This window comes from Centruroides sculpturatus, unplaced genomic scaffold (assembly GCF_000671375.1).
Source record: "Centruroides sculpturatus isolate CEXI.00-Female unplaced genomic scaffold, Cexi_2.0 scaffold559, whole genome shotgun sequence".
Classification (NCBI taxonomy): Eukaryota; Metazoa; Arthropoda; class Arachnida; order Scorpiones; family Buthidae; genus Centruroides; species Centruroides sculpturatus.
This window is the reverse complement of record NW_019384826.1, coordinates 287824-359912: the sequence shown is the minus strand read 5'-3', so window position 1 is coordinate 359912 and position 72089 is coordinate 287824. Positions and strand designations below refer to the sequence as shown.

The window sequence follows — 72089 nt, the reverse complement described above, 5'->3', positions numbered from 1 at the left end:
TGAAATTCTCATTAAATCGATTGTGGCATTAAACTGAAGTAATTCAAACAGTACGAATTGTAAATAGTAACATAACTTTGAGTTTTAGAATATGAAAGTTTCGTTATTTTCCAATGACAATATCGTTTACAATACAAAATCGTACGTACATTAGTAGGCCTAAATCACAAATACTGAAGAGAATTTGTGGGAAGAGAAGATCCGTTCACAATATTCATTGATAAGGAATGGAACAACTTCACTTCGGATTGTGGTTCGAGTTTTTTATGTCTCCCAACCCCGTTCCTCGCTGCAAAGACCAGGACTTGCATCTCCTAAATTTTAGCTCTTGAAGAAAAAAAAAACATTATGGGACGTAGGCTTTTTGCTCGATACATTCAGTTCTTGCAGTTTCTGGGTTCCGCCGATCCACTTTGCACCATTGAAGTTCAGTGTTCGTTGGAGTTTTACGAAATTTGCATTATTTAGGAGGGAGGTTTGACTATGGGACTATCATACTAATAGTCTTTAAAAGAAGAAATATTCCGTATAATGATGTTTTATTTTTAGCAATAGATTTTTGAAAAATTCTTTCCGCCCTGTGGGCACTAAGAAGTTCTTTTTATCAAGCCCATTATGGGTTTAGCTTAGTCAACAATGGGAGCCAGGTGGTGAGAGGTAGAGGGTTAACCCTTACAATGCAATGCGCTGTACCCAGTCTTCTTGAATGAACTTTTAATCCTGATCTTGCATATAGAAAAAACTGGTTGTTTTTCCATCGAAAGTCTTTTGAAATCTACCCATCTGAGGGATACTCATATTTTTGCCAACTTGGATGGCTCTCATTCGTATGTTTTTGAAACTGAAAATGTCGAAAATGCCTGTCGTGAGTCATATTGTTCACAATAATTTCATCTATTACCATTTAGATTTCAGCTTCGGTCAATTTTACTTTCTTCTTTTTCTCACTTTCTTCCATTTCTTTCTAAATTGAGAAGAAAGAAAACTGAGACTTTTCCTTAAAAACTTTTCCACAAATCTGAACGACTCCAACGTGTTAACATTTTGAAGATTGCCCATTGTATGTAATTATATATTGTGAAGCTAATACGATTTATCTTAACCTCATATTACTATAGACAAAATACATTTTAAAATGAAATTAACTACTCATCCCAAGTAGAACTAAAACCGCGAAAATAACTTTTGATGCACTAAATACAGTACCAACAAACACCTCTGGCTCGTGGTTCCCACAATTCGAATTAAATAAAATATATATGACCTATGATGATGATATTAGTGGAGACTTTGAGGACGATTCGTTTTTGTCTCTTTCCGCTCTGTAAGTACTAAGAGGGTTTTCCCACACCCATTATGGGTTCGGCCAGGACCACAATGGAGTGATTTGGATGGTGAAGAATAGGACCCGACATATTTGGAACGAACATTCTCTAAAAAATTCCTGGAGTTTATTGACCCCGGAGCAGCAGGCTGATACTTTAACCGCTCGGTTATTCAGTCGTTGACTTTATGACTATGATTATTGTCATTAATTCATTATGACTATGAAAAAAATTCTTTGAAAACTATAGCTACTCGAAAACAATGCGATTTATTATAATAAATAGTTGCGAAAAATATATAATATATTTATTTATGATTGTCGAAATGTGTAATGATTTATATTATTATGTAACTCGACAAGTAACATATTTAAGGAATATATCTTTTCTATTATCGATTCTGTTTGGGTATGATAGAAATTGCATGAGAATAGCAACAGTTAAATGCAATACGTATAAATGTTGAGTTGCGACGCTTTTTCTTCATATTTAATGGAACCAACACAAAAAAAAAGTAGTAAAAAAACTCCTGGAGTAATAAAACTGTAATTTTAACAGCTTATGTTTATTTTTTATACTAAGATAGTAATTTTATAATATAGAATATATATAATGGGTTCAAAAATGCAGGCAAAATTAATGTAAAATTAAATAAAAAATAAATAAATAACGATCAATTATTTATTGCGATATCGTCACAATTCCGAGCTGCAATTTTTAATTTATTTAATTTAAAATTCTTATTCCATTCTCGAGATTAAGAAAGGACAGACAAACAAACAAACACACAGACAGATAATAATGGAAATTTATAGTCTACAATTTTTTATTTATTACTTTTTCTTTAATATTTATTAATATTGTATTTTCGTCTTTATAAATTAGCTATAAACACACACACATACCCCCACACACACGCCTACACACTATACATAGGCCTATATATAAAGGCCTAGAATATAACAATATATCTTAAATTAATTCAATATTTCTTTTGAAAAGTCAGTCTTTTTTATGTCAGAATGAGTTAATAGTTGTGAACATGAGGTTAACCTATTATAAGAATTTAAATTGATTTTCCAGAGGGTGGATGGGTGCCTTTATCACTTCCCATTTGACAGTTTTCAGAAAATATTCCTAGAAAATAAACTAAGTATCTATTAATTGAAGAATAAATAAATTTATTTTGTTTACATACTTTATTTCCTTATTGCACTTGGATTTCGACTGATGAAATAAGCAATACAGCATTCGAATAATCTGCCAAGACGGGATGACTCCAAAAGAAACTTTCTGTGGGAAACTGGCCGCTATTTAGATACACATGTAAAGAAAACCACTATCGGTCAGCCTGTTGGTGAGGCGTGAACCCGTGACTAACTGTCAGTGTTTAGTTGGGATTCTGGTGAGCACAAATAAAGCACTTAGGAGCAGGAGCGTATTGAGGAAGGTGTAGAAAACGTATTGGGATTCTTGATCGAAAATAAATGTGTAAATCTTTCCAGATCTATATACAAAAAAATGTCTATGCATAAACTTGTCTATGATACGTGGATATGTCACTGCTTGGGCCTTAAGAGGAAGAAGAATAACAAAACACAAACTAAAGAATCACTTTATGATGAAAGAATGAAACAAAACTTTTAAATTNTTATTATTCATTCTATAATTTATTTTTCACATTAAATATTATTTAAAATTAATGTTTTTTTTTTTTATAAAACGTATGTAAAACATTCGAATATTGTTAAATTTTATATCTTGTGTTTTATCATCAGAGCTAAAGAAGAGGAGGAGAAGCCAAGTCTGTAGTGTTGTATCTGGTTGTGTATAGGATTCAGAGACGGAATATACATAATAAAATAATAATTATCAAGTCTAGAAAATCAATTTATGTAATTCAAAGTGCATAAAGATAAATAAAAGTAATAAACCGAGAAGGTTGGTTGTTGGAATAAGACAACGCAATACGTGAGGGATCTGCCATGCAGGATGCTTTAAGGAAAGACTTTCTACAGGAAACTGGTCCCTGGTTCTTCCCTGTTTTGGAGAGATGTATGACAAAATTAGCCGAATAAATAACCAAAATTTCCTACTAATATTCGTGTATTAAAACAATAATAGCGAGAGGTTGAGAAGCTTTTAAAAAAAAGGATATGACTATGTACTGTACTTACGTAAGCTAATGAGTTACTGAGTTTAAACATTTAGCATCATTTTATAAATTAATAAGAAGAAACTTCAAATATTTATAAACTAACGTATTTTCTCGATTAAAGCCCGAGGAGTTTATTTTTAAATCGTACCAGTACGAATACCCCCGAGTTTATTTGAAGACCGGGATTTTTTTTTTGAGGATGGGGTTTATTACCTTGTAGAAATAGACGAATGGTTAGAAATTGAAAGAAATGTCCTAATTACTCGTACATTTTTCAAACTATCAGAATCATTTATTGACTGCATTTATGGGTTTTCCGGCAGAAAAATTTGGAGATAAATAATTGCATCAATAAATTTTGATTTAATTATTTAATTTTCTGGGATTTTTTTTCACAAATAGATTCTAGAATACGGAATTGCATTAAAAGAAAAAGGCAGACAGTGTCCCATGGTCGAGGATTTAAAGTTACATAACTCAATCACTTTTACGATTATAATTTGTGGAATTTTTTTATTCTATCCAGCAAGATGCAAGTCTCCTCTGCGGACATCTATGGTTACAACTTTAACAAATAATTACTTTTTTCATAGTAAACCTGACTCAGCCTTCATTATTCTGGCTGACATCTGTGCAGTCTTCATGGGCTATTGATAGCAATTATAGTACTGCAACGAATCCAATCTTCTCTTGTTACACCATATTTCTTGTTAAAAACATATGCTAACAATTACTTTATTCAAAATATAATAAATTGACACGTATACATAGTTTATTTACATAAATATATAGGCTATACATTATTCATTTTGATAAAATTTGATATTGTTTACGTTTAGCTTTCTATGGGACATGTTCATTCGCCTTGGACGAAATTGCATCCACAACAGTATAGCTGGAAAATCCAATAGAACTTGGGAAGGAAGGTACAGTACATATTTCATACTTTTTACACGAACATGCAGTTAAAAGATTCATCAATACTATATAATCTGTTTAATCTAGCACAAACGTATGAATTATACAGAAGCATATAATAGACTACAATGTTAAAACGGGATTTTTAGAATATGGGTGCTACTCGAGGCAGTTTCGGGAGACATGGCCACGTTCCCCTTGTCGTTTTTCGGAAAATATTACTCAATTACCTTATAATATAATTATAAGGTATATAGTATAATTACTTTACTTATCTAATTGAAGTCATATGATATATGTTATTTTTATTTTTAATTAACAAAACTGATTATTTTGATATCAAGGGGATGCTAAAGCATCACGAACAACACCCTTCATACACCATTGTAATGTTACGAGTATAAAAACCAATAATTATCTATTTTGTACTGTTTAATAATTGTATATTAGATATAAAAAAGAATAATAATATCAGAACTGATTTTTTCTAAAATAATTATATCATTTAAATCCTTTTAAATCCATTTAACTGTAATAATACATATTACAGTTATAAGGTTAAAACTCCAAATTAAAATACAGTATAAATTATTAATAATAAAAGAAAGGAAAGATGAATGCAAAAAAAAACAAAACAAAAAATGTCGTGTTTCTTCACCTATTTGTGATAATTATTACTTTCATTTTTCTATTATCAATTAATTTAATAAATAAGAGTTTGAATTGACATATTAAAATAAGTCAATATTTCAAATTAATAAAAAAAATAATTGTTAATAAAATAACAAGGTCTTTTTCCATTATAACGGAAAAATCTTGTTAACAAAGAAAGAAAAACAAGAAAAGTTCTTGTTTGACAAACAAATTGTTTTCTTTGTCAATTAAGAATATACAGTAGTAGCACCTTGGAGAATTTGTCAGAGAGATTGACTGCAAATTTAAAAAAACATTAAATAGTTGAATGAAAGTATTTCTATTTTGAGATTTTTAAATCATTTAAATCTCTAGAATACAATCAATTAATATAAATAAACAACAGAACGAAGATATGAGTCAGCTCCAAATTTTACTTTATAACTATTTAACTGAGGTATCAACTGATATCATCCAAACTATGGGTATTTGAGGATGACTACAGGATTTGTCTCAGAAGACAAAAACGTAGGGATTTATGTCAACTTATCAACTAATTGATTCACTAAAATCATGTTTCGTAAACAGATTTGTTGCTGCTTATACTGTATTATCTATCTTCATAAGAATAAATGATAACACAAATAAATCAACTCTAAACAAATCAATGATATATATTTCGAAAAAATATATAATCCAAAATGGAAAGAAAAATTGCCAAAATGGAAATAATTCTTTGAAACGGAGCGATTTCCTTCGTTAGAAAAGCATAGAACTATGTTCAAAATAGAAACCTGCCAATTCGGAAAAAAAAAAAAAAAAATATTCAGTATCGCACGATTCCTTTTTATACAGGTTTTACTGTATTGTATATAATTAGTATTTATAAAATAATCCATGTTGTTATAAATAACAATAACTATTTACAATAAAAACAGAATTATTTATATATACTTTAAACAAATTGCATACATAATGTGAATCGCTAAAAATAAAATTTAAATAAGTTACAGTTAAACCTGTGTAAACTGGACTTGTTTTAATTAAACAGGTTTTAATGTATACTGTTTAAGGTTTCAAGAAGATAAAAAATAAATTTGAAAATTAACTTGTAGGATTTATACGAAACTTTAATTACATATTTTTAAAGTAGAATTTACAACTGTACATTAATAAGAAGATAAATTTTATTTTATGTAATGCAGTTAAATATTTTGTTCTTATTTTAAATCTTATAAAATGATTATATCCAGATCTCCCTTATTAAATATAATTGTTATACGTCATTGATAACTGTCATAACAATATGTAATACAGTGAGTGTGTGCTCTGGTTTTTGTCTTTTTCCACCTTTTTTCCGTTCCATTAGTTCTTGTCGTTATGACCATGTCTACATGAACATTGCTCTTTATTTCTTATAAAAGAGAGACAAAAACCATTCACGAATAATATTTTTTACGTATTTTTGTTTTATTATAAACAACTAATTGTTTTTTATTTATTATATATATATATATACACACACACGAGCACTTGTAAATTTTATTAAATACTTTAGCTTTACTTTTCCTTTTCTCTGATAATTATTTTAATTAATTTTATATGAGTTAACGATAAATTTTGAAAATCATTATAGAAATAATGTAAATGACAATCAGCTAAGTAAACAAACCAATAGCCTAATACGTTTCATATGAAACGGACAATGCCATTGGCTTGCTTACTTAGAAGCAGCCATTGTAAATACCATGATGATAAGCAAAATATATGATCATTCTGTCGTTTAAAACTACAGAAATGTTTATATAATATTATTTTAAAATGAAATTAAACGAATATCGTTCAATATAACGTTAAGAATTAAAGTAAATTATATTAATTTTCGCATTTCTGACATGCGGATGACCGAAACGGTTAAGAAGTCAAACAATCTCTCTAGGGCTCCGGAATCGAATCCAAACGAGCAACTACAGGAATTTTTCATGGGTGTGTATGTGGGTCATGTATGTTTTAGGTTGGTTAAATAATTTATAAACTATAATAAAGGTAATTAAAAGACTTGTTCGAAGTGCTTTGCTGGGTTTAGAAAAGGTATGATGGACAATTGGGAAACAAACTGGGCACTACATTCTTAATTTGTGAAGGAGTTTTATAAGGAACGTTAATACTTCCTTTCCATATAATCTTTATGTAGTCTCCACGAACGAAGATTTTGATGAGGAGCAAAATGATTTTCACAAACATCGTAACGTTCGTTTGCATATGGTATTGTTCGTTTCCATTTTTTAAACATCTTTTGGTGCCTTAAATACATTTGCTATTTGTTTCTTTGGATAATAATTACTTTTGCAATTATGCACACATCATTTAAAAGACATGACAGTCAAACAATAGGAATGCTTTTACCTGTATTTTTCCACCATGAAACAAACAGGCATCCTCATTTATAAACCAATTGGGGATTGATTTAAAGAAAGGTATAGCTCGTTATACGCGATTTCACTTCGCGTGTTTTCTCTATAACGCGATTTATAAAAATAAAATTAAAATAATGGTAATTTATTTACAAATGAATAGCAAGTTGAAATTTTACAGTCATCCTATACCGTGATGTCGTGACCTTGTGCTACAGCATAGATTTGGCCTGAAGTTTCCGATTCACGTAAATTTGATTATGAACACGAACTTTCCAATTCAAGACAAGACATTATTGACATGAAAAGAGCTTTTAGATTTCATGATTTAAACCAAGCAAATGTGGATGAACTGCTTTGTACTGCGGTTCCACTCAACAGAACTCACTAGTGAAGGGCTTTTAGAAATGGAAAATGATGAACACGATGAAGGGGAGGAACATGATGTCCTTAAGCCCGTAAAATATCTTTCAAAAAAAGCAAAAAGATGAATTTTTCAAGCACATTGACAGTGAAATTAGAATCATTGGATAAAATGACCATAACAAGAATACAAGTTTCAAAGTTGCGAGAATTCCTTGTCCTTGGCTCGCTATACAGAACTCTATAGAGAGAAGAATGCTGTCTGTTAACTGAGTCTCGACCATTTCATCAAAAAACTTGAAAATCGTCAGTTCAACCATACCAGGGCCTTCAAGACAGTGAGAATGTAATGATTCAGATTCTCAAGATCCAGGTTATACGATTGAAGACTGACAATACCTGTAGCATTGTAATAGTTACATTAACAATAAAATTAATTTATTGTTGCATTTATGGGTTTTCTTTGTTTTTTCTTGGCCTAGTCCCCAATTCTTATCATGCCGTGTTAAATTCACTTCACACGATTATTTCTCTAGACGAATTAATCGTGTAATGCAATGGACACTTGTATTATAAAAATAATTTAAAAGTCTTTAACTTTTAGTTGTAATTAATTATAATTATATAATGTTTTTCTTATAAATTATTAGCCTGTTGCATTTTGTAATAAAGGAGTACTTTTAAAAATTGAAATAATGAAAAATTTACATAACATTTCTAATTTGTTTGGTCTGTCAATACTTATGTTTGCACGTTGTTTTTTAATCAGTCAATAGCAATATATCAACAATACTTTAAAAATATTTGCATGACTTTAGTGTCTCCCAGATATCTAGCATTGTTTGATTTTTATCGCGATTTGAAGTTCTCGCTTTATACTGTGCTTGAGCATTAGCTCCTCACGCCGTTTTCGGTGTATATACCATACAAACATGGCTTCTTCAGCGTATTTGAGCGAGAAAATAATCATGTTTTCTTAGAGAGATATTAATTAATTCGATTATGGCTTATTCCGAAATATGGTTTAAGCGATTAAGCAAAACATCGAATTAGAAATAGTAAACGAATAGAAATAGTCCATTTATTTTATCTACACTCAAGCTAAAAGGAAAAGTTCGCTGTATGACAACGTTAGCGAGAGCGAGTAACGAAAAACAAAACAAAACAAAAAAAAACACTATAATCTGACGTCATCACATTCACTCCCTCGCGCCGGAAAATTTACTCGCTCTCAACTGCAAAGTGCCGTAACGTTATTTTAAAATGCACGATCTTAAAAAATACAGTACAATCGTAATATACCTCCACAGTGGGCCATGCCCATGTGACTCAGCCGAATGGTGATGTCATAACTAACTCTTTCGACGTGTGGTCTGCCTTTGACGCCATTACTTCGTTTCTGGTATCGCCTCCCGTTTCCCAACCCACTGCGGGGGAACTTTACAATCGTATTGTAGTACTAGCAGGTGGGCCCGGCGTTGCTCGGGCAAAAGTAACGATAACTAAAATAAAGATTATTACGTTACAGTCAACCTTATCCGTTTTCACAAAATGCAAGAATTGGGTCCCCCTGTTTCCAGACTAATTAGAGAATTTTTAGATGGATCTAAAAATATGTTCGATTTCCCGCAAAAACGAAAAAAACTGCATCTGCGTATTGCACGTCGCTTTCTCTTAACAATTCCATTGTTACGTAGCATTTCCATTGTTGACACTTCCATTGTTACTTAACACTTCCATTGTTGATGGAAGTGTTAAGCCTTAATCCTGTCCCTCTCCCCCGTGGGGAGGAATTTCGAAAAATCCCTTCTTAGTGTGCGTTCTCCTAACGTACCCTAACTGTGTACCAAATTTCAACTTTCAACTCCTAACCGTTTGGGCTCATATCCATAATGTATATAGAAGTTTTAATCCTGTCTCTCTCCCCCCGGGGGGGAATTTCGAAAAATCCCTTCTTAGTGTGCGTTTTCGTGACGTGCCCTATCTGTGTACCAAATTTCAACTTTCAACTCCTAACCGTTTGGGCTGTACGCTTATTATTATTATCATTATTATTATCAACCCGTCTCGATTATATATATAGATTTAATGTGCAGTAAGAAATGTACTTAGGAAATTCTAAATTCTGAATAACATTTTCCAGAATTATTCATCACACATATTCCCAATAAGGGATAACGCTTTTTTAATACATTTCAATTACCATCTCATTCCCACTAATGTTCTGCACATATCCACTCACAAAATTACGTAACTCATCTCTTCAATCCTTAATTGTAGCCTACTAAGGAGTAATATAGAGCGCGAGGTACTGAACGTTACATTAATTTATTGATTACGTGTGTAAATTATAATTCGCTAAGCAACATTTCAAAAACGGAAATTAATAATTCTGTTACCCGAGGGTTAAACGTTTAGCATTACGTAGCGTTTTTGTAAATAGCTCTTGTAACGCATCGTATCGATTACCTGCATACCCATTCACCGTATCTGCGTTACGTAGTTTATAGACAGCTCATAAGTTGAGAGATTAAAGAGAATAATAGATAAATGTAGATTTCTGCTTACGGCTGCATAAATATTCTAAACAGCTAATAATTAGAATTTTAGTACAATTAATTCGTCTAACATAATTTAAATTATTTCAGTAAGCTCTCTTGGAGCCCATAGCGTGAAAAGAGACAAAAATAAAAAAAGTATTATTATTATAATATTGTAATAAAATACATATTTATATATATTACACATGGTTACCATGCGTTTTCTTTTCTCCGAACATGAACGTAAAAGTCTTCGTTTTTATGTGTTATATATATTTAAATATTATAAAAATAAGATAAAAATTTAATGTATTTTGTATTTTTCATTATAAAAAAATTCAGCAACGAGTAACTTTTCCAACGAAAAAAACTTATGTTTAAGAACACTAATTTGTCTCAGACACATTAGCATAAAGTTAAAATTGTGTGTGGCGCCATTCATTATGAGACGTTATGAAAAAATAACTTTTATATTATTAAATCCTTATAAAAGACAGAAAGGGTTAGTTTTGAGAGAGTAGAGACGAGCTTTTTTTTGAGGTATGGTCTCTCTTACCTTATTATCTCCAGAAACAATGCATTAGTCCGATTTTCCTGAACATTTCTAGAAACATTTCCCTCTAATACACAAACATTCCTGCAAAATTTTGGAAATTTTCGAATAAAGTCAGAGGCGTTATTAAGTTTCAGTTGGGTGAAATAAATCATGTCTTCCCACACACATTAACATTCGTACATACAGAAAAAACTCCCAACTTATTTTGCATTTAGCCCCTTAGTCTAAAAATGTAAAAGTCTTGAGTAGTCATTTTGGACCGATCGCCATACTTTTCCTCTGTTATATGACAGCCGGGAAAGTAATAAAACTTATATAGATTAAATTTTTAGTATTTGCCAACTAAAATTTTCATAGATTTTTATAAAGAAACAAATACTGTAGTTACATTGCAGTTGTAATTGTTTGTATTACATACGAACTACTGTATTCATTTAAATTTCGATTTATGTAACGCGTAATGAATGCCGAATATAGAATACCGGATTTACAAGTTACGTTATTTATTCATTGTTAATTAAAAAATACAATTTTCTATACGTTTTTTGATATAATTTATATGTTTATAAAGTGAATTTGAGACCGAAAACTGCTCCGAAACCGATAAGTGATATTTATCAAACTACATAAACATTATTCTTCTAACTAATAATAATTTCAAATTTTCCATTTACGGTTTATGATTTCAAATAACATAAACAAATAAATGATAAATAATGTTTTTTTTTATTCGTTGCTATTCAAATCGACCCGAAAAATTTAAAATCAGAGACGAAACCGTACGAATATGAAGCGTTAAATGGAGTGTATCCTAGGATTTCGTCGTTTTCCAAATAAAATTCTCGTTCTTACTGGTCAATTGAGTTATATTACAACATTATTTGAATATAAGTTATAAGTTTATGGATATGAAATCATAAAAAAATAAATAAGTTTCGTTTTATATGTATAAAAATAAATATAAATATCAAAGTAAAGTCATATAGATGTAGCGTGACGTAAACATATTTACTACAAGACATTTAATACTGTATTATTCGAATTGAATATAATATTTTATTTAAAATTTTAAATAATTTCATTTATATAAGCGAATAAATAAATGAATATTTTACTATTTAAAAAAAATATACTGTATATATAAAAATATTTATATTTTGAAAAGATTGTTTTATCACTAGAGGGCGCGTTTTTATGAGAAAGGGAAATGACAAGATGGAGATCACGTTGCAATTTTGAAGAATGAAAGTGAACTCATCCCGTTACAAAATAAAGTGAAAACAAAAAGAATTTTTAAGAAGATAATTAACAAACACAAGAAATGGTAATATTTACAGATTAATTAAGGTTTATTTTTATGTTTATATTATTATTTTTTCCTTAAATTTCTGATAAATTTCGCAGTTTATTTATATATTTGCTTTTTAAAAAGTTTATTATTGATTTTACTTGGAAATTTGTATAATTCCAGGTGGAGGAAAAGGAATAGTACAGCTGTAATACTTGTGATAGAGAATAATTTTTGTTTTTCAAGTAAGTTTATTATTATTATTATTATTGTTGTATTTATGATTATAAAATGATTCTATGATAAAAATATACTGTAAAATAATTCATTTTATACATTTTTTTTTATTTATAATACAATGTCAAATAAAACTTTTAATTTATGGAAAAAAACCTGATTCTGTATGATATTCATCCTAATTATCTAAATTGTTGTTGAAAATATCCAGTTATTTAAGTATATTTTACAATGATTCTTTAGGATTCAAATGAAAAAATAAGATAAATTGAATCATTAAAACAAACAAATATCTAGTAATGTGTACAGGATTTTAATTATTAATAATTAAACTTTGAAAATATATATACACTGATACCTCAGTTTTTGTCAATAATCTTTCCGAAAACTATTGCCGAAATCCAAAACTGAGGCAATTATTTTCATATGAATCAATGTAAATCCAAATAATTTGTTCTAGACCCTCCAAGATACATACCAAAAACACATTTTATAGAGAATAAATATAGTGTTTTATACTAAAAACAATAAGAAATTAATATATAATGAATATAAAAGACTAATGTAGAGAATAAATTAACATTTAATGTGGCATTCTAAGGACTGCTGGCTCTGGAAACTTTCTTTGGTCTCATGATGGAGCTAAAAGGAAAGGAAAGCAATGTAATTGTTTGGCTAGACATGTGGGTTAATGCTCACACGATGAGAAATGACACCACAGTGAGCAGGAAAGCACATGGGTCATCCTTTGTCTGCAAAATTAGCAACCAGGTCACGTGGGCACATTGACGAAATCTGATGCAACCAACAAAAACAAAGACAAATTTTTAGTGGAAAAAATCAACAAAAACAAAACTGACAATAGCCAAAGACAACAAAAACCGAGGTATTACTGTACACTATTTTATTGAATATTCTAATTTACATGTATTTGGATGAGAAACTTCTGTTTTTTAAGTTCTTGGGAAAATTATGTTGCACAAAAAAAGAAAAAAGTAAAGTATTTGCTTCACTGAATAAATAATTTTTAATACAATTTTTCATAATTTATTTCTATTGAAAATATTTATATTTAGTTTATCTGTTTGTATATATGAAAACTTAAAATTGTCTTTTAAATTTTATATGATGGCAAATTTTCATTCTAACTGGTGGTAGAATGTTATTTAGTAAATATATGAATAAGAATAGGAAAAAACACATATTTTCAATAGGAAAAAACACAAAAATACATATTTTAATTGATTATTTTAGTATCCATATTTTACTAGTTCATTAAAAGATAAATTGAAATTATTTAATAAAATATATCAATTTTAATTATAAAATGATGATTAAAAAAAGGTTTAATATGAATGGCAGATTCATGCTAGTATTGTAAGATAAGTTTTCTTTCTTACTGTAGCAACACTAATTTCATTGAAATTGAAGTTGCTTTTGAACTGAATGCAACAACAATATTTTTCTTATTTTGATGAGTTGTCAAAAATTTCTTTATTGATAGGATGACCATGAAAAAAGTTTGGACCATTGATGTAAATACTTTTGTAATGATAATTTGAGATTTTATAATATGGCCTAAAAATTTGTGAACAGTAGATTTTATTATATTAGCTTGAAAAAGCAATTTAGCACTTAATAAAAATTGTAGTCTTCCTGTAAATTTGTATTAAATCATACTGAAACAGTTTAAAGTTTAATTAATGTAGTTGTTGGATCGTTTCAAAGTGAATGTATTCATGTAATGCAATTTTCAAAAATGACATTTATAAAACAATATTTAATATTGATATGTATGTGCATGTGTGTGTGTGTGTGTATATATATACAGTAGAACCTCGATTATCCGGATCTCTATTATCTGGATTTTCGATTATCCGGATTGTTCAAAATAAACAAAAATTTTACGAATTGCTGATTTGCAGTTGGCGAATTACGATACTGTTTATGTACAGTACATGATGGAATGCATAACTTTTTTTGTTTCAACAACATCTCACCCGGCACAGTGGCCGTAAACTCTTAAATATATTTTGCGTCATAATAAAAATATAACTTGACATACGTATTTATAAATAATTTTATTTTCAAATTACATCATTTCTATGACCAAGGGCGGCGTAAGGCGTGGACGACGTGGGCCACCGCTTATGCCTCGCGGTCCGAAGGGCCTCGCGTTTCAAAGGTTTATGCATTACTTAAGCTGCAAACGCGAAGAAAAAATTTTATTCATCATAAAACGATAAATAGTTAGTCAAATTTTTATTCATAAAAATGCAGTTTCAACTGCTTTTTATTTTATAAAATCCGTCTTCTTGCGCCACCAGAGGGTTAGCGTTGGTCAGCAGTAGTCCAAATTCAATATGAACGTTTGTTTCTTAAAAATTTGATCACGATTTAAGTACAGTATTTACTTTTAATATTACCAATATGTCATCAAAAAGAAAACGTGTTGTATTATCATTAAAAGACAAAGTATTTGTTTCGATTATCCGAATTTTTCCTTATCCGGACTACCTTCATCCCCAATTAGTCCGGATAATCGAGGTTCCACTGTATATATAGGTTTAATAAACTANATTTAATATTGATATGTATGTATATATATATAATATGTATATGCATGTGTGTGTGTGTGTGTGTGTATACAGTAGAACCTCGATTATCCGGATTGTTCAAAATAAACAAAAATTTTACGAATTTGATGATTTGCAGTTGGTGAATTACGATACTGTTTATGTACGTGATGGAATGCATAATTTTTTTTGTTTCAACAACATCTCACCCGGCACAGTGGCCGTAAACTCTTAAATATATTTTGCGTCATAATAAAAATATAACGTGACATACGTATTTATAAATAATTTTATTTTCAAATTACATCATTTCTATGACCAAGGGCGGCGTAAGGCGTGGGCGACGTGGGCCACCGCTTATGCCTCGCGGTCCGAAGGGCCTCGCATTTCAAAGGTTTAAGCATTACTTAAGCTGCGAACGCGAAGAAAAAATTTTATTCGTCATAAAACGATAAATAGTTTGTCAAATTTTTATTCATAAAAATGCAGTTTCAACTGCTTTTTATTTTATAAAATCCGTCTTCTTGCGCNNNNCCGCGAACGCGACGAAAAAATTTTACTCGTCATAAAACGATAAATAGTTTGTCAAATTTTTATTCATAAAAATGCAGTTTCAACTGCTTTTTATTTTATAAAATCCGTCTTCTTGCGCCACCAGAGGGTTAGCATTGGTCAGTAGTAGTACAAATTCAATATGAACGTTTGTTTCTTAAAAATTTGATCACGATTTAAGTACAGTATTTACTTTTAATATTACCGATATGTCATCAAAAAGAAAACGTGTTGTATTATCATTAAAAGACAAAAGTATTTGTTTCGATTATCCGAATTTTTCCTTATCCGGACTACCTTCATCCCCAATTAGTCCGGATAATCGAGGTTCCACTGTATATATAGATTTAATAAACTATTTTAAGATAAGTATCAAGATAAATTTTAAAAATTAATTTTAATTATAAAAATATATTATATTGTAGATTAAATGTAAATTGTAAATTACATTAATTACAAAGCATGCAATTATGTAGATCTGTATTTTATTTACAAGTACAATTCACTTTTACATTTACATAAAGCTAGAGATATTTTTAAAAACAAGATTAATAATGATTCATGTATTTATTAATAACTATTTTTGGGTTAAATAGGTAATGATATGTTTTAATTGAATAACACATAAAAATAAAAGGAAGCAGCTGTTTATAAATTGATATTTAATTTATTGCTCTATTTAACAGATGAGGATGATATATCAATCATTATCAACAAAATATAATGAAAACATTGTTTGTCATTGTTTATTATAATAATGAGTTTTATGAATATATAAAAAAATTGTTTGTCACCTTTCACATCTATTTTTTGTAGTATAATTATACTTTTCTGAATTATTTTAACAAACTTTTATGTTATGATTGTACTAATATAAAAAAATATCTAGGATTGAATGAAAAAGATCTTATACCAATATGATCACTAATGGTTACTCAAATGATGACATTCTACATAAAACAACAGTATATTTTAAACAATTAAAAAATAATTGTTTTAATTACTATAAATAGAAATATGAATAGAAAATTTTTCATAGCATTCATCCATTTAATCATGATTATGCAATAATTTATTGTTACAAAGAAGTAGAAAGGAAGCACAAATACATTTTAATACATGGAAATGACATATAGTGATTCAATTTCTATTCTCTAAATAAATGTTTTATTCTCTTAATTATTTTATCTCTGTTTTCTAAAATAAAATTTAATGAATCTGAATTATGAAATTTAAAGAATAAATTTAAATGGAGGTTTGATAAAAAATTAATTGTATTAAAAAAGTTTATTAATTATACATTTTATATAAAAATTATTAAAAATATAGTATTGGTGTATAAGCTTTGCACTTCATTTAATTGACTTATTCTTAAATTTTATTTTTGTTATGAAATTTTATCACAGATGAATGTTCATTTCAAAAAATAAACGAAATTCTATTGACTTCAGCAATGACTGGTTACTATTGAAAAATCAAAAGTAATACAAAAATAATTATTCAACTATTAGTAAACACAAATATAATTTATATTTTATGCTGAAAAGTATGTGCTTACAGAAAAAATATTACTTAATATTATACTATATGTAATTGGCTTTTAATAAGTTTATTTCATTAAATAATAATTCTTTAAATAATTTTAATCAAACTTTTTAAATTCAAACATTATGACTACATTTCAATTTAACTATTATTTTATAATACATAATAATAATAAATAAATAAATTTTTTTAATGTTACATATTTAATTATCATCAAAAATTTTCAGTGATACCCACCATTTTAAGTCTACCAGTGGTCTAATGGATAAAACTATTGAACACTGGATGGTTATGGATTTACTTACACCTCATGAACAAGCTGTCTGCATGGAGTTTACTGAGTTTTCTTTGTTAGTAACATCTGTGTAGGACCAATTTCCCATAGAAAGTCCTCCTAGGACACATCCTCTCTTGGTAGATCTCCCATATGTTGTGTTGTCATATACGTATAAAACAAAAATTCAACAATCATTTAAACAGCTTTAATGTATACTAGACCATTGGGTCACTTACTAATTATTACTAATTAAAATTTATAAAGAATAGAAGATACCATAATAAATCATAGTAGTGTTTTATATATAAGTAACACCTCTGCATATCTCATTTTATAGATTTTTCTTCAAAATAAACCTTGGATAATTTTGTACTTGAACTTGGTCCCATGGGACAAGGTGAGAGCCAACACTAATCCTTTTTTGAAATATATACCATGTGACCTTATACAAATTCTTAGCATATGCATTGGAGGATAACACTTGTACTCAGCTATTATTATTTGTTCTTACATTATTAATATTATTTTTACTTTTAATTTATGCTTTCATTTATTCATAACCTCAAAGGTTTGCTTATCAACATTTGAAATATTTATTTTATGATGTTTTAAAAATTTTAGTTTTGTTCAAATGCAACAAACATTCAATTTGTAGTTTTCCTGAGGAAGGTCAGTAAAATATAAATGCATATTGATCAAAGAGCTTAGAAATTTATAAAGGATAGACAGATAGCCATTCTAGAAGTCTCAGAAGTCATATTACACCAAAACTTCAATATTACATGGAAATTAATTCATCAGATGATTTAAGTATAGTTATAAAATAGTAATCAGCAACTTTAAAAAGTGACATCATACAGAATGATGTCATCTGCAGAAAACACAGTGATAACTCAGTTATCCATCTCTTGATTTTAATAAATTTTGTTTTATTTTGTTTCTATTCTCATTTGGGGTATAGAATTCTTAAAAACATGATTGTATTTTGTGCTGTTTTTTTTTTTTTCTGTATTTTATTACAATCAAACAAGCCAAGACTTTTAGTGTATAGATTGTAGATGGAAAGTAGTATTATTTTTTGTCATAAAGTGTATAAGCATTAAATGAGCTGTTCACAGGCCAAATCGACTAACTTCATTTGTAAATCCTTAGTATAGTTGTTAATACAGTAGAGCATCGATTAACCATCACATCGGTTAACCGACCGTTCTAGTCGGCAAATTTCAAATGTCCGCTAGTGATGTGGCACTACAATATTTGGCTATGTCTTGGCTACTTTAATATTATTTTTGTTAAATTTTTGCATGTTTTAGCTGGCATCAATGGCTTGACCATTGAAGGGAGGCCAGTATTTAAATTAGACTTAATTTTCTAATTATGAGTGGTTGTTTGTTTCGTGAGCAATAAAATAATTTAAAAATCATTTTTAACGTTACAATAGCGACGTTTATTATTTTAAAAAAAATTTGTTAGGATAAACATCAATGAAAATTCAACACGAAGTTGGTNCTGAATTGTTCGTTAACCGAAGCAATTTTTCCCATAGAAATTAATGCAAATGCAATTAATTCGTTCTAGTCTCCGAAATTTTTGTCATTTTATTTGAAATATACAGTAATTTTCTTTGATGAAAATGTAAGAAAACGTAGTATCTATCGTTACAGCAACAAACATGTAAACTTTGTTTAATAATACCTTCGTTTGTTGTAGTTGGTGGCAGAAAAGTGAAGATATACAAACCTTAATGATTAGAAGGGGAATCCCCTCCAAAAAAATAACGGGTAGCACTTCATCGGAAGATTCTTCGAGTCGAAGTCTCTTTCGGTAAAAACCCACCAGTGGCTAAGTGGTCTTCGTACCTTGAACACGGGGAGTTCGTTCGTGGGTTCGCACCTTGCTGAGACAGGCTGGCTACGTGGAGTTTTCCGGGATTTATCCACGTCTGTAACGCCTAAATAGGGGCCAGTTTCCCTTAAAAACACCTCCCAGAAGGCATTTCACCCTAGTCAGATTGCCCAAGTGTTGCGTTGCCATAACTTAACAATGAAACAAACTCTTTCCGTAAGAAACAAGAAATTGATCTAAAGATTGTCTTACTCTTTTAATCAAAATTTTTCTCAAATGCGATAGCGCATTCTCGTTTTCTATTGCCACTACGACTTTTTTCTTTCTTTGATACCATATTGATTAAATATATAAATCACAAAACTAAAAAAAAAGAAGTATAGCACAAACACTCGGAAAAGCAATGCTTAACTCGCGCATGCCTAACACCAACTAAAATTTGACACAATATACTGTTACGTTTGTTATCCGAATTTTGTTCGTTATCTGAGACAAAATTTTTGCAAAATAAAAGTTCGTTAACCGATTTGGTTGTTAACCAGGACATTTGTTAACCGGGGTTCCACTGTACTTTTTCCATTTAAAGCAGCTACCTTAAATTACAGCACTTATAAATCTTCCAAGTGTTTCAGTTAATCACTTAAATGGAAGTAGCTGAACTGTCTTTTAAAGTTGCTGTAAGCAATTTACCAGGCAAAGTGCACTTTTTTTTGTTTTTACACACACACAAACTTAAAAAGTTAACAGCTGAACTTTAACATTTCACACTGTAATTATTGTATACCAGAATCAGAGAATTTCATTTAATTTTTTCCAGTGTAAGTTCAAAATTAAAAATATATCTTTTCTGATTCAAACTAAATAAATTCTTTCTACATTACCTGATTAATGAAGCTTAAATATAGCAAGAATTGTAATAGGATTTAATTTAATCAAAGATTTGTAAAAAAAATTTTTAAATATTCAAGCAAACTATTGATAGTAACATCAGGAAACAGAGAACTGTAGTCTTTGGCTATGTTCTGTAATACATAAAGNCATTTGATGTCTTTTGTCTCTGCTTAGATCCCTTTCATCGTTAAGTAGATTTGTCCCAAAGAAATTTAAAACTGGATCGCGGCTTGTTTCCGTTTGGTGAACCAAAATGTCTTATATACACGGTCGATAATGGGTAACCTTTCACTGTGCTGCAGAGTAATCTATTACTGCTTTTTTTTTCTATCGTTTCCGTTCCGAAGTCGTGGTTTTTGGCCAATCGCTACTCGGCTTCGAATATGTTTGTTACAAACTAAGAGAAAAATTGCCAAAAAAATCTCAATTGATCGATACTCCGCTGTAAAAATATCGACAATTCTCAGCCAGAACTTGTTGGCTTCTCTGCTTATCTTAGAGTCTCGAAGGAGAAGCGTCATTTACGGGGGAAACCGGACATTTTTCGATCGGTCTGTAGAATCCGTTTCGACTGCTTCACGCTAGTTTGTGTTATTAATTATTTATAAATTAATTAAAATTTTCTTTGATGATTAACGCATGAGGCTATTTTATTAAATTTCATTTATAAGTGTGATTAATATCAAGCTAGTGTAACTGAAATGCTTAATAAGTTTGCACTGCTTGAAAACTCCCTTTGAAATTTAATTTAATCTGCTCCAGTCGTTATTGATGATATTAAAGAGTCGCGTTTATAATATATTTGTGAAGAAAATTTATATAATTAATTTGTTTAATAATGCAGTTTTAAGAGAGGGGTTTTCTATTGTGAGATTATCAGAGAGGTTTGGATATATTAATATGATAATGGTCAGATTGTCAAATAAAATTCATTATTGATGTGAAAAAATAATTAAATGATTATGTAATAATTTCTTAAGAAAACCTATTGAACAGGAATGATCACTTGATAACTATCTGATGTACCAAATTGGCGTAGTTTTTTGGATTTGTGTGACGCAAATGAAATTTTTTATATCCACTTGAATTTCTTTCTCTGCGGAAGTTTATAAGATATAAAACTTATTTATGATATTCAAACTTATCTTTGACTCAAAGATGTCAAGTTTGGAGCAATTTAAGTTCATTTATTTATTGATATGCAAAGTATTTTTTACAAGTTTGGATTTTTATGTAGAAATGAGACAGATTTTGTTACATAGTTTTTTAAATATTATTAAAATAACATAAATTTAGAAATATCATTTTATTTGATGATGAAAATAGTTGGAATTATTGTTGCAGTGCATTAAAAAATAGTGGACGTCACTTATTGATTTCTTCAACAGTTTTTCTACTCATTTAAAGATAAAAAGCTTTGAGTTTTATTGACAATGCTTTACATCTTTAGCAGAAATATTCTATTAAATATTTTATAACTTATCAAGATACACCAATTAATCATTTGATAATCGTTAATCATACTAATCGGTTCCTCCACTGATTGTCATTTGACAATTACTCCAATTATTGGAAAATTAATTGGTAAATAATCATTCTATTGGGAAAACATTATTACTTTTTAAATTTAAACTTATTAAATTAACATTAAAAAATGAATGATGTTTAAAGAAACAGTAACTTTATTAATAATGATGATTCAGGATAATCATGGCAACATATCCAATTTTGTTAGAAATGAATAGCTTTTGAATAGGTATTTTCAAATTGAAAATGTTCTAGCTAGATACTAATAAATTTTTTGAAATTGTATTTTTAAAGAATAAGTTTTGGTCTTGTTCATAATCAATTATCATATGTGACTGATTAATTTTCAACACTATCTGCCTATTTTTGAAGGATTTTTTTTATTTTTAAGCAGATTGTTATTACATTGCTAATAGGGCATGCACTTTTCTATGCCAGTATCAGGCTTATGGATAGATAGCTTCCGTGTTGTCTATCATGCTGTGTATACACTGTTTAAATATTGCTTTTTTAGTTATTTAGGTATTTTTGAAATGCTGCTTAATTGTTGTTTGTTTCAGTGCCAATGATAAAAGACATCCAGGTTATGATCCAATAAGAAAAAAAAAATGGGAAGTAAAGATAAAAACTGGAAAGTAAATCAGTTGATGCACTCAAATCTGTAGCAGGTAAAATTATAAGGACAGTTAATTTTGAACAGTTTAGAACAGTGTTCTGCAACCTTTTTCTACTTATGGCACACCAAAATTTTATTTCCCTCAAAAACATAAGTTATGATATTCTATTAATAGAATTATGTAATGTCACTAACCTATTGTTATTATTAAACAGGCATCAACTCGTGCATTTATTAAAATTTATGAACTTTAATTCACTGTAGAGTGTATAGTATAGAACAGCGCTGTCCAACTTATCATAGCCCGCGGGCCATATTTTCTTCACCAAACATTTCGGGGGCCAAGAAGGTTGATAAACCACATGACATTTGCATAGTGCTACAGTTCAGTAAGCACTAATTGGTCAGCGAGTCCAATGTTGACGCTATAAAAAGGCGACAGTTCGACACACCGGATATACGTCACTCTCGTCTAAGTTCGACTTGGGAATTTTTTTGTTCAATAATAAATGTGAATTCTTCTTCCTGGAAAAAATAAGACATTCCCAGAAAATAAGACCTAGCGCATTTTTCAGAGCAAAAATTAATATAAGACACTGTCTTATTTTCGGGGAAACACGGTAGTAAAATAATTTTAATATTAATAATAATAATTTAGTAACATAAATTTATTCATAGTAAAATGTACTCACAGGCCGTAAAAATTATTTGGCGGGCCGCCAGTTGGACAGCGCTGGTATAGAAAATACACTTTTCTATTACTATTAAAATAAATAATTCTACTCATACCTTTTCAATGTGATATTTGCAGCTGATCTGTGGTGGAATCATTGACAATGCTAGTCTCATTTCTTCATCAACAGATCTGAATCTTTCCTTCTTTGATGATTTAATTTCAGTCACTGTCGAGAAGCCTAGTTCACACAAATACATACAGTAGAACCTCCATTATCCGGATTTTCTATTATCCGGATTGTTCAAAATAAACAAAAATTTTACGAATTTGCTGATTTGCACTTGGCAAATTATGACACTGTTTATGTATGTGATGGAATGCATAACTTCTTTTGTTTCAACAACGTCTCACCCAGCACAGTGGTCGTAAACTCTTAAATATATTTTACGTAGTAATAAAAATATAACTTGACATACGTATTTATAAATAATTTATATTCAAATTACATCATTTCTATGACCAAGGGCGGCGTAAGGCATGGACGACGTGGGCCACCGCCTATGCCTCGCGGTCCGAAGGGCCTCGCGCCTCGAAGGTTTATGCATTACTTAAAAGCCGCGAACGCGACGAAAAAATTTTACTCGTCATAAAACGATAAATAGTTTGTCAAATTTTTATTCATAAAAATGCAGTTTCAACTGCTTTTTATTTTATAAAATCCGTCTTCTTGCGCCACCAGAGGGCCTTTTAAACAATAGGTAGTCTGTTAGCGTTGGTCAGTAGTAGTCCAAATTCAATACGAATGTTTGTTTCTTGAAAATTTGATCACTATTTAAATACAGTATTTACTTTTAATATTACCGATATGTCATCGAAAAGAAAATGTGTTGTATTATCATTAAAAGACAAATTAAAGTATTTGTTTCGATTATCCGGATTTTTCCTTATCCGGACTACCTTCATCCCCGATTAGTCCGGATAATCGAGGTTCCACTGTAGTTGAAAATGGCAATAACATATTAACTGTCGTCTCGGAGATAGCTGAGTATTCACTTCTTATTGCCAACCAAAATATATCCAAAAGCACTTTGAGGAGTTTTAATTTCAATGTTCTGTCTGCTTTTAATTCTGCGAGTTTCTCCTCTTGTAAATTAATCGATTGAGATTCTGAAGTCGCAACGAATGGATCACAAACCCAGTCAATATCTTCAACACTGTCTCCAAAATACTTCTTGAACATCTGCTGCAGGATTTGTAAATGTTCTTTAATTAGATCCATCATCACTTTATTACCATAAGCAAGTGACCATACAGTCAAGAACATTTCAAACGAACCATTTTCAATTCTCTGTATCCATAAATTTAGCTTATTCACAAATCCTTGAATCTTATCCATACCAGTAAGAATATTTTCATTTCTACCTTGCATTTTTCTGTTCAGCTCATTCAAGTGTATGTAAATATCGGAAAGATATGCCAACTTACATACCTAGTCATCATCTGCAAATAAATCTGCATACTCATGCCCCTTGACAGTCAAAAATACACATACCTTGTCTTTAATTTTAACCCCTTAAGCCCATAACCCGAGATATCTCGGGCCAATATTTGCATTAACACTTTTCCTCATGTACTTCTGTATGTAGCAGGAGTGTGGTATGTCCTGACACAAAACAGAAAATAGCCGTGAATTTAGGGGTTGTGATTTGACGAGGTTCACGACTTTTACTACTATGTCCAGCACAACTTTCAGAGAAGATAGCAAAGATTTAGCAACAATGGCTTTGCGATGAATAAGACAATGATCGCATCGTATGTTAGGATTAATTTTGTGTACTTGAACTATAAATCCTTTCACATGGCCTGTCATAGCTGTGGCTCAGTCTGTACAAATACTAACACAGTCTTTCCATCTTAATTCATTTTGGAGCACATATTCATTAGTCACACAAAATATTTCTTCACCAATGGCTCTCTCGGGAAGTTCTTTGCAAAAAAGAAATTAGTTGCAATTACATTAACATTGATTTACTGAATATAAGCAAGAAGTTGTGCATGGCCACTAATATTGGTGGACTCGTTGATCTGAAGTGAGAACATTCAACTGCTGTTGATTTTCTCTTTCATAATGTCTTCATTGTCACTGGACATCTCTATAACTCAGCGACTGATTGTGTCAGCAGAAACGGGAATTTTTGATATTTCACTAGCAGCTTCTGAATCCAGGACTATTTTCACCATCTCTTTACAAGCAGGCATTAATAATGTTTCAGCTATTGTATGTAGTTTTTTTGGCCTTTACGATAAGTTCAGCTACCTTATAGCTAGCTTTCTGTATTTTGTCAGAAACACATACTGTTGTGGTCATGAATGTTGCTTGTTTTTTGTTTTGTTCCGACAACCAATGAAAATAATTGACATCTTTGTTTGACAGAGAAGAATGTTTCGTTGACAAATGTTGTTTTAATTTACTGGGAATCATAGCAGAATTACTAAGTTTTTCACCACAAATGATACATTCGGGGATTAGGCATGTTTTATCACCAAACAAAAAAAACCGTAAGATAAATAATTATCACTATACTGCTGGTGCACTAATTTTTGTTTTTGTTTTTGTTTTTGTTTTTTTTTCGGGCTCAATGCTTTCACTACTTGTACTCGTCAATGGAACACTCCGTACAAGGAATTTGTCCATCTTGAAAAAAATTAAATAGTTTAATAATAATAGATAAAAAAAATAAGATTGACTAACAGTCACAATTTTAGGACTACTTCGGAGCACAGCTGAGATAGAACTGAAATATTTGCAAGATGTGGGTCTTATATTCTTCAAAGGGAAGCCTAACAATAGGTCGATGATTAAAAATATACAATGAATAAAAATATATCGACAAACAAAACTATGAAATAAGATCATCAGTGCTGTGGCAGAGAAATAAATACAACCATAAGAAACAGCAACTGTGATGATAAAAATATATAAATAAAACTTAATAATTAATAGAATATATAAAAGTTCACGTCACACCTTTCACTTGTGATGACACACTGGTTACAGAAAACTGGTTTAGAGTAATAATACTCTACAAATGTAAATATATTTTTAATGAACAATTGAATGGAAGTTTATTACATCACACCTGGTATTATAACAGCCAATCATTTTAAACTTTTGAAATCTTAACAGTTTATGTTTTAAACACTAAAAACACAATGCCAAGAAATAGTGAACTTTCAGAGGCTGAAATTCAAAATATATATGAATTATGAGGTGCCAGAAAGTTTCAGAGAAATAGCTGCAATAATTAATCACTCTAAAACTGCTGTGGCCAATGTATAAACAAAACAAGAAAATTATGGAAAATGGAGAGAAGTGGATGCAAGAAAGCATTAACTGACATAGATAAATGAAAGGTTTTCTTCCTTACAAAACAACAAGTAAATTAGACGCTATCTACTAGATAGGTAGTTGCTAATTTACCAAAATCTATGTCCATTAGACGATGTGGTGGCATGCTGATGATGATAATAACATAAAATACTGAAAAATAAAGTGAGCTAATTTGATACTTGTTCACAAGCAACAAAGACTTCAATAGGCTAAATCTGTTACAAGTTTGACCAGGGAGTGGGAAAAAGTTGTTTTCTGATGAAAAAACTAGAATTTAAATGGACCAGATGGTTATGGATATTATGGACATGATGTAAAAAGAGAAGCCAAAGTTAGAATGAATAGTCAGTGAGGATATGGCAGTGTAATGGTTTGGGATGCTTTTGGATTCAATGGAAAAACTGATATTGCCATTGTTGATGAAAAAATGGATTCTTCAAAATATCAGGATATGTTAAAAAATAATTTAAGTGCATTGGACCTTTAATTGGTGGAAGTAATTGGATATTTCAATGAGACAATGCTCCACTCCATGCATCAAAATCAACTAAGATCTGGTTTATTAAAAACATTAAAAAAAAGTATTAGACTAGCCTTCTAGAAGTCCAGATCTTAGTCCAATAGAAAATTTATGGAGTATAATAACAAAAATAGTTTATGGTCAAAACAAGCATTATCATCAAGTAAACCAGTTAAAATTAGCAATTATAGAATGCTTGAGAAAATATTGAAGTGAAACAATTGCAAAACTCGATTCAAACTATTCCCGATATTGTTTGATGTTATTCAAATGAAAGGAGGTCCAACTAAATATTAAATTATATGAATTTTGCTAAAAATATGCAGTCCTTATAATTACGTTACATTTAAAAATGCAGTTAATTTCAAAAACAGTTTAAAATTACTTTAATTATCATCAAATATTAATAACAATGATTTTTAACATTGTTTTGTGTTTATTATTATGTATCTAAAATTTTAAAAGTATATTACAAATTGAAGTTGAGTAATTAAAATTAAATTGTTGTCTATGTATTTCTGTTACAAGATTGAAAACAAAAGCCAATAACTGTAAAAGCATCAGTTTATACTTATTTTAAGTTTGTGTACTTTTCTAAAAGTTCTACCTTTGTTCCTGTTGTTTTGTCCCCTAATTCATTTAATTTATTTCATAATTCAGAAACTGTTATATTCTTTAAGTCCATGTTTTTATAAGTACATTAAAATTTCCCATTCAGTCTCCACTGTTTAATCACCAACAGAAATTAAATATACATCAAACTGACCCTAGTGTTGCAAGTGATGAGATTTAAACCATGCATGCCCATTATTTAATAGTGTTTTGCTGACTACATTGAAGTTGTAAGGATGTCTGATGTGTTGAAGTAATTGCAACATAAGTGAATTAATTTATCAGTTAGTATTGGAAAAATTCAATCACCAGAAATGTTAGTTGTTATGTCTATTTGCTTAGAATGCCACCTTTGCAAGAAAGTTTACATTAAAAAAAGATGTGTTAAATTAAGGTTAAATTACTATAAAAGGCTCTATAAAAACTAAATTGAAATTTTATAAGATATTTTTAAAAATATCTGAACAACAATTAGTTAACAATTAATTGTATGATTAGATGATTGTACAATCCCAATTAATCGTTTATCATTAATCAGCTAACTCACCAATCAATCCATTCTTATCTCTTAGGAATACTGAAATGTTTATTTATTGATGATTATAATAAATACTTTATTATTATTATTCAAACTACTATATAAATATTGCAACATCATTTTAATAAATTAAAATTTAGAACTTTCAGAATTAAATAAATTTTTAGTTATTTAGTTTAAAAGAAATTTTAAAAGAAAATAATAGTATTTTAATGAAACTTCAGATCACAATACCATAGAAAATTCTTATTATAGTTTAGATTATATCATTTTTTCATATAATGTATTAATTGTGGCTATTAAAATTTTCCTGTAAGAAATATATTAATTGTTAATAAATTAATTTTAGTCCATTAATACTTATATATACATACATGTACAGTACATTACTTCTGAGTATTGATAATTAATCGTTATTCATATAAATAAATTGCAATTTTGAAATTTTGTCTTAATTTTCAAATTAATTATGAATTTATCTATTTTGTACAGATTTTGATACTTGAATTACAATATCTAATGAAAAGAAGTCATTATGATTAATTTATATACTCAAAAAGAGCCATTGATATTACCAGAAATTACTAAGTATAATGCTGAATACCTTTGTATTGTTGCTGCCAAACATTGTAGAATTAGCCCAGCATCAAGGCATCTCTTTGCTCTCTGGAATCCTAATAAGAATATTTGGTATAGTCCATGTAAAATAATTGATGTAGGATCCAACAAAGATTTGAATCTGTACTTCAGGTTAAGATTTCATCCTTCAGATGTAAAAAAGTTGGCGGTAATTATTATTTTATTTGTGTTTATTATAAATTATATCTTAATCAGTAATTTTATTATATATTATTTGTATCATATTGTAATTAATAATCCTGTAAAAAAAATAATAATATTTACATTTATAGTAAATATTATAATTTTGGTAATATTTATAAAAGTATTAAGTATTCTAATAAACAGCAAGTATTTTCTAATTTTTACAACAGTTTTTTAATAATAATTTTTAAAAATTATCTGATTAGATATTAACCATATCATTATTGTTATTATCATTTCATATTATTTAGGTTTATTATATTAATAATTATTATATGTATTGTAAAATTATAACAAGACAATTTTTATAAAACAGATTGATCAACAAGCATGCAATTATTATTTTCATCAAATGAGAAATGATTTTTTACAAGGAAAAATTAAACAACTCTCAAATAATGCAGATGACTCCTTTGGTCTGGCAGTTACTGATATAATTCGTACTGCACTTGAACAGGATTTAAATCCCGAACAAATGAAAATTGAATATTCAAATTTTTTACCTAAAGTATTACGTAAGTGAAATGTTTTTAAAATTTTGTATTTAAATATTACTTACTTGATTTATTCNAATATAAAATTATATCACATACTTATGTTATTTCATATTTTTGTAGTTACATTTTATGATAGATAATATTTACATTTATATTCATAGCCTAAAATTATACAAAAAATTATTGTGTAAAATTATTTGTTAACACTGTAATATATTATGATATTTAATTTTAGTTACATTAAAATCAAGTCAAAATCTGGTTAATTTGAACTTGGTTAATTCAAATTATCATGTAATTCAAACTTGGTATTATTTCTCTTGAATTTTATATTAAAATTGGTGTTAAAATAAGACATTTGGATTGTTCACAATTGACATGGTATATTTCATATATATATATATATATGAAATATTTCTCTTTCAGGATATATATATATATATCCTGGAAGAGAAAGTAGCATGTAATTTATAGAATGCAAGTATTTTGAGAATTTCCTGAAATGCATGTTTTGTAAATGCCTGTGGTATGAGAAAAATTGTTATATTTCACCGTTTTAATAATAATTGTATCTTGATAGCAGAGCTGCTTATCTATGTTTTATCAATGTCCAAGGGTGGATTGTATATAAGCAACAGTTGAAGTGATTACATACTTCCTTACTATTCCTTTAAGGAGAAAATGTGATATTACCAAAGAATATAGAATAGTACAATACTGCCAAACAGTAGATGCTTGGAGAAAATTTATTTAATTTTCAAAAACAGATAATTTGAACTTATCTTACTTTTCCCCTAGTTATTTACCCCATAATTGTTAGGATTATTGCCAAGCCCTTATACTACGTTCGCACACAATCCACGACTCACTTCGATCTCAATTTACCAACAATCTGGATTGTGACTGTCACTAGTCGAACGTCGTGCTGTTCGCACAGGCAGTCCGCTCGAGAAGAACCTGGCTATTACACACGATCATAAAACTGACGTAACTACGTGGTAAGTCACAAACACCAACAAACAAAATGGAAGTTTTGGTTAGAAATAAATACTTTTTCTTGCCGTACATCTAATAATAGACAGATGTCATCGTCTCTCCTGATGTCTTTTTTATTTCTCTGTCGATAGCCCAACACATCTTCTGCAGCCATCTTGTATTTTCTCACGCGCGTGGGATTGTGGGATCTCTCTTATGACTGGATCTAGTTTCGAGAACTCTCTCCAGTCGATTGCGATTGAACCTCGTTTCAGTCAAGATTGAAACGGTCGAGAGCATTCGTACCACGGAACACTCTCCGACCTTAGTCACAATTTAGATTGAAATGCTTGGTGCAAACGGGGTATTAGTGGTTTGGTCATAATCTAGCTTTTGTTTACAAAAGAACAAAGGTAAAATGGTAGAAGAATGTCCGCTAAAATTTAAATCAGATTGGCATAAGAATAAGTTTCTCACAGTGGTCATTATCTCCTTGATTGATTGGAATCCATCCTTTACTTAAGATGGAAAATTCAAAAAAGAAGAGACTTTGGAAGCAAGAGATTTTCTACCCTCAGATCTCAGATACTTGGTATTTTTTTAAGTTTAGATTGACAAGACAAATACAGGCAAGATATTTAGATTAGAACAATAGTATAGAATAAAAATGACTCTAAATTTTGCTGGATCTGTCCAAAGAAAATTTTTTTATCTATGATAGTTCAGAGTTTTGTTTCATATTATCAAGAATTTGAGACTATATTTTATGCAAGTTGTTTTGTTATCGTGTATTTGATATACTGTATATTTGTTTTTTTTGTATATATACATTATTAGAAATAACAATACTTGAGAGTAGAGTGTAAATCAATGTTATTCTTCACTTGTGATTTTATTCAGACATTTCATTCTTATTACAAGATGAGAAATGAAGTTGGACCAGTTTGATTTGTATAGTAACTGTTTTAAATGAATAAATAACTATTTAGATGAATGTCATAATTTTTACCAATTATGATGTGGATGTAAACAAATTTAGAAAACATTAATACATTAGTATAATTTTCTTCTTTATCTGCATTAATTAGAGACTCAGACTCACAATCAAGGAAAAAATCAGAAAACCTTTTTATTTACTTGTTTTATAAGTTTTTTTTTTTAAATATCATAATTTTGCTTAGGAACCAAAAGTAAATTTTTTTTATTTTTTTATAAATTATTTAAAATATATTTAGTAAATTTTTTATGAATCAAATTTATCAATTCTTCCAACAAACTGGGAAAAAGAAATTTGATCATCATAAATGGTTTTAAAGGTTTTTTAGAAAAAAAAATTCAAAATTTTTTTTATTTTTGAGAATATTTTCATTCATATTATTTGAAGAAGGTTACGTAATATGACAAGTGAAACTTTAATATTAAATTTCAGAAATGGATATCTAAGTTATAGTAACAATAACCAAGTGGCTATTTATAGTTTAGAGTTACCGTAAATAATTGACTGTTTATAATTACGTGACTATTTAAAAAAAACATGAATTTTTGGATTTTAGAGAGTTTTAACAATAAGGACTTTCTTTATCTTAACTTGACTATAAAACAGTATATAATGGACAGATACACCATGTCACAATAGGAGCAACATATCATGTATCAGAAATACACAAAAGCCACAACATCTATTGAAATGATATGTTATATATGTTACCAGCAAAGTTTGAAATTCGGCATTCTATAGAATGCCTTTGGCATTGTATATAATGCCTAAAACTAGCCAGCAATCTATGAAATGATTCATATTTTACAAATTTCCTAGGCATTCCATAGAATGCCAAATGAGAAACCGGCAAAGTACAAAATACATCTCCGATTCGTTTCAAATTTCATGTGGCAAGGCATGTGATTTTTAATGTGCGCCTCAGGCTTAGAATTTGTCAGTTGCACTTTGTGGTTTGTTCAGGAGTGTCAAAATACGCAATTTTACTTAAATTTGTTCAACAAAAAATTAGTTTTTTACTGTGCTCCATAAAAATGGAAGAGCACAAAGCTGTAGTGTTGGAGAAGGTATCATGGTCTATAGACATGAAACAACAATTCGATGATGAACTGTCCAAAATTCGAGTTAATGCTGCAAAAAAACAATATTTTCTTAACCGAAACTACTTATCAGAAGTTAATAAATGATGTACAAAAAGCCAAAACGACTACTAAGAAGGAACCCAGGGACTATTGGTTGCTGAATTGTTATGTGATGATTGTAGAAAACAAAAGTAAACTCATTTATCCTGTTAAAGAAGGCATCAGCACTATACAGTATTACATCATGGACTCAGGGTTATTTCATGTACTTCATGAAGCTCATTTGGCTATTGGACACGGAGGACGTGATAGAATGTTGAAAGAACTTTCAACCAAATACAAAAACATTACACATCATGATATTGAACTGTACAGCTTGCTTAGCGTCCGCCGTTTTTATTTTAAAATTGTAAAATCGCAAATTATAACAAATTATGATTCTATCTGTTATTTTGATACTTTTCTTTCTTTATAATGTTTTATTTACTTTATTTTCCTGTAATTAGAGACGATACGGCTTTAAAATAAACAGATCAGATCTCACTTGCCAATAGATTATCTCANTATTTTATTAATATATATATATATAATGAATAAGAAGATATGTGAAAACATTTTTTGCAAACTTGAACCCTCAATAAATATTTATTCATTACACAAACAACGGAATGTTCATTGTAATTTTAAATCATAAACTTTATACAAGTGTAATTTATAACAAATCGATTTAGAACATGATAAAAACAATTTTATAACGGAAACGGAAATAAATTATAAAAAATGTATGAAAAATAAACAGTTCTGACAAAACTGATTCTTAAATATCAAGGACAACATTCTGTTCAATAAAATTACAGTAACCTTGACATGTGACCCGCCTCCAACAAGGAAGGGAGTTATTGTTTACAGAGTAACGTGATACTTCGCGCGTTGTTGTCGTTAACGGTGGGTGTGGGTGGCAGCTCACTTGACACCCTGTTGTGAAAGTAATAAAGTTTAACCGACCTTGACAGACGTGTCTAGTTACTAAGAATAAGAAGTGGGGAGTTGTTTAAACGGTAATAAAACGTGGTTCATTAAGGGACTCTCCTACTCTACTCATATTACCACAAAAGCAATAAACACTTAACACTAGACTTTAAAACACGGTCAATTCCTATCCGATTACAAAGGAACCGACGACAATTGGTGAAAGTTGAGATAATCTATTGGCAAGTGAGATCTGATCTGTTTATTTTAAAGCCGTATCGTCTCTAATTACAGGAAAATAAAGTAAATAAAACATTATAAAGAAAGAAAAGTATCAAAATAACAGATAGAATCATAATTTGTTATAATTTGCGATTTTACAATTTTAAAATAAAAACGGCGGACGCTAAGCAAGCAGTGATGAGCGACTAGTAAGTCAACCCGTATGGCACGTGACTGCACGCTGAAAGTACCTCCAGCTCGATTTCCTCACCCCTATTACGGTGCAAATCGGATCAGTCCATTCCAAACACCTTTGATAACAGGTAGGACATCCTGGCTTATCAATTGAACTGCTTCCGCCCATGCGCAATCGATCGCCTGTTAGACAAGCATTATGGACGGACGTGTACATCCACCTTTGTGAACCTTGCCAGAAAAAACAGAAAGGTATTAAAAAGGGCATTGTTGTGAAACCTATGATTTTTTCCAAATTTAATTCCCATTGTCAGGTAGATCTTATTGACTTTCAGTCTCAGCCAGATAGAGAATACAAATTTATTACGGTGTACCAAGATCATCTCACAAAATTTGTTATTCTTAAGTCTCTAACGTCAAAAAGAGCTGAAGAAGTAGCCTACAACCTAGTGGACATATTCTCGTTGCTTGGAATGCCATCTATATTACAGTCTGACAATGGTAGGGAATTTGCCAATAATATGGTGACCAGCTTGAAGGAGTTTTGGCCAGCACTAAAGATCATCCATGGGAAACCTCGCCATTCACAAAGCCAGGGTAGTGTCAAAAGAGCTAATCAAGATATCGAAAATATGCTCTGTACTTGGATGCTGGACAACAAATCTGATCGCTGGAGTGAAGGGCTGCGTTTCGTTCAATTTATGAAAAATAGAACTTATCATACTGTGATCAAAAGAATACCATATGAAGCTCTTTTTAGCTGCAAACCTAAAGTAGGGCTTACAACGTCTTTTCTACCAGAAGATGTTTTAAAAGACATAAATACAGAGGAGGAGCTAGAAAAAGTAATAGAAAGCATCAAAACAATGGAAAAAGGTGAAACTAATCAGATTATGTAAGAAAAAGAGCCTGTTTTAAAAAACATGGATGAGATTATAGTCGTCAGTGGATTAAACCAACATGATGAAGACATGCTTACCAAAGAGATTTGCCATTTCTGATGTTGTGTGTGTTTAAAGGAAACAAGTGATGCACTTGCATGCAAAAAATATCGTCAAAAAATTCATACCTTCTGTGGCCATGTTAGCAAAGATGATGAAATGGATATTTTGTGCACCCTTTCTTTCAAAACAGAAAATGCTATTGAAGGTAAAATAAATTCTAAAATCAATCTGGAAATATAAGCAAAAAAAAAAATGAAAATGAATTTGGAAAAAAAATTTTCCACTGCTTCTTTGGGAACTACTGTGTGAGTTCCTATTCCTGATGTCGACAAGGGGCGAGGTGATTCGCACAATATATTGGCAGTTGTAATGAGAGTGACAGAGGATGGTTTCTACTGACTTGGAACTAATGAAGGAATTTTAAAACAAGTATATGCGAGATCACAATTCACTTTATCCCCTAAGAACTTGCTTAGATTTGAAGATATTCCTGACCATGAAATTCCTCTCTGGTCAGTTGCAATTGCTCAGTCCAGTGGAAGTGGCCAAGGATTCGTCAAATGTACGTGTAAAACAGTGTTTCTCAACGGGAGCGATTAGTAACAATTTATATTTTGGGGGGACAAAAAACAATTTTCTGGGCGATATAGTAAAACATTATATTAAGAATAATTAGATATTTTATTCGTTATATCGTACAATAATTAAACAAATAACATTATACTAGTCACTAGTCTATTCAATGCAGTATGAATTTGGCGTTAGCCTTGGCCCTTGGCATCAGAATTTTGAAGTGAAGGGGCGATACTATGTAATGGTTTTATTGAAGGGGGTGACAATTCGTTAGAGGTTGAGAAACACTGGTGTAAAACAAAGTGCCAAAATATGAAATGTCTTTACATGAAAAATGTAATGAAATGTAATTCAAAATGTCATTCAAGCCTACCATGTTGCAACAAGTAGGTTAATTTTAATTTCTTATTTCTTATATGAAAATTTTGTTTCCCTTAATAAAAAAGGCATAAATTTTTTTTTATACAACCTTCATTTTTCTTTATGTATTTTGAATAAATTTTTTTTAATGGCACTCTCATTATTTTTTCAGAATAACATTTGTATTTTTGAGGAATACACGTCATTTATATAATAGCCTTATCAGGACCTTTTTTCATACTTTGCCTAACTAGCAAGACTTTTTTCATACTTTGCCTAACTCTGCCCACTCTCTACCTTTGCTTACTAGCATTTGTCATTTTATAGAATGCCGGCTTTTCATACTTTGCCGGTAACATATATATTTAAAATACTAAAGTTATCACTGCTCTATAGTAAATGTGACTGTTATTTACCTAGCCCAGTCATTAAATACCAGCAAACATTCATTTAACTTCTTTGACTTTTTGAATATACCATTAATTTTCAGTTATCTGTTCAGTGTTTAAGTTGTAAATTACATTTATCTATACTGTGTGTATATCACACTACTTAATAATAGTCAGAAAACTTACAAAAATCTAACATATGAATAAGTAATATATACTATAGAAATACTAAGAAATTTATAAAAAGAAATTATATAAGTGCATGGAAACCATTGTAAGGGTCTAGAAGAGTCACATGCAGTTTGCACATGGGTATAGAAAATTCTTGAGTATAAAATTGCTTTAAAATTATTCAATAGTTCACTTTTATTCTCAACTGTGCAGTCAAAAGGATTTGTTTCATACACTTTATAAGATGAAACTTTCAAAGCAAGACTTGAATTTGAGAAAACAGTGAAAATCTTGGTCAACAAGGAACACATCTGGGATTTGTGCAAATTGATCTGAACTGTGATATACAATCTGCTAAAATATTGTCTTCTCTGTTAAAAATGCACTGCAACAATTTCTAACAATTCTATCAAAGTCAAGTAACTTAGTAGCAGTTGTCAATATCTTGCAATTTTCAGCATTGAAGTCAAATGAAATAGTAGTTTGAACACTTGAAGGTTTTGCTTACTTAAAAATTGCTATGCTTTAAAGAACTTCATCATGGACATCAGGGTAACGGCTTCTTCATTGTAGGCCGTACTCCTCTCTTCACTTGGAACACCCTTTGTAACTTGGCCGAGCTGGCCGTTTGGGAATTCCAGTCTTGTTACCACCCCCACTGGTTCCTGGCCATGTTGGCCGTTTGGAGACTCTTTTGTGTTTTGTCGTATTCCCTATTCTGGCTGAGTTGGCAATCTGGGGATTCTTCATATTATTGCCCCCACTGTAACCTGGCTGTCAGGGAACTTTTCGTGTTTATTTTTAGTTATTTGTTTTATTATTTTCTCATTTAATTTTTGTGCTTTTGTACACCAACTCATTCCAAGTTGATATTTTCAGCAGCTTCTTGGGCATTGAGTTGGTTGCTCTTGTGCATGGCTACATTTCCTTTCTCCCTAGAGGCAGTACCGTGTGCAGACTTATTCTCTGTATATATTTTGACCATACTGTTTTCTGTGGGCTATGCCCCATGTGTTGTCAATAAATGGAACTTGATGGTACCATGGTTCCCATTTCACACTTTCCTATCATTCTCTACTTTTCTTCCTTCTTCTCACTTCCTCTAAAACTTTTCATCCTTCCTTTTCAAAGGCTATGCTGTAAGGTTTGGCCTTTAACACTTTTAATCATATCATATCAGTCAGCAGTGGCATCATTATATATCCCAGCAGTGAAAATTGTAACTATTTTTGAAACTGTCCATAGTTTTCCTGTGTCAAGATAAACATGTCTATAAATTTTATCAAGTGTATGGAGATAAAACTGTACAATTGAAGTGGTATACTTTAATTGTAGACAACTGTTAACATAATATATAGAACAATAAAATTCAATAACTATATATATATACATATATAACTATAAATAGTAAATTATTTATGGTTACTATAATTATAAATAGCCATTTGTTTATCCTTACTGTAACTATAAATAGCCACTTCCTTAAATTTCTGCTGTAAATCCTTACTTACATTTTCTCCCTCTTCATATAGTACAATCTGTAATAAATAGAAAGACAATAAGTAAATATTTATTAAGAGGACAATAACATCATCATTAATTAAAAAATAATGCATATAATGCATTTAATTATATTACATGTTATATTTTAATTACAATTATGGCAAAATTTAGTTTGTTTGTATGTATTTAAAGATTGTTTATTTACTAGATTAACATTTTTAAACTTTATTAACTTCAGCTTTAGATTTTTATTTAAGATGCTTGTTTTAAAATTATCAAGACAATTAAGTTGAGATATATTACAAATAATATATTTATTTAAAGTTTGAAAATAAATATGAAATACAGTGGGTGATCGGTTAACGAACATAATCCGTTCCAAGACTTTGTTCGCTATCTGAATTGTTCGTTAACCAATTATCGATTTACCATAGGCTTTAATGGGAATTTAATTAATTCGTTCTGGATACCCCCAAAAATAAAAAATATATACTTTCTTACTACGTTTATTTATATGTAATAATAAAAATACGTACATACACAGTCTTGTGTTTTTATTAGTCATGTTTTTTTCATTTGAATGGATTTAAGAATCTGTCTAATGTCGATTGCTTTTCTCTCTTCGTCAGGATTTTTCGTAATTAATAGCATTGCAATTGTAAAAATCCCCAAGCCTCAACCTGGTTTGGATGCCATTCTAAGACCGTTGTTCTGACATCCTCCCACTTCTTCAAAGGATCTTTAATAACAGATATCGGCATTAATCCTCTTTTTCAGAAGATAACATATCTCGCCAAGTTTCTTGGTGTTCTTCTGTTGTCAGATCTGTTTCAGGTTTCATTATGAACTCTTCAATGTTCTTTATTTCTCAGATGTGACTTTTGTTACTCCTTTAGCTGCTTGAGTCTTCTTGATTATACAGTATTTTTCTTAAATAAGATTGAACTGTGACCTACTGTAGACCTGTTCACGCCATACTGCCAAGCAAAATTAGGCATCTTCTGCCCACTCTCTACCTTTGCTATTATACTCTCACCTTTCGAAAAGAAAAACAGACTCAAAACTTACGAGTACCTAGCCAACAGTCTCATGAATATATAAAAGAATTGTTTTGTCAAAAAAATAAAAGACTGGAATTACAAGTGAGAGTTTCAAAGTTCAGAGGAATACTATCCGATTAGTATATACTGGCTTGAGCATTGATGTCGATGTCTCCCACACTCCGAAAAGTTTTGAATTGTTGCCTGAAGACAAGGGAAGACCAATCAGTATTCATTATTTTATGTTGCTTCTTCTTGTGTTTGTTCTGTGGGGTGTTTGTTATCCGATCATGTGTTCGTTGTCCGAACATAAAAATCTTTTGCGAAAGTGTTCGTTATCCGATTTGTTCGTTATCTGATCTGTTCATTAACCGATCACCCACTGTATGTGGTATAATGATAAATATATACAAAAATAAATAAATAAAATAAAATTTATAAGTGACCTTACATTTATTAATTAATGCAAAGCAAGTCAAACTTCTGGATCTAACAACAATTCTCCTTTCTATTTATTGACCAAAAGATGCTTCTCATCTGCTATATGAAGAGTGGAATTTTTGAACTGTGTTATTAATGATGTATTCTTTCAAGTTTATTATTCTTTTCCAAAACACTGATTTATGTATTTTTAATTACATCTTATTTGTATTCCTATGTCATTACCTCAAAGTAAGGATAAAGAAAATATGAATGTGTTTACTGTCTGTACAAAAGCTATTACTGGATATCTATGTTAAATTATAAAAAAAAACTATGGCAAATAACATCATTTTCAATTTGATGCTAGAAAAAACATATTCTAAACTCAATTAAATTTGGCAAGACAATACTATATTTGGTTTTCTCTAAGTCCACTAAAATAAAATGATTTAATGTTGACAAAGCGAACTATTTTATGTAATGGAGGAGATTGTTTTTTGATGTGATGATGATATTGTACCTAATAATTGTCATCTCTTGTTACATAATTTGCATTTAATAGTTAAATCTGTATTTTATTTATTGCTTTTATATAAATATATTAATATATAGAGTGGAAAACTAATTGAAAAATGAGGATATAATTAAAAATAAAATTGTTTTCCAAGATTTGCATTATGTTTTTTCTTATAGAAAACTAAACTAATGATCAATTGATAAGGCTAATTATCAGACAAGTTAATTGGACATAATAAAAGAGAATTTTAGAAAAGTCTTACCTAGCTTAATCTTCAGTGTGAAGACAGCACAACATTCTTTTTTTCTGCATTGTTGACTTTTATCTAAAAAAAGTATTGATATTGAACAAAAAATATTTTGCAATTTCATCTTATTTTGCTAAATTTGTTTTATTTATAAATTACATTTAAAGAGGAAAACTTTTTAATGTAAATTTTGAAATAGAGAAACAGTTCTTATTATTGTAAGAGTTATATATAATTTAAGAATTATTCAGTTAAGTAGTTTTTTAAATTACAAAAGAATAATAGTGATGTTAATGGATTTATGAAATAATATGTATAGACTAAATAAAGAATTTTAATTTTTATCATAATTACAATTGTGAAGCAGTATTTTAATAAAAATAAAAAATATATACGTATTCTATTTTCTCAATTAAAACCCCCATCTTTGAATAAACCTTGAGAAATAAAAATGCCATTAAGAATAAACCTTAGGTTTGAAAAGTGTGGAAAACATGTTGAAGTACTGCACTGTGTAGGCTAATGTAATTTAGAGTGACAGGTGAGGTGTTTAACTAAAATTTTGCCTCTTCAAATTGTCTAGATTTGGACAGCACTAATCCAGGGTACAGTACATGAAACATTATTTTGAAATAAAATTATAAATATTGTTGAATATTGAGCTTGGGAAAGTTGTGTTAGAGTTCATAAGTCAATTAGAATTTTCCTAAAAAAGTTTGTTAAAATATTTATATATTCCTGTATTAATTCGTGCGCTTCTATGCTTTCCTGTAATAATCTGCTTATGTAATTCAACTGCTTTTTAGCAATGCTCCATGGAACAAGATGTTTCTCTTCTTTTAAATATGCTGTTAAATCTAATGCTAAACCATAAGGCATGTGACCAGCTCTAGCTAACAAGAATGCATCACTCAATAAATTTGCTCGATCGGAAGGAGTAAACACCTAAATATACGGAGAAAGATGGCAATTTTGAATCAGAAGGTGGTAGTCAAGGTCTTGATTACAATTACATTGAAGCAGATGTGAAACCCCTTTAGTTTCTTGCCCGAGTTTACTCGGGCAGGTTACATAGCGTTACATAAAACTTGGTCCTTTCGCCCCTAAAAAATTTCTTTTTCCTTCAATTTTTGGATGTTTTTTAGGTCTCCAAATTTTTTCAAAAATTTTTACCCGCGTGAAAAAATTTTATCACGATTTTAATTTACTTTTAATGACGCGCGATTAACGCTTAATTGTTTTTTAATGGGATTTTGATATCAAATTTCATTCATTGTTCTAAAGTTGTAGTGCATGGATTTTACTTCGGTAAAGTTATTTAAAGCTACTTTCTGATATCAAAAACGACCTCCAATAGTTTTTTAATTTTTTTAATTAATATATTTTATTATATATACGTTTAATTAAGTCGGGGGGTCGGAAATCGCAATAAAAATTTTAATTTTTTAAAAATATTTTAAAATATACGGCCAGCTAGTATTCACCCTACTTTAAACCCTTGTCCTCCCGAGACGTCTATGAGAATGTCCCGGGAAATCCACATCCAGCTGTGTAAACAATGACTCATCAGTGTCAAATTTCGCAGAAAGGCGAGACAATGGAAAATAAAGTTTGAAGCTTTTCCTTCAAAATTAACGCATTTCTTTCGTTTTTTTCAGTTTTAAGTATTTTTTATGTTTAATTACATTAATATCAAAAATTGCTGGAAACTAAAGCGATTAACAATGTAATAACCAAATTGGAAGAAGTTGAATTGGATTAACTATGGAAACAGTAATTATTTCAAATATTGTAGCTGTAACCCATAAATACAGTTAATGATTGGTTTTAATAGCTTGGAAAATGTACAAATAATTAACATATTTCTTTAATTTTTATCCACTTGTCTTCTATTGCAAGATAGTAAACTCTGGGGTGACATATGTTTTAAAATAAATCCTCTGGGATTTAAAGAAATATGGTATATGCAATTTTTTAAAATACTTTACATAAATTCAGTTTTGTAATTAAATATACAGTTTTTAAGCCACTTTTAACTCTTTTCCTTGTTGTGTAATATGTACTTTTGACACACCCTTTTCCCTTTGATTACATATACAATAGTTCATGGATGCTCTTGAGATTGACGAAATAACTTTAAAAAGTTCTGAAAATATTTTCTAACTTATAGTTTACTCATGTGCCCAGTAATTAGGTTTATAAGAACAAATTCATTTGCCAATAATGCCAATAATTTGCACAAATGAGCAATTATTTATTGTGACATCATCACAATACCAGCTGCAATTTTTAATTTAAAATATATTCTCTCCAACTCAAATTATAGATAGTAGTGTCTTGCCTCCGTACATCATACATTTTTTTTTTTTCCATTAGCAATAGAATCGTTCCAGTCATCTATCTAACTCCTGTTAGAGAAAATTTTTGAATAGAAATAACATGCCTTTCAGTTTAGTCTGGAAGTTCATATATAGTTAATTGGGACCTCCTGCCCTTAATCATTCCATATCTGGTTTTGGCTTTCATCTATCTAACTCCATTTTTGAGATTAATGATGGATGACAATGGTAATTTATAGTATACATAGACAGTGCCTTGATTCCTCCTTCCTCATTTTATATCATACATTAATCACTGTACAAGTAATTAATGAATGGTCCCTAAGATTAATTGTAGATATTTTCATTTTAAGAGATTTTTTAAAATCAATCCTCATTAAAGAAAGTAATAGAAATTATGGAATAATTAAAAATCAAGATTATTAAATTATTTTTACTAAGATTTTTTTCGATGTTCATCATTTGATAATACAGGAAATCCTCATTAAATCAAACTCGGATAGTTTGAAATCTTGTTAATTCATAACTGTACTTCTGTCCCAGTTGGAAATAAAGAGATTTACACAATAAAGAATTTGGTTAGTTCAAAATACAGCTACTTTGTAATTTGAACTGAAAATTCTGTCCGAATTGTGATATGTGTACTGTACATAACTCATTTGTTTAGGTTGAAATGCCTCAATACTACCTGTATAAGAGAATAGACCAAGAACAACTGTAATATGATCAATATGACTGCATTTTCAGGTGTCACTTTACATATGGACTACCCTTTTTTCTCTTATTTCATAAAATATGGCTGGGTTTCAGGATTTCAAGATTGGGCTATGAGTAGCAGATTGAGATATTTGTAGGGCTTTAGGCTATTATATTTAGCTGATTTACTACTTTTTGGCCACTTTAAAAATAATTTGGGCTACATTTCAAGGAATTCTGCTTTACTTTTTATAAAAACCTATCTGGTGACCTGTGAAGTTATCACTGGACATAATGCCGTTTACCTGCAGTTTATTTACATTATTATTATTATTAATTAATAAAAATAGCATTCTGTATAACTAGCTGTATTCTGTTTGCTTAATAAATTACATCAGTTACATGGCATTTGGCATATTATATAGAATATATGTAAATATCAAATAATTTGAAGTCATGAATATTTTGTCTCATGAGTTTCAAACTAATGAGGATTTTCTGTAGTTTTACAGCATTTTCAGTAATTTAGATTATTTTGTACAGTTATGTTTAGAACTAACAATAAGAGAATTATATTTAAATTAATCAGAAAAAATAATTTTTATTTGGCTGCAATTTGAAAAAAATTATAGACCTATAAATTCCCTCTGTTTGTCTTTCCTCAATTTTGAGAATGGTGTTAGATAAATGAAATTCAAGAATATATGAACTTCCAATGCAAACCAGAAGTCACATTATTTCAATTCAAAAATTTTTCCCTGAAAGGCATTAGTTAGATGACTGGTATGGTTCTATTGCTAATGGAAAAGTGTGGTGTACAGGGACTAGGCATTACTAATTTGAAGTGGAGAGAATATATTTTAAATTAAAAAATTATTAAAAATATGATTAAAAATTTCAGCCCGGTATTATGATGACATGACAATAAATAATTGTTCTTCTTATTTAAAGTTTGAATGAATAAAAGTTTAAATATGCTTGAAATTTTAGTCTTTAAGGAAAAATGAAATTCTTTTAAAACAGAAATTTATTTTGTAATGAATCAAGTTTCTTTTTTATTTAGATAAATGGAATCTTTTCATGTTGAAGGAACGTATTAATAAAGCTATTATAAAAGCTTTTAGAAATAGTGGGCAAAATGTGGCTTATGTAAAAGTAAGTATACACCTTAAATTACACCAGCAAGTATTATTTAATGCATAAAAACATTTTTGACATTAGTTGATGGGCCTTCATCAGTTGTTGAATATATGACAGTCATTGAACAAACATTTAATATTTTCTGGAGTAATTTAAGGCGTGATTTTTTTTTTTTTTAATTTTGGCATTCTCCCTTCAGTTTCTTGGTAATTTCTGTAATAAGTATCTAGTATCCAGTGTATAAATTTCACATTTAGTGAATTGAAAGATAGTTAAGAACAAATGCTTTTAGGAACTTTTCTTTATCAAAATGTAGGCACAAAATTATTATTTGACTAAATTTGTCTGCAATAAATATATGTATTTTACGCTTTCGATGCCCCTCCTGGGCTCTTCTTCAGGCCTGAAGAAGAGCCCAGGAGGGGCATCGAAAGCGTTTGCCAATATTAGTTTGGAATTTTCATGCCGGTTAGTGGTTGTAGAATACATACGTTTATTGTATATGACCTGGTGTGGGAGAAATATTTGATAAATTTGTCTATTAAAAAGATTATACATAATATAAAATACAGAATAATCTAAAATGTCTTTGATTTCCTTCTGTCATGTTCAATCAGCAGAAACTAAAACAGTTCTTTTACAGAGATGACCTTTTATTAGAGGCTGACAGAATACGAATAAATACTGTCTACTTTTTTAATTGAAATTATATATTTTTACAATTTTTGCTTATCATCAGTGAACATTTTTAAAAAATATTTTACATAATATTGCAGAGGCATAGCCTCTAATAAAAGGTCATCTCTGCAAAAGAAGACTGTTTTAGTTCTTAGTAATTGGACATGATGGAAGGAAATTGAAGATATTTTAACTTCTGTATTTTATGTTATGTTTAATGGGTTACCCCTATAATGGCAGCCCATTCTTGTTTGCATTGATAGTCAGGATAATTGGCTATTTACTGCTAAGTTGTTCCATGGGGGTGATGAATGGACATTAGGTTGAGCTTCCAGTTGGTTCCTCACATGCCTGACTATCTAGGGAATTTGAGGATTTCCCTCTGGTTCAAGGGCTAAACCCTTAACAACCCTAACTATGTACCATATACTAAGATTATTTTAATAATAATTTTTTAAATAGACAACACTATTTAAAAACTGTATTTTATGATTTTGATTTATTTGATATGAGAATCTTTGATATTATAAAATTGTGATTTATATCACATATAATAGCACAGTATCAAAGATTCTCATTGTTGATGATTTATATCAATAACTATTTATCAGTTGTAAACACATGAAATACTATTCTTTTATATAAACAATACTTTGATATTTCAAAACACTGGTCTGATGTTCTCATTTCAAAACTCGTTTTTAAAAAACGTTTTAATTTTATAGCTGCTAAATAATCATTGATTTAATTATTATTTCTTTACAACAAACACCATGTCATTACAGTTTTTATGTAAATTAAGTTTTGTATTCGCTGTATGTAGTTATGATTCCACAAGTAATTAATGACTAATTTATTTTAATTAAATTGGTTTCTATTAACACTATAGAAGTTTAATAATATATTTTTATTTGATGTAACAAACTAATGCAATCAATGAAATACAGTATTTATTGAGATTTATATGAAACTGAAATTTCTTGAAATAATGACAGATTAAATAACAATAGAATACTGGAATTTTATTTAAACTGTAATATGAAACATTTATTTAAATAATTTAAATTTGAATTTATTATAGTGAGTATTAATGGAATACTTGTTTTAATGTTAATAAACTTCACTTTATAATATGGAGTCGATCATTAATGGAAACATCTCCAAATTATAAATGTAATCTGATAGCTCCATGAATGTTAACTGTAAAATCTTATTTTTAAAATATTGATTATATTAATTTCTATTATTAAAAATAGCTGCAGTAAATTTAAAAAATAAATAAATAAAATTTCAATAAATATATTTTTTTCACTTTATTATTTGAGATTTACAAATTACTATAATTTTAGCAACAATATATACAACATTTAATAACCCTTGTACCGGATTATACTTGTGAACACTATCAAGCACAAATTGATGAAAATGGTAAAGTATATGAAGTGTTTTTGAGAGTTTGTCCTTATGTAATGAAAAATGCTGGCTTGCAAATGCAGATGAAAGGTAGTAAAGAGGTATGATATTCAAAGTTTATAATTACTTTTAAAGAAGTAAAATTAATAAATAAATATAATAGATATATATTCTAATTTACTAAATGGAGAAGACACTGAGGATGGCGTTACATGTACTTTTTTTTATTGCAAGATAAAAAAAAAATTGCAATAAGAAATTAGACATTATCAGTTTGGCAGTACATACTGCTGGATTTTCATGCGCTAAGTTTATTCATGTGCTCAATAGGGTACAGAAATCACTGTTTCCGAGAACTATGGTATGCAGTAAGAGGGCGTTTTCTGTGGTCCAAACATCATTACCATACCTTGGACCTCTCTCAATATGCATCTGAAGAATTTTTAAGCAGCACAACCTTGTCCTACCTCTAACCCCACTTCCAAACCTATGCAAGCTTATTTGCAATGATAGAGACAAGTTTTCCACTCTCAAGAAGTCGGGAGTCTATGCTGTTTTGCTGGAAAATCTTGCAAAGGGAGTAAACACAAGATATATTGGGGCCACTACTAGAATGCTTGCCAGCTGCCTTGCAGAGCACCAAGTTGTGAGGAATAGGCACATCACAGAGCTGACAAAAAAGGTACTCGACCAGGGTTACAACCCTCTATGGTCCCAAGCAATTATGCTCAGGAGCTGTAAAGATTGAAAAATTGTTTTCATATGCGAATCTCTCTTAACTACCACCTTGGATGCATGCAACACTCTTACCCTCGATCTGCCCACTGTATGGGTCACGCTGAATAAGCGATTAAGCAGTTATTAGCATTCTCCAGTATACGTATAGTGTGAGCCTGGATCCGCGCATGTGCCGCTGCGAACATCACAGAGCTTACTGCTCATTCAGTTTCGAACGTATTTGAATATTTGCTTCGTGTTCTTAATGGCTTTCACAAAAGCTTCAACTTAAATTTTAAGCGTTCTATTCTATATTTGGATTATTTCCATTTAACTTCTCAGTAAATTTCTGATTTTCACCTGATGATGACAACTATAGGTTTGTCGAAACTGCTTGCGATAAAAAAAAAAAGTACATGTAATGCCGTCCTCAGTGTCTTCTCGATTTAGTATACAATATTTGGCGTGAAAATCATCATATTGATTCTAATTTAATAGTCGTGGATACAAATTTGTTCCATAGAAGATTTATGCTATATTAGCATGAGAAATGATGGAACTGTTGAAATTAGCAGGAGAAATGGTATTCCTCAGGTAAGTATAATTTAAATGCTATAAAAATTATTAAAGTGATGATTTTTTTAATGATATTAAAACTAAGGCTTAATTAAACTATTTATATTACAGTACTTGACATTTCAAAGTGTTGATCAAATGCATTCTTTTGTATCTCTTTTGGATGGTTACTATCGGTTGATAGAAAAGTGGACTTTCAATATCTGTAAAGATTTAATAACGCCTTCTTTGTTAAATTTAAGACAATTGAAATGCCATGGTCCAATTGGGTAAGTACATATACAAGTTTAATTCTTAAAATTGTATTTGTTTTATAATATTTAGCTGCATTGACAACGATTTTTTTTAATAATCAAAGAATAAAATATAGTTATTACTGTCAAGCTATTATAGTAAAACTGAAAATCTGAACAACCTGAGAATCCAGAAAATCCAGACATCTGGACCATCCTAATCTCCAAGAAAGCTGGGTAAAAATATTATATAGTAGATATGCCTAGTGCAGCTTGGGCTGAAAATAAGGACAGACATTAAAATAAAAACCATATTAAAAGTTTGGTTATTTTAGCTTACCATTGTTACATTTATTATAAAGTGTCTAGGGGATGAAATCAGAAGAGTTGGGATGTTGAGATTTCATGGTAGTGTATATTTTTCACAGAATCTTAGAGAATATGTATGAAATTTTTAATGCATATTAGAAGTTTATAGAGAACAGACATAAACAAACATGCTATCACATACATATGTACAGTACATATTTATATATTGTGATTATGACAAATACAAAAATTGCAAACAATTAACATTTTATTTATTACAAGATAATACATGACATTCAAATTTTTTCTGATGTTGACTCTAATGTACCTTTCATAATTTAATATGAAATGGTAATTGGCCAGCCAATCAAATTTCACAAAAAAAAGACCAAGTATTTAAACTTGGCACTCTTGAAAAACGTATTTTATGCTAGATAGTAATTGTATTAAGTAATTTAGCCTGTTATCTATTAGTCAGATAAAAAGGGGGCCTATTATGGATGGAATTTGAAGTTAATTTGACCAAAAGAATCTTTCACTTCCTGGATGAGAGTATGTTCCCTGAAAAGTTTTATCACATTTGCTCAAACCATGTTGAAATATATGAAGAACAAACTAACAAACTTTTTCATTACATATTAGATTTTGTTATGTTATGTATATTTCTATTAAATTGTTATGTTGTTTGATATTAGCTACAGTTATGACAGTGTGTATAGCTATTATGATTTTATTAAAGGTAGTATGAAATCAGTTAAATTAAAGAATTAATTTATCTTATTTTTATGCTAGCAAGTCATGAAATATTAAAGAATATGAATAATTTTATTTTTATAATTCAGAAAAAAGTTATAATTATGCTACAGTTTTGCTGTATATAACTGTCTTTTTCAGGTAATATGGTGGATGGAATGTTTTAAATTCAGAGATAGAACACACTTTCAAATTGCTCTTTGTGCATGAGCATGGAACATAAAAAATTTTTTAGAAATAAAAATACAAAATTATATGCCATGATGGCAATGGCTAACAAAATTAACTGAATTAATATACACAGAAATGATTGATAGAAATATAAAGAAAATTTAAACAAAATGTAAACACTGGACTCACCCCTTTTTTCCACCAGTATGTTTTTGTCACATAACTGCATTACCTATGATTATCAAGTTGAACAGTGCAACCCATAGCTCTGGAATATCAAGTATGGGAGAGTTGCATGGAAACATTGATGTAATAAACAAAGACTCCCATATGAACAAGATTTTCCTATTTCCACATCATTTTACCAGTGAAACTTGTGATCAAAGAGGATGAAAGTTATATTCTATCATTTTTTTGGCTAGATCTGTTGAACATCTATGTATAATATCTTCATGATGCTCTCTCTGCTAGACAGATATGGAGCATTCTGGCAGTGGCATCTACATATAATAAATTCAACCCAGCTAGTGGATTTTGTAACGATATAGTGTAAACTCCAAACTTTTCAAAAAGTGTAACCCCATCTCTATTATCGCTATTATATGTTCAAATAAGTCATAAAAAACATTTTATTACAGTAGAGTGTTGTTTATTCGAATCAATTGGGGACTGGGGTTGTTCGGATAACTTATTTTTCAGATAATCGATTATGAAAAAATATATTAACCTATCCCGTGTTGAAATTTTTCTCTGTTGCGTGTCGCTTTGCGTTGAATTTTNGTCTTCACAATTTGAAATCGATCGAACAAACACTATAAATGCATGCCATCTATTGTAGGATAAATGTACTATGCCAGAAACCTTCGCGGGAGTGTATTAAAAAACTTCCCAAAGCTTCATGGCAGTCGTACTATGCCAGAAACCTTCGCGGGAGTGTATTAAACAACTTCCCAAAGTTTCGTGGCAATTGGATAAACAGTGTGGTAATGCATGAAGGACGAACAGACAGACAGACATACATTCGTTTTTATATATATAGATATATTTTTCTTTCATCATTGTTGTTATAGAATTGCAAACTTTGGGATAATTAGGTGTTGATTTTAAACTAACAAATGAGCTATTTGCCCAATTGTTAAATTGTTGTTTGTTTTTGAAAGATTGAAAATTAATAAATGTTGGTTATCTTCACCATTTAAAAAATTTCTACTGTTGCTGACTATTAACTTTTCCAAATTTGGTTTAGTTTTAATAGTAATTATTGATTAAACTAAGCTAATTTGAGACAATTTTTTTATTGTTAATGTTTTAAGTTTTTATATTATGATTAAATTCTAAAAATTAGTAACAAAATTTTGAATAATGGAAATATTTGGATAACGATTATTGACAAAATGTAATTTTGGCTAATCATTTTTACCAGATATTCACAGTAGATTCAAAATTTATCTGTATTGATCTCTTTTAATATGTATATTTATATGTTTTAAATACTACAAATACAATAATTCAATTTTTATGTACAAAATAACTTTCATTTAATTTTTTTATATAATCTTTACAGTATATAATTCTAGAAGAAGCCATTCATATGCAACAATTAATTCCAGCCAGAATTTGTCAAATGGCCAATCTTCTCCCATTCCGCCTACTCCTCCACCAGCTACTTTTCTTCATAGAAACGAAACTGTAGTCATGAATCATCGAAACAATTTTTTAAAAAATCCATTTCGTCTTGTCTCTTCGAATATTACAAATTTCAGTTACGACCGTCTTTCGAGCGGTAGCATGACTAGTTCTCAGAGTACCTCTACCATTATATCTGAAACTACAATAAATGAAGTACCTGTTGATAGTTTAATTAGTATAGATGAAAGGTAATTTTAAAATAAAATAAACATGTATTTAAATAATAAAGATATTTACAATAAAAGATATAATTTTCAGTGTATTTCGAGATGTCAATACTTCAGTTCTTGAAACAAATCCTAAGTCGCATTGGATCATTGACAAAAGTCAATTAAATTTTGGGGAAAAGCTTGGTCAGGTAAGATCATTTTCAATAAACCTTTTACCTAGTTAAGTTTGCTAGTTGTGACCACAGGGTCGGCACCACATTGAGATGCCACATCAGGACTGACAATTTCTGCTCTTCCTGTGCAACTCCCCTACCCTCGACTTACCGGACGTCTGGATTAATTTATACAGGCATTTAAAAAATCAACAATAATTCTACATTCGTTTCACGCACCTCCTATGTGATTCAAGGCGCATACGTGTCGGACTCTATATGTGCGTCTTTTTATATGTTACACATGTTTTATGTATTTTAAATTATGTCCCATGCTTTTATATTTAAATTTTAATGTAAACTTGCACTTATGGCTCTATTCCGATCGGCTTCTATGCTGTCTTTGTTAAGGCGCATGCGTGCCAAAAATTTTATACATGTTTACAAAATGTTTTAAATTTAAAGTCTAAAATTTACTTGTACTTAACAGCCATTCTAATTGGCTCTTATGTTATGCATGTTAAGGTGTACGCGCACCAATTTTTTGCATTTACAAAGTCTTCTTAATTTCAATGATCCTAATTAATAGCCATTCCAATCGGGGTTTATTTGTTTTAAAATGCATGCGTGCCAATTTTAAATGTCTTTAATTCTAAAATTTAAATATTATTTTTAATAGTTATATTCCAAAAATGGCTAATATCGTTAATGCTTAAATTTAAATGTTCTGTTTGAATTCTCTATTTGATATTGAATTGCCTGAAGACGACATATATATTTACGTTAAAAGCGCTTGCAAGATTAAAATATTTCTTTTAATTTTATTTAAAGCCTCATAGTCTGAAGTTTTTGATTGAGTTAACTGTTGGCGTGACATTGAAGCCAAGTATTTAATACACCTACCAATAGATGAATTTCGATCATGAAGTTCCTGGTGACACATTCAGAAGATGTGTCAAAGGAAGTAAATGGAAGTGAATTTGCAGAAAGATATAATACATCCTTCAATTTTTATTAAGTGTTGGGGAAAAAATTAATTTTTTTTTTCATATCCATATGTAAATGCTTAAAAACCATATCATTTCTTTTACAGATTTCCAAGCATGTTATGAACGATATACAGTNACTTTTTAAAATAATAATCGTGGCTATTGTATCGTTAAAAATTATTTCTTTATTTTTTACAAATGAAATAAATATATTGAAAAATATAAAAACCAAAAAATATATACTTTAGAAGTTGATCTATTATCAAAAATGTTCGATTCAGCACGACACACTGTCCTCAGAAAAACACCACACAAAAGTGCCAGTGCTGCCCGCTAAAAAGCACACACCAACAAAAAAAATATTGGAGTAGCCCAAGATATAGCCAAAGATTTCAGTGCCACAGCACTAGCGAAAATTTAAATTTGCCGACTGAAATGCTTTTGGTTAACCGACGTTTCAGATAACTGGCTTTTGGATAAATGACGCTCTACTGTACTATTATTTTTTAAGATTATTTAAGTTGTATTGCCTGATTACTGCATTTCATTATAATTTTATAATGAAAACTATTTTCGGTTTTTATATTTGGTGCCATAAATTTCCATACAAAATGGTTATTTTAACTAATTTTTATGAATAGTGTCAATTTATTTTAAAAAACTTAAATTTTGTGATGCTAAATGTGTTTAAAAAAAATTACAAACAATTAATATTTTCAGGCAAGAATTTTCTTACCAGAAATTAAGAGAGAAATGTAAAAATGAAGTGGGATGTTATATATTACGAGAAAGTACTACGGTATATGACGAATATAGATTAGACGTTAGCGAAACCGATGGCTTTATTCAAACATATTACATTTTACGAAATGATGATGATGAGTATTTTATAAAGAACAAAGAAGAAACCTTTCCTTCACTTCCTCAACTTATAAGTCACTACTCCAAAGGAAACAACAATCCACTTCTTAAAAAGTGTATACCACCATCAGAATATGGTAGTAAATTTTCTGTTTTCTATTATCTACTTGATATATTTACTTATTATTATATGATTAATAATATTTTCTTTGCATGAAATTTTAGAGAAGACTTGCTTATTATTATGTAGACCCATAAATAGAGATATTCAGGCTCTGAAAAGTCGTGGAGAATGTAATTGTGCCGCCCAGTGTATTCCTTACGACAGTATAATATTTAGTAAAAAAGTAAGCGATGAATTGCATGGTCATCAGACTATTGTTAAACATTGTTATTTAAGACGTGGAACAGATAATTTTAAAGAAGTTGCTGTAAAGCAGTTAAAACATCAATTAAATCTAGTATACACAATGGTAAGTTTAGAATACTCATTCACACCTATTATTAATTATTGCCTATTTATTAGTTACTTGACCTAATAAATTATTGTCAAGTAAAAGTTAGCACTATGCAGATTATTTGAAAAAATCATTAAAAACAGTTACAGAAATAAATACTATGCTAATATAAATAGAATATAAATAACTTTACTTGTCAAATAGTATTAGAGATAGGTAAGCCACACAACCGTATCAGTGTTATGGAAAAAGATTTAAGTCTCACGTTCTCAGGTATGCTAGTAATACAAGTACTGTTCTACTTCTTGAATTCAAATGTTCTATTTGCTATGAACAATATTGCCTGAAGAGGACAGTTATATACTGTTGAAAGTACTTTTGAATTAAATTTATTTCCATAACGGTGATAGACAGTTGTGTGGCTTACCTATCTCTAATGCTAATATTACTTATGCTAACTTTAATATCAAGCTTTATAATTTAAAGAAAATTTAAATTTTCAAATATAAATGAAAATAAATATTTTTCAAATCATATTTTTATTAGTTATTCAAATAAAAATTATTTTTAGTATCTTTATTAAAAATAAGTAATTTATTTTGCCTGCAATACTTTACATTATTATTACTTGTAGTAAATTTGAAAGATTATTATCATTAAGATGTGATTGTTGTTAATTCTTTCAAATTTTATATTATTTTAAAAATTTTGGAAGACACACAATAAATAATGTATACAGTGAACTCCCATATAACACAAATTTGTATAATGCAGTAAAAAATTGTGACCAGTATTCATACAAAATTGTCCAGAGGTATATGCTTTCTTCTTCACTTTAGGTCTAGGTTTAAACTTGCATAAAATTATTTGATAATGCATGTCTTAATAATGCGATTTTTTATAATGCAGAACACATCTCTCACATTATACAGGACTCTGCTGTATTTTCAACATCAAAAGCAAATAATTATAAGAATAAAATAAGTAGCATTTAAAATAAAATTCCTTGTCATTAGATTAAAAAAACAGCAAAGATAGAGATATCACAATAGAATATTAATTGATTTTAAGAGGATTGGGTAAATATTAAGAAACATATGATAAATTGTATTGATGCTATTAAATTTTGGAGTACAGAACTCAAGTATTCATGATACCATACAATTTTAACTTTGAGCTAATGTCAAAGTGTTTATTAAGCTTAAATGTTTTTAAATGAAGATTTTTATCATGATTTAAGTTATTGTTATTACTTAATTTCATATCCTAAATTAATTGATAATTGTACTTCCTAACAGTTTCCTAAACATCCTGTTCTAGTGCTGGGAAAATCGAGCAAGAGTCCTTTCCAAGTTTTTAGTTTTTGTAGAATTATTGATTTAAATATAAGTGCAATGAATTTAGTTGAAAATACATGAAGAATTGTGAAATTATTCAATATAAACAACATATTTTAGCTCTGCTAGTGTGAGTAGCAGGGGGCCACTGGGTTGAACCCTAATGACCGCTTAATCTGCACAGGCCTAACAGACCCGCTCTCAGTTGTCGGATGGCTTGTTTGTCGGATGACACCAATATGTGTGAACCGAGGGGATAGAACCAGAGTTTCTCCCACTTACCGGCACACTGTCAGAGAGTGGCTATAGGAGGGCAAAAGGAGTGGGAGGCGTAATGAAGTCGTGATGAGATGTCGGTAGTACTTAACAAGAGTCATTAAATTAGGAATAACATATTTAATATAAACTTAACACTAATACAAATACATTAAAATTATACATTAATTCTAAGCAAAATGTAGGCAACCATTATAATAAATTCCGAGTCGCGACAATATCGGACAACCGATGTCCGTCTATCCCGTAAGTGGGACCGTCGAAGGTCCTCAACACAAAATATGACTAAGTCTTATCCAAAGGAACAGATAAATAAATTCAAAGTCCCGAGTATACCGAGAGACATTAATTTCTAAGTCCCGAGTATACCGAGAGAGAGTGAAGTAAAAACAATCTAAGTATTTACCTCTTTAGGTCGGCGATCAGAGACCTTGAAGTTCTTCCAGACTAGACGCTTGTAGTCTTCTTCCTCCGATGATCGCCTCGAGATCTCCGATCATTCCCCTTTTATACTTTTTTAGCGTGGGAAATCTCGGGGACTCTTCTGATGCAAACTGTCACTTCTCCCGATTTATGAGTCTCCCCCGTCATGGGTGACGACAATGCAGACATCGCTTGACCAATTAATGTTAAATTCGTCATCACCTGGGGAGATGACTGACCATTTTTGGTAATGTTCTCACCGTACGGGTGACCCTTGTAGGTGACCTCTTGTCTACCCTCAATACAGGAACACCCGTCCGTCTCCGTCAACCGGACACCCGCAGGAGACTACTCTTTTACAAGGTGTCTGCGGTGTGACCAATTAGTTAAAAACAAACAAGGTGTCCGCCCCGGGGAGAGGGGAGTTCTTCCGCGGTCGCCTCGGACAACTTCGTCCTAGGGATGACCTTCTTGACAGACGAATTACGCAGTTCATTATTCGGGGTCCATTCCTCGGACATTAGGGTGAGAACGGGAGAAATAACGGAAATAATGATGAAAGAAATATAAAAATTCTCATACGATAGTCAGAATTTCACACTAGTCTAGAAACATTGATGGTGTATGATGTGAAAAATTGTGGAAGATAAATACATATAGACAACCAAGTTTAAATTATTCTAATGATCAAATGATATGGGCTAAAATAATTATCAAATTAGACCTTGGCTAATTAATTCCATATATATTGTGTAATTTGGACTAAAGGTTGTAAGACAAGTTTGTAGCATAACTAGCACTTTAGTCAAAATTAGGCAATATATATATGAAATTAATTAGCTGAGATATAGCCAAATGGTTAATCCAACCTTATTATTAGATTATTCTGGAAGATGCTTTTGTTTTAAATTTAAATTTTCTTTCAAGGATTTAACATAATGATAACATAAAATATTATTGGTCCATAAATAAATAATTGTTATCATGGAAAATGTTTTATGTTGGTAATAGACAATATTAATGCCATAAAATATAAAGAAATGAGAAGAATAAGAAATAAATTTTTTTCTAACAGCAGACATGATTAAAAAAATTTTTAAATCTGTAACTAGATGTACCAGAAGAATAAATATTACACACTAAGTATGAATATATTAAATCATTTTTTGTATTAATTATTATTTACATTTCAGGAATTTTTAAATCAGTGCGATAAAGTATTGTTCTGGCAATGTGATTCTATTGTTTCAACTATTGGTATGGTACTCTCTCCACTCTGCTTTGTAATGGAATACTTACCATTAGGTAGGCTAGATTTATATTTGAGAGAAAATAATCAGGCATTGAAACAAGTGGACTTAGTGGAAGCAGCAAATTATATTGCAAGAGCATTGTGGTATTTGGTAAGTTATACTAATTAAAATTTTTTAAACTAATACATTACAAATAAATTGTTTTCATTAACTTTTAGTTTAATATGCAGTTATATTTTCAATTAAATAAATATTACACTGTTCATGTGCTGAAATAAAATATATAAATTTGATTTCACTTTTTTAATTTTAGGAAGAACAACAGTGTTGTCATGGGAAAATTCGGTGTCATAATATATTAGTTTCACAGCACAGTGATAACTCGTTTAAAGTTAAATTGGCTGATCCAGGAATTGTAGTATATAATGATGAAGAGTAAGTTTAAAATAATTATAATTATGAATTAGCTTTAATAACAGTAAATTTTTTAATAATAATTCTGAAATAATGTCATGAGTTATAGCAAATATATGTTATACTGTAGAAAGGATAGAATAGAAATACAGTCAAACCTCAGTTTTTGAATGTAATTCATTCCTAAAAGTTGTTAGAAAACTGATTTGTTCTAAAATCAAAACAAATTTTTTCATAAGAAATAATATAAAATGGATTAATTCCTGACCTCAAAATAAAGTCGTTTTTTTATATATATGTTACTGCTAAAGCTCGAAAGTCGTTAATGTGTACATTACCTAGCTAATCTGCAGATTAACTAGGATGATCCGTTAAAGTTGCTAAAATTTTTCTATTTCTCAAATTACCTAGGTAATGTGCAGATTATCTAGGTAATCTGCAAATTACCTACTAGACACTCAGTAAAGTGAAAATAAGATCTTTGCTGAAACAACAGCAACGTTTCTGTATGCTTAAATTAACATAATGTTCTTTATTTAATTTTCGATATCTAAAGAATCAAGTTAATACAATCAAACAATCGACAAATTAGTTGATAGAATCAATCATCAACCAATTAAAAAACATACAAAAAATCAAACGATTTAAAATATTAATACAATTAGGGAAATTATTATATAGATAACCACCTATGGAATTTCGGGACTTTGAGTATCTATCTGAACTGAGGGGACCGAGACGACTTCAACGATACCCTACTTTTGGACCGGAGACGAAAAATAATAAAGTTATCATACTTTTTCTGGTGATCGCATGATATAATTGTGCAGTTAATGTTACCTATGGTGAGTAAAATGGCGGCTCGTCTCTGATTCCAGCAAACAGAAGAAAGGAAACAGTGGGGACGCACGTTCTAACCTAACCTATTCTAATAAATTACCATAATTATTACCAACCAAATTATTCGAATAGGTTAGGTTAGGTTAGGTTAGGTTAGGTTTGAACATTCGTCCCCACTGTTTCCTTTTTTCTCTTTGCTGGAATCAGAGACGAGCTGCCATTTTACTCACCATAGGTAACATTATCCAATTGTGCTTACTTATTAGTGCAGTCTAAAGATTGGAGACACTTTGATTTTCATAGCAGTTGGTTTCTGCGACAAGCACACCTATTTGTGGTACATTTATTTGTGACAAAGATGTTATTTTCACTTTACCGAGTGCCTAGTAGGTAATGTGCGGATTACCTACTAGGCACTCGGATAACTTAGATACTCTGCACATTATCTAGGTAATTTGAGAAATGAAACAGTTTTCACAACTTTAACAGATCATCCTAGTTAATCTGCAGATTAACGATTTTCGAGCTTTAGCGGTAACATATATATCTTTTTAGCTGTATTTCATGCATAAAAATGACTACAAATTCAATATAATATAATATATTAATAAATATTAAAGATTAATATTATAATATATAATATTATATTAATAAATTTTTGTTATTTAATATAGCTTAATCATATTTAAACACGAATTCTTGGATGCCATTTAAATTATGTGAATGTTAATTAATGCGGGTTTTATTAATTAATTTGATTTAAATTCAGTTGTGGTGCATACCAAAAAGCAGAAATATTATCTTTCCCACATGCACATTGAAATCTAATTTAATTATTAATTAATTAAATCTAATTATATATGAAACAAGTGCTATGAATGGGATGTATAAAAACTTCTCATCTCATTTTTCAGTGTTAAAAAATTGACAAGAATCTATGAATCATTTGCACTTTCAGTTTCATGCATAGTGTTAGAGATGTGGATGATTTTATTGTCAAATTAGGTTTTTAACATTTATTAAAGTTGTCATTTGTGGACAAACAATTGTTAGTATTAATAAATTATTAATTAGATTTAGCTGAATATACTGATTTATTTATTTATATTTATTGTTAATAGCAATTTAATAATATAATTTATTTGCTGAATTTGATTTTGATACTATTTTTAAACAAATTAATGCATGAATATTGGATACTCGATGCAATAAATTGCAATACATATATAAATTTAAATGCTGTTGATAACATTATTTATTTTTATCTTGTTATATTAATGTAAGATTTACAAAGTTTCATGAAAAGTAATGTTTTTATAAAATATATAAAAACTATTCTACCAGATTTTTAAAATTTTTTATAATTAAAATTATACATTAAATTGATTGACAACATTAACATCTCACATACTTCTAAATTTTATAATGTAGTTAGCTTTTCATAAACTTAAAAGTTTTCTTTGTATAAAAGAATATATTTGGTTTGATATACTGTAAATATTCGAAATAGTTTAGATTAGTGAATTGAGTTTCAATCAGTTCAAAAATATGTGTTCTATTGAAATAGGAAATAGCTTTGATGAATCGATATTTAGAACATTTATTGATTTTTATGTAATTCATCTAAGAATTTATGAAATTTTTATACCAGAAATATTTTACCTTTTATTATTTTATATAACCAAGAAAATATGTATTGAATTTCATGTTTTACGTTTCAAGAATAGTTTCCTATTTAACTTTGATGTTATACATTTGAATATGAAAGATTCTTGTATTTAAAGAATTGATTTTTAATTTATAAACAAAATTACTTGCTTGTGGAAGTTATTTATTTCGAATCAGCATAAATTTAAGATGGACTAAAAATAAAACACATAAGAAATAGATGTTTTTAAAAATTTATGGCATATTTGGATGAATTTAAAACAAGAATGTTAAAATAAAATAAAATAAAAATTTAAAATATGGATATTTGTGAATAATAAATTGCAAAAATATGTAAAATATGCCAATAAATTTCCTATACATTATATTTACTGTATTTACAAATCCTGTGGATTTTAAATATGTTATATCGCTTGCATTTTTGATACATTTAATATTGTTGAAATCCTGTAAACCTTCTAAATGTTTTTTTTTTCCCCTAATTCAAATGTGGGTTTTATAATTATTAATATACACTGGATTTTCGGTTTATAGTTCATTGTTTACATTAAAATAATTCTAAATGAACTTTAATATGTGACTAATTAAATGATTCTCTCTCTTTCTTTCCCCAAAATTTCTGAAAAATATGCATGGACTAATAAACTAACCTGATATTAAAGTTTTTAGAAGGCAACATATTTACCTGTAGTTCAAATCCTCTAATCATTTAACTGATAAATAACTTGCAATTTGATTAATTAAATAAACAGTCTAATAATCCAATTATTTAAATGATTGCTTTAGTTTAATCAAATTTAATCTAGTGAATTCTGTTGATATTTTGACAATTAATTAATTAACTCTAAGTTAAAATTGTTATATTTATATTTTCTTTATGGTCAGAACTATAGAAATATCAGTATTACTTAAGAGTAATTTTTATAGCATGCACTGGATTCCTCCTGAATGCTACAGTGACTTTAGTCAAGCTGCAAAGTCATTAGCAGCTGATGTCTGGGCATTTGGAACTACTTTGTGGGAAATATTTTCTTTTGGTGAGATTCCTTTTAAAGACAAAAAAACTAATGAAGTAAGAATCATATTAATAGTCATTAATATAAATGTATTTGAATAAAATTTTAGTTATATTTTAACTAAGTTTCAAATTATCATTGCAGATAAAAGAATTGTATTTGCAAGGCCATCATCCACCTTATCCGACAGATATTCATAGTGATATTGGAAAATTAATGAACGAATGTTGGACACTTGATCTGGATAATCGAAAGAAGGCCCAAGCTATCATGCGTGATATTAACCAGATCTTATATGAAGGTAAAAATCTCAACTTTTTTTATATTCTATAAGAGCCAATAAACTTGGAAATTCAATATGAAATTCTTTGTGTTTACATAAAGTAGATAATAGAATATTATATTTTAAAATGTTAGTCGTTATCACAAGGAAATTTGATTTGATTTATTTGCTATCATAAATGCTAAATTTTAACATGAATATTTTTAAATTGTGAAATACATATTTAATATTAGATCTCATTAGATCAGGCAGTTGATAAATTTCTGTTTAAAAGACAATAAATTTAATGCATTATTAGGATTCTGAATAAGCCAATTAATTATGAATTTATCAGTCCTTACCACAATGAATCAAATTATTAATGTGAAAAATAGTTCATTTAATTAAAATCAATATAATTTATTTATATTATATTATTATGGATAATGCTTTTTATGCATTAACCATATGTGGTTTATATTTTATATTATTAACCATAATAATGTGGTTTACATACCAATATAAAATTAATAGTCTACACTTAATTTGAAAATCTTGCTGATATTGTATATTAATATAAGATGTCTTTGATCAAGATTTCAAGATATTGCACTTGATGTATCATTTTATTGGTGTGTTTTATAAACCTGCAAATTTATATTGTAATTTTTATCAAAATATTATTATAAGTTGTTTAGAGTCGACAATATCTATAGATTGATGGATACCTTTGCATTATTTTACAGTATCATTACAGTATTAGAGTTTTGTTTTAACATAAATTTTATTCTTAGCAGTTAATTGTTACTACTACTATTAATATTATTAAATCTAATTTTTTTAATTTTATATAATTTATGCTTTAATTTGTTATCTTCTATCTCACTTATATTGAATGAAAGTTGGTGCTCTTTACTTATTCATAGGTCGAAATAATTCTTGACTCGTTATTCAGTTATTATCAAGAGAGTATCAAATACTATTCAGTACTTGATACTATCGATTTGTTTTAGTAATATCAGTTGTTTCATAATTAAACTTTTCAATTATTATATATATCTAATCCTCGATTCATGTGATGGATTGCTTGTACAGAAATTTGGTTTATAAATTGAAATTGCATAAATTGAATCTAACATTTATATGAGAAATATGGAACCTAGGAACCTATCCATCTGTTTTCCAAATAAATGAATCTTGATTTATATTATTTCAATTTACATAAATTTTCATAGAACCAAGCTATTGTGTAAATTAAGGACTAGGTATAAAAGACTATTTCAAATACCCTAATCAATAAAATAATTATTAGCATATACAGTCGACCCCCCTATAATGCGGTAGATACGTTCCACTTTATACAAATTTCGCATTGTAGGAATCCTTAAATACATGAGCCAATCACAGCCCGACACGTGTGCAGTTTACAGACTACGGCTGTTTGAAAGGTTTTCTTCCATAAAATTAATCGATTCTAGACTAATTTGACTCAACATTTCCAAAACACATATAATTTTTTGGGAATAATTTGTATAAACTATGCTATAAACAAAAAATTGTAGGATTACTTACCGAGTGTGCACCATTCGACGATGCCATTGCTTAAGCTTGTTTTTGTCGTGGAGCAGCGCACCAAACGGCGGGCGCATTTTCTGATAAGTTATTTTTCTGCGAAAAATTTGTTGAAGTTTGGAGACATCATTAATAGAAATAATTTTTATGGCCGTTGAATAAGAAATGTTTTTTTCACAATAAATGTATAAAATTACAGTACTGTATTAGACTTACAGTACCTAATTTATATACTGTACAGATGATAGTAAACTCAACTTACCCACCTAAACTCTCCATAGCGTGTAAGTATTTCGGCTGCTCATCCGCTATTGATCCAGATTTGGCCAATCCTGTCGCGACACGAGTGGCGATGACGTTTTACCGCATTTTATGAGTCTTTTAGCGTCTTTATACGAATACAGTCGCAATTTTTTCACCGCGATATACGAATCCGAATTATATGAACCCGTGTTATAGGGGGATCTACTGTATACACACTTCATTTGTTATGTTGTGTCATTTTATATATTTTATTATGCTATTATCAATGCCAGGTTCAATTTGCAGTCTGGAGTAGAACATAAACAATTCACATTGCACTATGGATAAATAGTTTCCATTTTTGTATGGTAATACATGTTGAACAGAACAGAGATGCACTTTTAGTTTACGTATTAACTTATTTATCACTTATTTATTTTAAATTGAATTTTCTGTTAAGATTTATCCCATATTAACTTAAAATTTTAACATTCTAAATTTACATTGTGTAAGAAACAAGTTTAATTACTAAACAATAACAACAACAAAATAATAAAAGATCAGTCAGAAACTCTAAAAAAAGTTTATCTTTTTGCAAAAAGTTGGTGCATTTCTTAAATAATTTTTCAGGAAAAAATTGTATGACTGTTGTCATTGTAAAAAAATTTTGTATTTTTGGACATCAAAAAATCCATTAATTAGCACTCCATGCTAAAAATAGGTCATTCGTGCTGTCGGTGAGGACATCAAATTTTATTTCTAATAATCAGTGTATAACATCAAGTTTTTAATTGTATATGCTATCTTATGATGATGGCACATGCTTATATTAAATAAATCTTTAAATTTAAAAAATGTTTACATTAATTTATCAGTTTAGTATTGTGCAGAAAATTTTATAATAGGCCTATTTAATTATTTGTATGATTTAATTTGAATTTTCCAAATTACATAGTAGCAATTATTAATTTCATTTGTTTATAAATTGTTTTATTTTGTGTACTGGTGTGTGATAATAATGTGGGAATTTTGTGTATGTTCTAAGGAAATTGAGTCCTGAAAATATTTTGCACCTCTGGCATTACCTTAGTTTTCTTATTCACGTAACATGCATTATGGATGATTGCAAAAAGTAACACTTTATACAGTTTTTAATATATTCTGAATCTATGAAGGTTTTATCATAATTAGAAGTGGGAAGTTTTGGTACTTTTCTTATGGTCAAAGCTCTCTGATAATTTCTTTCACAAAATTTTTTGAAAGAGGAAATTATTTTCTGAAATAGTCTTTGTGAATATCAAAGTCATTCACATATGACCATATAATTCTGTGTATCCTTAATGAACACTGTTGTTCTGATTTCAATGCTTTGATAATACAGTAGAGCATCGATTATCCGACCCCCAATTAACCGTCACATCGGTTAACCGATCGTTCTAGTCGGCAAATTTCAAATATCTGCTAGTGATGTGGCACTACAATATTTGCCTATGTCCCGGCTACTTTAATATTATTTTTGTTAAATTTTTGCGTGTTTTAGCTGGCAACACTGGCTCGACCATTGAAGGGAGGCCAGTATTTAAATGAGACTTAATTTTCTAATTATGAATGGTTGTTTGTTTTGTGAGCAATAAAATAATTTAAAAATAATTTTTAACAATACAATAGCGACGATTATTATTTTTAAAAAAATATTTGTTAGGCTTAACATCAATGAAAATTCAATGCAAAGTTAGTTAATAGCAGTATACTAATATACTAATTACATGGGATATACTAATATACTAATATATTATACTAATAATGTATTTTTTTCGGTTATCCGATTTTTTCAGTTATCCGACCAACCTGAGTCCCCAATTGAGTCGGATAATCGATGCTCTACTGTATAAGCATGAGTTCATAAATTCATCAAACCACAACTTTCACATTTTCACAACACATTAAGCACATTAAAGCTGAGATGCATGTTTACTTTTGTCTTCTCAATTGTATATGTATCACATGACATTCAACACCTTATGTATTACAGCTTGCTAAATTTCAGTTAAGATCCTCTGAAGTTTTTGTTTACACTAATCATAATCATATACTCTAATTTTTATTATTACATTATTTTATTAATTAACAAAATTTAATATTTTTATCTTCAGCATTTGTTTCTTTTACATCATATAAATATATGACTATAAAAGAAAAATTAAAATAAATATAAAAGTATAAGAATAGTGTCTATCATAAAAACAGGAGAAAGTACAGGGTGATTCAAAATTCACAGAAATTTTAAAAAATTAATTAATGACTCACAAAAAGAAAGTGTTTACAGTAAGATGATGCAGTTTTCACAGAAATGCTTTGAAAAAAGTGGGATTTTTTAAGTGTAATAAAAATTTTAGTTTTGCTTTGTTCAATGTCACAACTTGGTGAATTTATTGATACTTGGCCAATAATTTCATCAACTTTTAAGCCATATAGATATGCGTTTTGGGCTTTTGCCCCTCTTCAGTCTGTTACATAGGTTGTATCTTGCGGACATCTGTCAGGCACCTTCCACACTACGTCTTCCCACTCCTCTTCCCTTCCCTTTTGATGTGACGGCCTCCCCTGCATGCCTTGCAACATGAAACATCTCACTCCCAGAGTGCCACACATAGCCCCACCTAGGTTGGCACAACTATTAAAATAGAATGTTTATACAGTCGCAGGTGGGGCTATGTGTGGCACTCTGGGAGTGAGATGTTTCACGTTGTAAGGCATGCGGGGGAGGTCGTCAAGTCAGAAGGGAAGGGAAGAGGAGTGGGAAGATGTAGTGTGAAAGGTGCCTGACAGATGTCCACAAGATACAACCTATGTAACAGACTGAAGATGGCAAAAGCCTGAAACACGTATCTATATGGATTAAAAGTTGATGATGAAATTATTTGCCAAGTGTCAAAAAATTTACCAAGTTGTGACATTGAACCAAGCAAAACAAGAAGAAGACACGGTTTCAACAAATAAATAAAATTTTAGTACCAAAATAGTTACATTTCTTGCTATAGATGGCACTTGATAAGATTACATAATTTGTGTAGTTGTTACTAGAGCTTACACTAAGAACATTTTTTTTTTTATTCTTATTTTAACAAATTTACAAATGCTACAGCATCATCTATGGCAAGAAATGTAACTATTTTGGTATTAAAATTTTTATTACATCTAAAAAAATCCCACTTCTTTCTAAGCATTTCTATGAAAACTGCATCATCTTACTGTAAATAGTTTGAGTTATTAACTTTTTTAAATTCTGTGACTTTTGAATCACCTTGTACTTTGTTTTCACTTGCTATTCTCATTCTTTTAGTATCAGGTGATGTTAGAGGGTAATGCTATATTCTTGCATTGACAGTACTGCAGATACTTCTGAAAAATACATATTAATAGAGACCAAATGAGATGAGATGAGGCTTGTACTAATTACAAATGTGGTGTCATCTCTATCTCAAAAAAGCATAAAAAAAATATTTGAATGAAACAATAAAATAAAAATAGATTTTTCACCACTTATCAAAAGGAACTAATTTAAATCATTTTTATGCCATATTTTTTACATAAAAGGCTGAATTTTGGCATCTGTATCTGGAATAAAACCAAATGACCATGCTGGTCTACCTGCCTAACTCTGTGTCTACATATCAATACTGTAATTTTGTTTTTAGCATAAAAGTATTTTCTATTTATTTTTTCTTTTCACCTTTACAAATTTATTTAAATTACATTTTATTTATAAAAACACAGTTACACTGATATACAGTAGAGCATCGATTATCCGAAAGTCAATTATTCGAAACGTCAATATCTGAAAGAATTCCAGTTGGCAAATTTAACCAGTGCTGTGGTGCTGCAATCTTTGGCTATGTCTTGGGCTACTCAAATATTATACGTTTTTGATACTAAATTAACTTCTGAAGTATAATTTTTTATTGTTTTNCATAGGTAACATTATCCAATTGTGCTTACTTATTAGTGCAGTCTAAAGATTGGAGACACTTTGATTTTCATAGCAGTTGGTTTCTGCGACAAGCACACCTATTTGTGGTACATTTATTTGTGACAAAGATGTTATTTTCACTTTACCGAGTGCCTAGTAGGTAATGTGCGGATTACCTACTAGGCACTCGGATAACTTAGATACTCTGCACATTATCTAGGTAATTTGAGAAATGAAACAGTTTTCACAACTTTAACAGATCATCCTAGTTAATCTGCAGATTAACGATTTTCGAGCTTTAGCGGTAACATATATATCTTTTTAGCTGTATTTCATGCATAAAAATGACTACAAATACAATATAATATNAAAATAAATTTTTTTTTTCATATAATATATAAAATTTAAGTGTTATTCTTTAATAAAATGAATAAAAATTTTTGTTGTTAAATAAAATTTCCATCTAGTCCGGGCTCTCACACCAACTATCATTGTTTATATTTAGGGATTTTATGGAGAAGTTTATAAAGCGACACTTACATACTGTGCTGGATGCACGGCAGTGGTTGCCGTGAAGAGAATAAAAAAGTCTGCACTGTCGGAAGAGAATTGCCGTGGACTGTGTCAAGAAATCGACATAATGAGGAAACTCCAACATGCAAATATTGTCGAAATTAAAGCTTTCTTAGAAGGCAAGTTTATCTTTCTGATATATAATATTCTTTTATCTTTAAATAAATGTCTATTGATCTTCTTTTCAAATAATTAAAGAACCAGAAATCATGTTAGTTATGGAATATATGAAACTGGGGAGCTTACTAGCATATTTGCAAATGCACAAGCAAAAAATTGAACGTGCTCAATTATTAAAATTTGCTGCAGATGTTGCAGAGGTAATTATTTTCTTATTAAAAGATATTACATATACAGTAGAGTGTCGTTTATCCGAATCAATTGGGGACTGGGGTTGTTCGGATAACTTATTTTTCAGATAACCGATTATGTACGAAAAAATATATTAACCTATCCCATGTTGAAATTTTTCTCCGTTGTGTGTCGCTTCGCGTTGAATTTTTGTCGATGTTAAGCCTAACATAAACTTTTTAAAATAATAATCATGGCTATTGTATTGTAAAAATTATTTCTTTATTTTTTACAAATGAAATAAATATATTGAAAAATATAAAAACAAAAGAAAATAATACTTTAAAAGTTCATCTAGTATCAAAAACGTTCGATTCGGCATGACACACAGTCCTCAGAAAAACACCACACAAAGGTGCCAGGGCTGCCAGCTAAAAAGCACACACCAACAAAAAAAAAATAGCTCAAGATATAGCCAAAGATTGAAGTGCCACAGCACTAGCAAAAATTTTAATTTGCCGACTGGAATTCTTTCGGATAAATGATGCTCTACTGTAATTAGAAAATGAATATATATTATTTGTTTTTGTTTTCTTCCATTTTAAAAGTAAATTTTTAAAATATTTATCAAATATTTTAAGGGAATGAAATATTTGGAAGAGAAACATATAGTTCATAGAGATTTGGCAGTCAGAAACATTTTAGTTGCATCAGAAGACTGGGTAAAGATCAGTGATTTTGGTTTAGCTAGGCTGACAGAAAATGATTATTACAAGATGAAGACAGAAAGAGATTTGCCTATTAGATGGTGAGCTTAAAAAATTTTACAATGGCATGTTTATAAATTATTGAATATTTTTTATGCATAAATCACATATTTTGATAGGTATGCCTTGGAAAGTATTCTGCATCTAAAATTTTCTCATAAATCAGATGTTTGGAGTTTTGGAATAACATTGTGGGAGATGTTTTCTTATGGAAAAAATCCCATTATACCAGGAATTTCTGACACAAAACTAGCCGAGGCCCTCCAGAAGGGTACCAGACTGTGCTGTCCTGAATCTTGTCCCGTAGAAATATACAGACTGATGATAGAATGCTGGGATTCAGATTCCCACAAAAGGCCGTCCTTTTCCGATATCAGAGAACAAATTGAAGATCTCAGGAAGAGTTCTTGGACTTAATGAAAATATATTTTGATAAAATATTGTATTGTTCATATATATATTATTTCCAGCAGTGTTTTTAAGCACTTGCGATCTGATTTGTACATATGTATTATATGATAAAAATAATACTCTTCTGATATTAGATGTAATTCATGTGTAAATTGGGAAACAAATCATAATAAAAATATTTTTGGTAAATTTACCAAAAATATTTTTATTATGATTTGTTTTTGCTGTTTCTATTAAACTGTCCCTTTTATTCCAAATACCTTTATAGTATAGACTGGCTTTATTAAAATTTATTGAAATCACATATAAATTCACTTACATCATAAATTCAAATTAATAATAATTTATAGAGTATATTTCTATAAATTATTAATTCTGTCTTCATTGTGTAAAAAGAGAATGAAGCTTTGTTATGAAATTTTAAAAATAATTTGGATTAGAAATTCTTTATGTCTTTGGGCATCCACTATACTTCTTTTTATATAAGAATAATAATTACTGTAAAAAGTAGAAACTTTGCATCTTTCTTATCAGTCAACAATTTACGATATGATACTTTCAATTACACATCATCATGCAAACACTCTAGATCAGTGATGAGCAACCTTTTCTGGATGTGGGCCACGTGAACTTTGTAGGGTTCCATTGGGCTGGCTATATGCATTTTTTTCTTATGTAGTTGAATACTTAAAGTCTACATAAGAAAACAAATGTGTGAAAAACATACATAAGAAGTATCAACACACTTTGTAACTGCTCACACACTAAGTACTAAAGTGCCCACCAGTGACTGAGGTACTGAACACAGGTAGTTGGTTTCTGGGTTCACACCTTGCCAATGGGCTGGCTACATGGAGATTTCTGTTTTTCTGGATTTCATGTTAGTAACACCTAAATGGGCCAATTTCCCATAAAAGACCTTTTGGGAGACATTACCTCCTTGGCAGATCACCCAAGTGTTGCATTGTCATACAGGAATAAAACTAAACCAAAGAGGTACTAAAATAATATATGCTAATGATATTAAAACTCCAAAACCTTTAAACGTCCAGTAGTAATCAATTTAATAAACAAACGTTTTCGACCGTACTCTCGGTCTTCATCAGGCTTAAAATTCGTTAGATTCGAACCTGTGCAAGCGTAGAACAATGATTATGAACTTAATTTTGAAAATTAACTTTGAAAAATGGAACCACACAAACTGATTTTAAAGAATACAGTTATGCTTGTGCATTGCCATGGCGACGGAATGGCATACTTAATACATACAATTATATAAATATATATCAATATATATAAATAAATACACCAAATGGGGATGTTGTCTTTACACACCAATTGCATTAATGCTAATGATGCGGTCAATGTATCCCACGCTTGGAAATACTGCTATGAGGTAACGGGTGACGCCCACTCCAGCAATTAAAGACAACATCCCTGTTTGGTGTATTTATTTATATATATTGATATATATTTATATAATTGTATGTATTACGTATGCCATTCCGTCGCCATGGCAATGCGCAAGCATAAATGTATTCTTTAAAATCAGTTTGTGCGGTTCCATTTTTCGAAGTTAATTTTGAAAATTAAGTTCATAATCATTGTTCTACGCTTGCACAGGTTCGAATCTAACGGATTTTAAGCCTGATGAAGACCGAGAGTACGGTCGAAAACGTTTCTTTATTATTAAATTGATTACTACTGGACGTTTAAAGGTTTTGGAGTTTTAATTTATATATTTCCAGTACTCAAGTGAGAAGATTTTAGTTAATGCTAATGATATGCAGACTAATAATAAATATGTTTATTTTCATCTTTTCACTAGTCCAGTTTAGTTTGAATGATCTTTGTCATAAATATCAGCTTAATTAGGGCTATGTAATGGCATGAAGTAGAAAATGGGAAAATAGAATTACACTGCCAAAGTCCGAGGGCCACTTATTACGATATTGCAGGTTGCTCGTGACTGTTATAGATCAATATTTTTTCAGATGTAGGAATATTTTGGAATATATTATATTATATAATTTGTTTGTTTGGATGATAAATTTATAATGAAGAATAATATCTTTCCTGATTTTAAATATTGACTGATTTATATGAGGTAGTATCAAAAAGTTCCGGGACCGATCCCATTATAAAAAAGTAATTACTTTATTTATAAAATCTTAGTTGCTTGTTGTTCTCTATTATATGTATTTTTTTAGCACAATGTTGCCGTTGAGAACATATCACACAGGAACACTTTCAGAGGAAAAAGGTTGTTTTATTGGTGTTCTGCTCACACCAATAAAACAACCTTTTTCCTCTGAAAGTGTTCCTGTGTGGTATGTTCTCAACGGCAATGTTGTGCTAAGAAAATACATACTTTATTTATATTTGACTAACATTGTCTTTGAAGTACTCCTACGAAGTATTGATACACAGCTCCCAGTGTGTCTGCCACTTTTGGAAAACTCCTTGGAAGTCTCTTTTTCTTCAACTATCAAGCACTTCCTGTGATTCGCATTGGATCTCCTCCATGTTTTCAAAATGGTGACCTTTCAGTTGCATTTTCATCTTTGGGAACTGGAAGAAATCAAAGGGAGCCAAAACAGGTGAGTAAGGCGGATAAGGAAGGATTGTGATGTTGTTGTGGGCTAAAAACTGGCATGTTAGCAATGCACTGTGAGCAGATGCATTGTTATGATGGAAGACCCAGTTGCGTTGGCTCCAGAATTGAGATCTCTTTTGCTGAATCTTTTCCTTCAGAATTTTTTGCCTCAGAACATTGTAGTAAAACTCAGCGTTGACAGTTTTGTTTTTGGGGACAAATTCATAGTGCATAACTCTGCAAATGTAAAAGAAAAACAATAATTTAAAATTTAAAAACAATCATCATGCTCTTGGTTGCACTCTTGACCTGCCTTTCCTTCTTTGGTTGTGGAGATGTTGGGCTCTTTCACTGTAAAAACTGTTGTTTAGTCTCCAGGTCATAACTATAGACCCATGTCTTGTCTCCAGTGATGATCGTCGACAAGAAGTTTGAGTCATCCATGACCTGCTGATGAAAATCCTCATACACTTTGACAGAGTGCACCTTCTGTTCCAGTTAAGAAGCCTGGGCACAAACTTTGGAGAGACATGGTGCATGTTTAACTCCATTGTCAGGATTACCTAGACTGTCCCATATGACACATTGATCATAGCAGCAATGTCTGTAATAATTCTCCAACAATCCTTATGCACAAGTTTCCAAATTTTTTCAACATTTTTTGAGGTTGTGCTTGTGGATGATCAACCTGACCTGTCATCATCTTCCAGCAATGTTCTTCCACCCTTAAAATGTGCATGCCACTTGAAACACTTCATTCTACTCATTGCAACATCCCCATAAGCTTGCCAAATAATTTAAGTCTCCTTTCCAGATTTTCTGAGCTTAACATAGAATTTGATATTAGCTCTCCTGATCAATTTTGACATCCGTACTGAAATTGCAAATGGACCTGTGCATGTGGTCACT

At 29.7% G+C, this 72089-nt stretch overlaps 1 protein-coding gene across 1 annotated transcript; it reads left to right on the top strand.

Annotated features, from left to right (window-relative positions):
• Positions 1-12105: 12105 nt before the first annotated feature.
• LOC111630018 (tyrosine-protein kinase JAK2-like) lies at positions 12106-68817 on the top strand. Its single transcript, XM_023374010.1, has 19 exons — positions 12106-12231; positions 12379-12440; positions 28491-28785; positions 29137-29335; positions 44023-44114; positions 46127-46291; positions 47406-47501; positions 47595-47752; positions 52670-52947; positions 53036-53283; positions 56498-56707; positions 56871-56992; positions 60407-60551; positions 60640-60796; positions 65718-65749; positions 67048-67234; positions 67314-67435; positions 68048-68214; positions 68293-68817. Exons 3-19 carry the CDS (start codon positions 28534-28536, stop codon positions 68588-68590), a joined length of 2928 nt encoding a protein of 975 aa, XP_023229778.1. The 5' UTR covers positions 12106-12231; positions 12379-12440; positions 28491-28533; the 3' UTR covers positions 68591-68817.
• The last annotated feature ends 3272 nt before the right edge of the window (positions 68818-72089 follow it).

Excerpts from the sequence above, each read along its gene's own strand:
- LOC111630018 (XM_023374010.1), top strand. The coding sequence starts at position 28,534 with ATGATTAATTTATATACTCAAAAAGAGCCATTGATATTACCAGAAATT. Across the intron at positions 28,786-29,136 it reads CAGATGTAAAAAAGTTGGCG|ATTGATCAACAAGCATGCAA; the intron begins GTAATTATTATT and ends TTTATAAAACAG. Across the intron at positions 46,292-47,405 it reads AGATGAAAGGTAGTAAAGAG|TCGTGGATACAAATTTGTTC; the intron begins GTATGATATTCA and ends CTAATTTAATAG.